The following is a 70,924-nucleotide window of genomic DNA, read 5'->3' on the forward strand; positions in this document are numbered from 1 at the left end:
CCCATAACAAGCTCTCACGGTCAACGAAGGAATAGACCTCCACCCAAGACACACCGATCAGACTCGGTATCCCGGTACAACAAGATGATTCGACAGGTCAAAACTAAACCAGCAACACCGCCCGAATGTGCCGACAAATCCCGATAGGAGCTGCACATATCTCGTTCTCAGGGCACACTCAAATGAGACATCCTACGAGTAAAACCAACCCTCAAGTTGCCCCGAGGTGGCCCCGCAGTCTACTCGGTCGGACCAACACTCAGAGGAGCACTGGCCCATGGGGGGGCTAAAAATAAAGATGACCCTCGGGCTCCGGAAACCCAAGGGAAAAAGAGGCTAGGTGGCAAATGGTAAAACCAATGTTGGGCATTGCTGGAAAAGCTTTAATCAAGGCGAACTATCAAGGGGTTCCCATTATAGCCCAACCGCGTAAGGGACGCAACAATCCGGGAACATAACACCGATATGACGGAAACTAGGGCGGCAAGAGTGGAACAAAACACTAGGTGAGAGGCCGAGCCTTCCACCCTTTACCAAGTATATAGATGCATTAAGATAACATGGCAATATAATGATATCCCCAACAAGTAAATAAATGATGTTCCAACAAGGAACGGCTCCAATCTTCACCTGCAACTAGCAACGCTATAAGAGGGGCTGAGCAAAGCGGTAACATAGCCAATCAACGGTTTGCTAGGACAAGGTGGGTTAGAGGTTTGACATGGCAATTAGGAGGCTGACAAGCAAATGGTAGGCATCTTAGCATTGGCAAAGCAAGAGCGAGCAAACTAGCATAGCAAAGATAGTAGTGATTTCGAGGGTATGATCATCTTGCCTGCACAGTTGTCAAAGTTGACTGGATCCTCACAAGCAAACTCAACGGGCTCCTCAGTAGCAAACTCGTCTCCCGGCTCTACCCAACAAGACAAACAAGCAACAAGGATACAATCAACCACGTGCAAGACCAAGCAATATGATGAAATGATGACATGCTATGCGGGATGCGATGCGGGATGCAAAATGCAAGATATGACAGGAAATGCATGAACCTGGCCTCAACTTGGAATTCCAAGGGTGCCACTGGATAGAGGGGATGAAATCGCTTGAAAACGATATAAAGATCATTGGAATCGGAGTTACGGTTTGGAAATGGCAAGCGTTTTACGAAACGAACCGATCTGCGATATACAGCAAGTAGGCTCCTAAATGCAACGAAACGAACATGCTACAGCCACCAAACATGAAAACAAAAGACATGGCAGTGATGTACACAAGATGGTTAACAAAACACTAGCACTGAGCCATAGGCAAATCATCCATTAAGGGGTTCAAACAAGCATGGCAAAAACGAATATGCAAAACAGATTCCAGACTTAGTGAAATTAACACTAGCCTGAAATTTCAGATCACGAAGCTCTCTTCGGAGCAGCAAAACAACATGATACATGATCTGAATATGACAAGTAAGAACATGGAATGGAGCTACTAAACAAGCTTAACAAAACACCCAAAGTGACCTGGGGCCAAAAGGGGTTCACAGAATACTCTACCGAGCTCACGAACATAGCTCGAACACAATCAGTTTTCAGACTTAGTGAAAACTGAGACATGCAAAAATTTAACTCACGAAGGCATGTAAACGAGCTCGATTCACTCACTACGGTGCAAGTCATGGCAAGGCAAGCATATATCCAGCAAGAAGACACAAAATGCTAGCTACACATGGCAAGAACAAAGGCATAGCATGCATGGAACACTAACGGTAGCATCGGCAAAATCGCAAACAAGTTGACGATCTGCCCAGATTAACAACGAAGCAAAAGTTGAGCTCGATTGAGTCAACCTAGAGCACTCCACATATGCAAACAAAGACATGGATGGATAGAGCATAACATAAATATCAAAACTCCCTTACTGATCATCCTCAAAAGAGACACGGATCACTAGGAAACAAGCTGGACATATGGCATCATGAACTAGAATATCCCAGACTTAGTGAAAATCACTAAGTCCCTGAAATCAGCAATCTCAGGTATCTCTCTTTGCAAGCTTGCACAAGACAACACACACATCCTAAAAATGCATGGGTGGCACCTATGGAAAGGAGACAAAATGCTTAACTATTCATCCCAAAGGGGCACAGGCATATCATGCACGGATTAAACATGGCAAAAATGACAAAAGTCTATGATGAACTAACGGATCTGCAATTTAACTCACGAAGCCTCCTTCTAACAGCATTTTGGGCATCAAGATGACCTCAAATGCAAATGATGCAATGGAATGAAATGATGTACATGTCGAGACGTAGATTTTGATATATCATACGCCCAAAACGGAGCTACGGTTGTGGAGATACAAGCAGTCAAAGTTGCATAAAATAATTAGACGGGGGAGGGGAAAGTCAACCCCTAGGGTTTCAAAATTCCAGATCTGAGATCCAGATCGAGGCACGGGAACCGAGGCGGCCGGGGTACTGTAGCTCACCGGAGTCGGAGCTCGCCGGAGACGCGGGCCGCCGGTCGGGGAGGAGGTTGCCGGGGGCGGCGCCGGCGTGGAGGCGGGCGGCGCGGCACGGCGCCGGGGACGGCGAGGCGGCGGCGGCCGGCTCGGACGGGGAGGCGTGCGCCGGCGGCGGAGTTGCGGCGCGGCGGCTGCTCCGGCCGCCGGAGCCGGAAGGGGCGGCGGCGCTGGAGGCGGGGAGGCGCGGGGCGCCTGGGCCCGGGAGGCGGCGCGCGGGGGCCGGGCGCGGGCCAGGCGGGCCGGCGGCGATGCGGTCCCGCCCTGGGGACAGGTGGCGGGCGCTGGGTGGCTGGCGGCGGCGGGCGGACGTTGTCCGGTCGGATCCGGACACGTCCGTCGGTGGGGGGGGGGGTTGATCTGGGTTTTTTTTTCGAGGAGGACGGGGAGGAATCTGAGATTAGGAATGGGGGGGTGTATATATAGGCATAAGTGGAGCTAGGAGATTCCAAATGAGGTACGGTTTTCGCCCACGCGATTGTGATCGAACACTCTAGGACATGGAGCAGAGTTTGGTGGGTTTTGGGACAAATTTGGGGGTGTTGGGCGGCAACACACACGAGGCCTTTTCGGTCCCTCGGTTAACCGTAGGAGTATCAAACGAAGTCCAAATGACCCGAAACTTGACAGGCGGTCTACCGGTAGTAAACCAAGGCCGCATGGCAAGTCTCGGTCCAATCCGGAAATGTTTAATCCCCACACACGAAAGAAAGCTAGAAATGACCACCGGAGGAGAACGAAGCGCCGGAATGCAAAACGGACAACGGGGAAAATGCTCGAATGCATGAGATGAACATGTATGCAAATGCAATGCACGAGATGACATGATATGAGATGCACGAAAAAGAAAACAACACACGGAGACAAAGACCCGAACCCGAGAAATAAATATAACTTAGCGCCGGAAACGGCAAGAGTTGGATACAATTATGGAAAGTATATGTGGGGCGTTACAACACTCCACCACTACGAAAAGATCTCGTCCCGAGATCTAGGACTGAAAGAACTCCGGGTACTCAGAACGGAGGTGATCCTCGCGTTCCCAGGTAGCTTCACGGTCGGAATGGTGTGACCACTTGACTTTGAGAAATTTAATTGACTTGTTGCGAGTTCTGCGTTCAGTCTCTTCAAGAATGGCAACTGGGTGCTCACGGTAAGAGAGATCTTCTTGGAGCTCAATGTCCTCGAAGTTGACGGTGCGTTCAGGCGTCTTGAAGCACTTTCGGAGTTGGGAGACATGGAACACATCATGAAGATTGGCAAAGTTTGAAGGAAGCTCGAGCTGATAGGCGAGGTCGCCTCTCTTGCTAGCAATCTTGAAAGGCCCGACATATCTGGGGGCAAGCTTCCCTTTAATGCCGAAGCGACGAGTACCTTTCATAGGAGAGACGCGGAGGTAAACGTGATCTCCGATCTCGAAAGCCAAATCACGGTGCTTACTATCATAGTAGCTCTTCTGGCGGGATTGGGCTGCTTTGAGGTTATCACGAATGACCTTGCACATTTCTTCTGCCTCTGTGATTAGGTCATTACCCAGCAGCTGGCGTTCACCGGTTTCAGACCAGTTGAGAGGGCTACGGCACTTCCTGCCATACAGAATTTCAAAAGGGGCCTTGCCCGAACTTGCTTGAAAGCTGTTGTTGTATGAGAATTCAGCATAAGGAAGACAGTCCTCCCACTTCATGCCGAAAGATATCACACAAGCCCTGAGCATGTCTTCGAGAATCTGGTTGACACGCTCGACTTGACCGCTTGTTTGAGGATGGAAAGCAGTGCTGAAGCGAATGTTGGTACCCATGGCCTTCTGGAAAGAATCCCAAAACTTGGAGGTAAAGATACTGCCACGGTCTGAAGATATCACTTGAGGAATACCGTGCAGAGAGACAATGTGAGAGGTATAGAGTTCCGTCAATTGAGCTGCAGTGATCGACTCTTTGATAGGCAGAAAGTGAGCCACTTTGGTGAGCTTGTCGATGACAACGAATATAGCATCATTGCCACGCTTGGACTTTGGAAACCCAGTCACGAAGTCCATTTCGATGTGGTCAAACTTCCATTCTGGAATGGCAAGAGGTTGGAGGAGACCTGCTGGCCTTTGGTGTTCTGCCTTCACTCTTCTGCAGACATCACACTCGTTCACGAATTGAGCGATCTCGCGCTTCATTCGAGTCCACCAATAAGCTTGCTTGAGATCCTGATACATCTTCGTACTACCAGGGTGGATGGAGAGGAGAGAGTTGTGAGCCTCGTTCATGATCACTTTACGAAGTTCACCTTTGGGCACGACAATTCGATCCTCGAAGAAGAGAGTGTCCTTGTCATCAAGTCGGTAGCACTTGTACTTGGACTGACTCTTTGCAATACCAATCTTCACCTTTTTCACCATAGCATCAAGAAGCTGGGCTTGGCGAATCTGGTCTTCCAAGGTAGGAGAAACTTGAAGGTTGGCGAGGAAACCTTGAGGAACAATTTGCAGATTAAGCTTGCGGAAAGCTTCACAGAGCTCGGGTTGATAAGGCTTGAGAATCAGACTGTTGCAGTAGGCCTTTCTGCTCAAAGCGTCAGCAATCACATTGGCCTTGCCTGGAGTATACTCAATACTCGGATTATACTCTTGAATCATTTCGACCCATCGAGTTTGCCTTAGGTTGAGATTAGGCTGAGTGAAGATGTACTTGAGACTCTTGTGATCAGTGAAAATGTCCACTTTTCTTCCCAATAGAAGATGTCTCCAAGTCAAAACAGCATGCACAACTGACACCAACTCGAGATCATGAGTGGGGTAGTTCTTCTCATTAGGCTTCAACTGGCGAGATGTATAAGCAACAACTTTCTTCTCTTGCATCAGTACAGCACCTAGACCTTGGAGAGATGCATCACAAAAGACCTCGTACGGCTTGGTTTCATCAGGCGGAGTCAAAACTGGAGCAGTGATCAACTTCTCTTTCAAAGTGTTGAAAGCAATATCACACTCCGGAGACCAAACATACTTGACATGCTTCTGAAGAAGATTTGAGAGAGGCTTGGCGATCTTAGAAAAGTTTTCAACGAATCTTCGGCAGTAACTTGCGAGACCGAGAAAACTGCGGAGTTGCTTCACATTCTGAGGAGGTTCCCAATTCACAATTGCGGACACCTTCTCAGGATTCACGGAAATGCCCTTGGCAGAGATGATATGACCAAGATAAAGAACCTCATCGAGCCAAAATTCACACTTGGAGAACTTGGCATAGAACTGATGTTCCCTGAGCTTGTCAAGAACCAAACGCAAGTGCTTGGCATGATCTTCCTTGTTCTTCGAGAAAACCAGAATGTCGTCGAGATAGACCAAAACGAAGTCATTGGTGTAGGGGTTGAAGATGAAGTTCATCATGCGAGAGAACATCGGAGGAGCGTTGGCGAGGCCAAAAGACATGACGGTGTATTCATATGAACCAAAGCTTGTTCTGAACGCCGTCTTGGGAATATCTTCTTCACGAATGCGAATCTGGTGATAACCCATACGGAGATCAAGCTTGGAGAATACTTGGGCACCCTTGAGTTGTTCGAACAGCTCATTGATGTTGGGAAGTGGGTATTTGTTCTTGATGGTCTTCTTGTTCACTGGACGATAATCAACACAAAGTCGACTCGATCCATCCTTCTTCTTCACAAAAAGAACACCGCAACCCCACGGAGAAGTACTAGGCCGGATGAGACCCAATCTTTCTTGCTCATCGAGCTGTTTCTTCAACTCCTTCAACTCTTCGGGGCCGAGCTTGTAGGGACGTTTGCACACAGGTTCCGTACCGGGCTCAAGTTCAATAACAAATTCAACCGGCCGGTTTGGAGGCATCCCTGGAAGTTCTTCTGGGAAGACGTCTTGATACTCACAAACAACCGGAATCTGCGAAATAGCATCCAATTCACCCTTCTCATTGAGAGAAAACAACCGGATGGTATTATCCCGAGCGGCAAAGACAATTACATCCTCAGACGAATGAGTCAATTGAATCTGCCTGGCTGCACAATCGAGGTGAGCCTTGTGTTTAGAGAGCCAGTCCATCCCAAGAATAAGATCAATGTCAGAATTACCAAGAACCACCGGAGAAGAGAGAAACTTGTAATCGCCCAATGTGATAGAAACATCGGGAGCAACCAAACTTGAAGTCAGAAGCTTGCCTGGAGATACAACTTGCATGGCTTTGGGCATAATCTCAGTATCAACATTGTGCTTCGATGCAAACGGGCATGACAAGAAAGAATGCGATGCACCAGTATCAAAAAGTACTTTTGCGGGAACATCGTTAACAGGAAGGTTACCCATGATGACATCTGAAGAATCCTCTGCCTGAGCTGCGTTCATCATATTGACCTTGGCATGCTTGGGATTGTGCTTGACCACAGCTGTACTTGCCGACCTGACAGGAGGAGGAGGAGGAAGACGCCTTTGGTTGGTACACTTGTTGGCATAGTGACCCTTCTGTTGGCACTTGTTGCACGTGACCTCTGAAAGCGGACGGTGGTACGGAGCACTCGGCCTTGGAGCTTGAGACGAAGTCTTGTTCTGAAAGCCTGGGTTGGGTGGGTGGGAAGAACCACTGCCACCTTTGCTCTTCTACTGATACGGCTGACGGAACGGAGGAGGAGGAAGCCAATACTTCTGCTGCTTGGCCACTTGAGTAGAGGAAGAAGGCGTAGTGTCTCTGACTCGCTTCCTGGAAGCATCACACCTTAACTGAGCAGCCTCTTGTTTTAGTGCCATGTTGTAGAACTCATCGTATCTCAACGGCTCAAAGAGGACAAGAGCGAGCTGAATTTCTTCACGGAGACCACCCCTGAACTGATAGATCATGCTCTTCTCATCAGGAACATCCTGCTTGGCAAAACGGGCGAGCTTCTGGAACAACTTGTTGTAGTCATAGACAGACAAAGAGTCTTGCTTCAGATTGCGGAATTCTTCACGTTTACTCTCAACCACACTTCGAGGGATGTGATGAGCGCGGAAATCACGACGGAAATCATCCCAAGTGATCAAACGTCCACCTCTGGAATCCTTGTACTGCTGGAACCACTCTGCAGCCTGATCTTTGAGCTGGAAAGAAGCGAACTTGACGAAATCTTCAGGCCTGACGTTGCTGCATTCAAAATGCTTGCCCAGATCCACTAGCCAATCGTCAGCATCGGTAGCCTCAACACAATTGCTGAACATCTTTGGACCATTTGCGAGGAACTGGTTCAGTGTAGCAAAATGGTTCTGATTGCTGACTTGATTCCCTTGACTGCCTTGATTGCGCTCTTGGAGAATTTGCATGATCAACTGTGTATTTGCATTAGTAGCGGCCATCACAGCTTGCCATGCTTCCGGAGGAGGCGGAGGTGGAGGCGGGTCAGGATTCGGAGTCGTGCGCGTTGGAGGAGCCATCCTGAACAGGTTGACCACCATTAGCACATCGATAGACAAATATTGAAGCTGAATCCAACGGGATGAAAATTGCAACATAAAGTCTTCACATCCGAACAAAATGAACGAATGCACTTCTCTTGAAGTGGTCACATATTCCTAAATTGCGAAGCCACGAAGAATCAGGTAGAAGGGGTACAACAACGAGGGATGGAATCAACATATGACGTCGAAGCAAAACGAATGCCACAACTCGAAATAAAACCAAGGGTTGGCTTGCGGAATAAGCCGGAACAAATACATGATAGAAATTTCGTCCGAAGTTTTCGTGGTGGGACCTACACAGGCTCGATCGTACAGCACCATCATGTACAAGGCAGTGCACATGACATACGAAGCGTCCCCGAGTCAGCATAGCCAAGGACTCTTTAAGACACAACGAGACCACTGTAAAATCGACCGTGAATAGGCGAACCACTGGACGTCGAACCCCAATCATATCATACATCTGTCGGAAAGATATCCTAAGGCTACTTGAATTCCCACCTATGAAATTCCCGAAATTTTCCCGGTTATGCAATCAGGTGTTGGGGATACAAGGGAGCATAATATCTCACTCAAGCTAGCAAATCCTACATCCAGCTGTATCCATCCTTCAACACATAACCAAGAAACCTTCGGAAACCATCTACCTCAACCTTCGAAAAGCATCCGTTATACAAGTTATGGCGATACTCCCGAACTCCCGCCCCAGTACTGGGTGGCGTCGAGGTTATCTCACCAACGAACTGCATAAAAGAGATTTTCGATGTCGCGCACATATCTCAAGTATACTAGAATTGCAACGATAAAATTGTGACGACAACACCTCGGAGCTCAACTCCCCGGGACACTGCCACAACCCCTAAAGACAGGAGGCACCAAGAACAATGTTCTCGTCACAAAACCATCGGAACAAAACCAAGATACTCGCGTGATCCTAAATTTTTTTTTTTGTGAAATTTGAGAAGAGAAGAGTCAAAACTCTACGTCAGGATGCCTTACCAGAGCGATGAGGAGACTGGGAAGTAAAAAGAATTCCTAAGCTCTCCGATATATAATTTCTAAGTGACTCAAAACATTTTTCTAGACACAACTCGGCTTCTAAAAACGATCAAGCAATGGGGGCTCCTAAGGTCGGGGAAGGCTCTGATTACCAACTTGTAACGCCCTCGATGCGGCTATAACTCCCACGTGTCGAGGCACGACTTAGAGACATAACCGCATTGAAAGCAATGTCGCAAGTCAGGCAATCATTACAACATCCCATGTAATACATAATAAAAGGGGGAGATATCATAGTTGGCTTACACTCGCCACGTCACATCAGAGTACATAAATAACATCCATCAAACAAACACTCATGGCCCGACTACGGCGCCGAAATGGAAAAGAACCCAACATGCGACAAGGCCCTGAATCGAACCCCAACTAGGCACCACTACTGATCATCGGGAAAGGGAACATAATAACGCTGAGAGTCCTCGTCGAACTCCCACTTGAGCTCATACTCGTCACCTGGAGCGGAATCACCTGGACTTGCATCTGGAATTATAGTATTTGTGAGCCACAAGGACTCAGCAATCTCGCACCCACGCGATCAAGACTATTTAAGCTTATAGGACAGGATAAGGCAAGTATATGTGGAGCTGCAGCAAGCGACTAGCATATATGGTGGCTAACTTATTCGCAAAGGAGAGCGAGAAGAGGAGGCAAAGCGCGAGCGAGAAACTAGAAGGAACAACCTGCGCAAGCATTACTCCAACACCGTGTCCACTTCCCGGACTCCGCCGAAAAGAGGCCATCACGGTAACACACTCAGTTGATTCATTTTAATTAATTAAGGTTTACGTTGTCTACAACCGGATATTAACAAATTCTCATCTGCCCATAACCGCGGGCACGGCTTTCGAAAGTTCAATACCTGCAGGGGAGTCCCAACTTAGCCCATAACAAGCTCTCACGGTCAACGAAGGAATAGACCTCCACCCAAGACACACCGATCAGACTCGGTATCCCGGTACAACAAGATGATTCGACAGGTCAAAACTAAACCAGCAACACCGCCCGAATGTGCCGACAAATCCCGATAGGAGCTGCACATATCTCGTTCTCAGGGCACACTCAGATGAGACATCCTACGAGTAAAACCAACCCTCAAGTTGCCCCGAGGTGGCCCCGCAGTCTACTCGGTCGGACCAACACTCAGAGGAGCACTGGCCCGTGGGGGGGCTAAAAATAAAGATGACCCTTGGGCTCCGGAAACCCAAGGGAAAAAGAGGCTAGGTGGCAAATGGTAAAACCAATGTTGGGCATTGCTGGAAAAGCTTTAATCAAGGCGAACTATCAAGGGGTTCCCATTATAGCCCAACCGCGTAAGGGACGCAACAATCCGGGAACATAACACCGATATGACGGAAACTAGGGCGGCAAGAGTGGAACAAAACACTAGGCGAGAGGCCGAGCCTTCCACCCTTTACCAAGTATATAGATGCATTAAGATAACATGGCAATATAATGATATCCCCAACAAGTAAATAAATGATGTTCCAACAAGGAACGGCTCCAATCTTCACCTGCAACTAGCAACGCTATAAGAGGGGCTGAGCAAAGCGGTAACATAGCCAATCAACGGTTTGCTAGGACAAGGTGGGTTAGAGGTTTGACATGGCAATTAGGAGGCTGACAAGCAAATGGTAGGCATCTTAGCATTGGCAAAGCAAGAGCGAGCAAACTAGCATAGCAAAGATAGTAGTGATTTCGAGGGTATGATCATCTTGCCTGCACAGTTGTCAAAGTTGACTGGATCCTCACAAGCAAACTCAACGGGCTCCTCAGTAGCAAACTCGTCTCCCGGCTCTACCCAACAAGACAAACAAGCAACAAGGATACAATCAACCACGTGCAAGACCAAGCAATATGATGAAATGATGACATGCTATGCGGGATGCGATGCGGGATGCAAAATGCAAGATATGACAGGAAATGCATGAACCTGGCCTCAACTTGGAATTCCAAGGGTGCCACTGGATAGAGGGGATGAAATCGCTTGAAAACGATATAAAGATCATTGGAATCGGAGTTACGGTTTGGAAATGGCAAGCGTTTTACGAAACGAACCGATCTGCGATATACAGCAAGTAGGCTCCTAAATGCAACGAAACGAACATGCTACAGCCACCAAACATGAAAACAAAAGACATGGCAGTGATGTACACAAGATGGTTAACAAAACACTAGCACTGAGCCATAGGCAAATCATCCATTAAGGGGTTCAAACAAGCATGGCAAAAACGAATATGCAAAACAGATTCCAGACTTAGTGAAATTAACACTAGCCTGAAATTTCAGATCACGAAGCCCTCTTCGGAGCAGCAAAACAACATGATACATGATCTGAATATGACAAGTAAGAACATGGAATGGAGCTACTCAACAAGATTAACAAAACACCCAAAGTGACCTAGGGCCAAAAGGGGTTCACAGAATACTCTACCGAGCTCACGAACATAGCTCGAACACAATCAGTTTTCAGACTTAGTGAAAACTGAGACATGCAGAAATTTAACTCACGAAGGCATGTAAACGAGCTCGATTCACTCACTACGGTGCAAGTCATGGCAAGGCAAGCATATATACAGCAAGAAGACACAAAATGCTAGCTACACATGGCAAGAACAAAGGCATAGCATGCATGGAACACTAACGGTAGCATCGGCAAAATCGCAAACAAGTTGACGATCTGCCCAGATTAACAACGAAGCAAAAGTTGAGCTCGATTGAGTCAACCTAGAGCACTCCACATATGCAAACAAAGACATGGATGGATAGAGCATAACATAAATATCAAAACTCCCTTACTGATCATCCTCAAAAGAGGCACGGATCACTAGGAAACAAGCTGGACATATGGCATCATGAACTAGAATATCCCAGACTTAGTGAAAATCACTAAGTCCCTGAAATCAGCAATCTCAGGTACCTCTCTTCGCAAGCTTGCACAAGACAACACACACATCCTAAAAATGCATGGGTTGCACCTCTGGAAAGGAAACAAAATGCTTAACAATTCATCCCAAAGGGGCACAGGCATATCATGCACGGATTAAACATGGAAAAAATGACAAAAGTCTATGATGAACTAACGGATCTGCAATTTAACTCACGAAGCCTCCTTCTAACAGCATTTTGGGCATCAATATTACCTCAAATGCAAATGATGCAATGGAATGAAATGATGTACATGTCGAGACGAAGATTTTGATATATCATACGCCCAAAACGGAGCTACGGTTGCGGAGATACAAGCAGTCAAAGTTGCATAAAATAATTAGACGGGGGAGGGGAAAGTCAACCCCTAGGGTTTCAAAATTCTAGATCTGAGATCCAAATCGAGGCACGGGAACCGAGGCGGCCGGGGTACTGTAGCTCGCCGGAGTCGGAGCTCGCCGGAGACGCGGGCCGCCAGTCGGGGAGGAGGTTGCCGGGGGCGGCGCCGACGTGGAGGCGGGCGGCGCGGCGCGGCGCCGGGGACGGCGAGGCGGCGGCGGCCGGCTCGGACGGGGAGGCGTGCGCCGGCGGCGGAGTTGCGGCGCGGCGGCGGCGGCTGCTCCGGCCGCCGGAGCCGGAAGGGGCGGCGGCGCTGGAGGTGGGGAGGCGCGGGGCGCCTGGGCCCGGGAGGCGGCGCGCGGGGGCCGGGCGCGGGCCAGGCGGGCCGGCGGCGATGCGGTCCCGCCCTGGGGATAGGTGGCGGGCGCTGGGTGGCTGGCGGCGGCAGGCGGACGTTGTCCGGTCGGATCCGGACACGTCCGTCGGTGGGGGGGAGGGGTTGATCTGTTTTTTTTCGAGGAGGACGGGGAGGAATCTGAGATTAGGAATGGGGGGGTGTATATATAGGCATAAGTGGAGCTAGGAGAGTCCAAATGAGGTGCGGTTTTCGCCCACGCGATCGTGATCGAACGCTCTAGGACATGGAGCAGAGTTTGGTGGGTTTTGGGACAAATTTGGGGGTGTTGGGCGGCAACACACACGAGGCCTTTTCGGTCCCTCGGTTAACCGTAGGAGTATCAAACGAAGTCCAAATGACCCGAAACTTGACAGGCGGTCTACCGGTAGTAAACCAAGGCCGCATGGCAAGTCTCGGTCCAATCCGTAAATGTTTAATCCCCACACATGAAAGAAAGCTAGAAATGACCACCGGAGGAGAACGAAGCGCCGGAATGCAAAACGGACAACGGGGAAAATGCTCGAATGCATGAGATGAACATGTATGCAAATGCAATGCACGAGATGACATGATATGAGATGCACGAAAAAGAAAACAACACACGGAGACAAAGACCCGAACCCGAGAAATAAATATAACTTAGCGCCGGAAACGGCAAGAGTTGGATACAATTATGGAAAGTATATGTGGGGCGTTACATAACCATAGCATGAAACATATGGATCCAAATCAGCCCCTTACGAAGCAACGCATAAACTAGGGTTTAAGCTTCTGTCACTCTAGCAACCCACTTCCCAATGCCTTTCTCTAGGCCCAAATAATGGTGAAGTGTTATGTAGTCGACGTTCACATAACACCACTAGAGGCTAGACAACATACATCTTATCAAAATATCAAACGAATACCAAATTCACATGACTACTCATAGCAAGACTTCTCCCTTGTCCTCAGGAACGAACGTAATTACTCACAAAGCATATTCATGTTCATAATCAGAGGGGTAATAATATGCATATAGAATCTGAACATATGATCTTCCACCAATTAAACCAACTAGCATCAACTACAAGGAGTAATCAACACTACTAGCAACCTACTAGCACCAATCCCGAACTTTGAGACAAGAATTGGATACAAGAGATGAACTAGGGTTTGGAGATGAGATGGTGCTGGTGAAGATGTTGATGAAGATTGCCCTCTCCCGATGAGAGGAGCATTGGTGATGATGATGGTGATGATTTCCCCCTCCCGGAGGGAAGTTTCCCCGGCAGAACAGCTCTGCCGGAGCTCTAGATTGGATCCGCCAAGATTCCGCCTCGTGGCGGCGGAGTCTCGTCCCAAAAAGTTCCTTCTTCTTTTTTTCTCATCGAAAAACCTCATATAGGAGAAGATGGGCGTCGGAGAGCCACCAGGGGGCCCACTAGGTAGGGGCGCGCCCTAGGGGGGGCCCATCCTCGTGAGCAGGGTGTGGGCCCCTGGCCTTCATCTTTGGCGTGGATTTTTCTTTATTTCTTTTAAGACGTTCTGTGGAGTTTCAGGACTTTTTGGAGTTGCGCAGAATAGATCTCTAATATTTGCTCCTTTTCCAGACCAAAATTCCAGCTGCCGGCATTCTCGATATAAAAGCCATAAGTATTGTGACATAAAGTAAAATAACAGTCCATAATGCGATAAATATCGATATAAAAGCATGATGCAAAATGGACGTATCACGCACCACCGCGCCTTGTGGCCGACCTCGCCGCACAACAAGCATCGGGCCTTGTTCCTGCAGTCTGCGATGCGGTGCCCAGGGGAGAAACACCTGAAGCAACACCCCCGAGCCTTCTTAAAGAGGAGAGCCCGGAAGCGCTCGTCACGCTCTTGAGGAGGAGGACGCGGCAGTGAGTCATGGATGGAACGTCCGCCGGGGCCAACGGCGACCCACTCCCCGCCATCAATGCCGCGGTCCTGCTCTGGCACCGTAATGATGGACTTCAGGCGGGGGATATCTCGGCAGCCTCGTTGGAGCAACGCCCACCCACCACCATCAATGTCGTGGAGGAGGACGCAGGGGACAACAGTGCCTCCCGGTAGGACGCCGGGTCCACGCGCGCAGCGGCATGGGGAGAGGCGGAGGACGGGGAGGCGGGATGGCCCATGGGGGCCATGGTTATTCTTGACGCGCCATTCTTGGGGGTGTCCAAAAGCCACAAGTTGCGGCTAGGAGCTAGGTCTCAAGAGTTCTTAGCTATGTTGTGGGCATCTACATTTGAATCTCTACTCTCAAACTTAAACATAAACTCGGTATTTGTTATAAGCATATTTCTAATCTCTGCAATGATCATTGCATTTGCTCCTTGTGTGCCTTCTACAATCCCTTTGACCACTGCGGACAAATCACACCAATGATCGTCGGTTTAAGATTCAGGTCCAGTGCCAAGCATAAAGCTTCTCCGCTCGCAATCGCCTCAACGCAAGCTAGACCAAAGACGCCTTCCATCACAAGGGCATTTTTTTCCGACAAAGGGTGTTTTTATTGACTCATAATATAGCATCAAGGGGATACAAAACATAATAAGAACACATCCGGCCTTTGCATGACTATGATGCACACAGCCAGCACTAACACACACACACAAAAATCACACTAGCAAAAGCAAAGTCATACAAGACCGAAGTTATGCATAGGTGAAGAAAAAAAAAGGACCATCAGCACCAACCATCTCTTCATAACACAAGGACTACGAGAAGGGTTCTTCAAGTGACGCCTTCAAGAAAGAAACGACGCGCAAGCATCGCCATCACAAGGGCATAACCACCCTGATGGTTGCCTTCATGGTCTTCGAAGAAATCGGAGTATCTCATGAGATAAAATCAGTGAGAATTGGCTCCCTGAACTCTCATTCCTTTTTTTTCACTTAAACTCGGCATTCCCGCTAATCAATCCAAGGACTTTAAATCTTCTCATGCATCAACTCCTATTGCCCATCTCTGATCTCGACGGAAGATGCATAACCATCGCTCGCGTTTGCGCGTTGGCCCATGGGGCTTTCGCGTTCGGACCCGTCGTCGTCTGTCCACCGACTGGCCCGCTTGCTGGTCGCGCGCGTGGCCCATCCCATTGACCCTACTCCGGTGGACCTGTGCTCCCGCTCGCTCTCCTCTCCCGCATCATCATCTGCATGGCCCGGCCATGATGAACCACACGTGCACCGATTAAAAGAGGCGAGCTCCTCTTCCTCCTCCTCTCTCGTCTTTAATTTGAACTCCGTCCGCCCCCATGATGGACGCATGAAACCCAACCGAGCACAATGATGCACGAGCGCAGGTTTCACCACCCCCGCACGCGCGCATAAACGGAGCCCGGAGCTAGGCTTGATTAGGCGCGTGCCCCCGCGGGAAGTCGGTGGGCGATAACCCGTTGGATGCATGCCTGGATGGATGGATGATGATCCATTTTATCCGTGCGGCGCCGCTTTCTTCCCGGTTCCGGAGGGCCCTCGCGTGCATGGCGTTACTGGTTGGCTGATGGCTACGTCCTACTACTACTACTGTAACGAACCACTTGCAGAATCGATCGTCCGTAACCACTGTGCGGAAACCGATGGACGGACGGACGGACGGACGGCAACGTCCATTCTATTTCCATCGGCCGTTGCCGCGGCGCTGTCTCGCTGTTTTATTTTGAGTGCAGACCCCCGTGACCCGTAAGACGACGGTCGGACAGGCTTGATTATGGCATGGTCAGCACGTATACGGGCGTTGCCGTGTACAGCAGTGCACCGTGTGGCGCTGCGCACATTACTACATTATTGATTAGATTAGATCGTTGGATGGCAGACATACTTTGTCCTTACTGTTTCCTGAACTACACAGAAGAGACCTGCATACGCGGCTGATTAACTATTTGTAGAAGGACAAGTTATGGGCCGTGCAATCTCGATATATTGATCGGTGCACCAGGCACATATATATAAGTATAAAGGTGGGCCACAACCTCAACTATACAAAGGAAACATGAGGTGGGCCATACACACAAAATTACACGTACACAATATACTGAACACCCCCCCCCCCCCCCCACGCAGTCGAAGCGGCGCCAGTGACGCAAAGACTGGAACGAAACTCCTCGAAGGTAGAAGTCGGCAGTCCCTTCGTCATCACATCGGCGAACTGTTGTGCAGTCGGCACATGGAGAACCCGAATACGTCCAAGAGCCACCTGCTCGTGCACAAAGTGAATGTCCAGCTCAATGTGTTTAGTCCGGCGATGATGAACGGGGTTGGCAGAGAGGTACACCGCAGAAACGTTGTCGCAGTAGACAACCGTAGCCTGGGAGACGTCGTGATGCAGCTCCTGAAGTAACTGTCGTAGCCAGGTGCACTCGGTAACAGTGTTGGCCACAACTTGGTACTCAGCCTCCGCGCTGGAGCGCGAAACCGTGGGTTGTCGCTTGGACGACCACGAGACGAGTGAAGGACCGAGGTAGACGCAGTAGCCAGAGGTGGACCGACGAGTATCGGGGCAGCCAGGCCAGTCTGCGGCAGAGTAGGCCACCATCTCCAGAGAAGTAGACGCCGTGAGTGTCAATCCGAGGGACATCGTGCCGTGGATGTAACGAAGGATCTGCTTCACGAGAGTCCAATGGGAGTCACGGGGGGCATGCATGTGGAGACACACCTGCTGAATAGCATACTGAAGATCCGGTCTGGTGAGAGTCAAATACTGAAGAGCGCCGACGATAGACCGGTAGAAAGGAGCATCCGACGCAGGCGAGCCCTCAAGAGCAGAGACCTTGGCCTTCGTGTCAACAGAAGTAGCAACAGGATGACAGTTGAGCATGCCAGCACGCTCAAGAAGCTCATGTGCATACTGCTGCTGATGAAGAAAGAAACCATCCGGGCGCCGAGTGACCTCAATGCCAAGGAAATAATGTAGAGCACCCAAGTCCTTAATGGCAAACTCGTCACGCAGCCGGAGAGTAATCTGCTGAAGAAGAGCTGCGGAGGAGGCCGTCAGGATGATGTTATCGACGTAAAGAAGCAAATACGCAGTCGTGTCACCGTGGTGATAGACAAATAGTGAGGCGTCCGAGCGAGTGACGCTAAAGCCCAGTGTCTGAAGAAACCCGGCGATCCGCTGGTACCAGGCGCGGGGTGCCTGCTTGAGCCCGTAAAGAGAGCGGGACAGCAGACACACATGGCCAGGAAGTGAGGCGTCGACGAAACCGATGGGTTGCTCACAATACACCTGCTCCTCAAGATGGCCGTGGAGAAAGGCGTTGGAGACATCCATCTGGTGAACGGGCCAGCCGCGGGACACGGCAAGCTGGAGGACGGTGCGGATCGTGCCCGGTTTTACAACCGGGGCAAACGTCTCAGTGAAGTCCACTCCAGCGCGCTGGCAGAAACCACGGACCACCCAGCGAGCCTTGTAGCGCTCGAGAGTACCATTCGAGCGGGTCTTATGGCGAAAGACCCACTTGCCGGTGATGACGTTGGCGCGAGGAGACCAGGGAACCAGTGTTCAGGTGCGGTTCCGTAGAAGAGCATCGAACTCTTCCTGCATCGCCGCAAGCCAGTGAGGATCACGGGGGGCGGCGCGAACGGACGCGGGAAGAGGCGACGGCTCCGCGGTGGAGGCTGTGAGGACATACTCGTCGCTCGAGTACCGGAGGCTCGGACGATGAACGCCGGTACGAGCCCGTGTAACGGGGCCAGACGGCGCCGTCGGAGCCACCGGCGAGGCAGCCGGCAAGGCGGCCGGCGAGGCGGCCGGTGTCGGGACCGGCGAGGTTGCCGGCGTCGGAGCCAGCGAGGAGGCCGGCGTCAGGGCCGGCGAGGTGGCCGACGTCGGAGCCGGCGAGGAGGTCGGCGTCAAGGCGGCTGAAGAGGCGGCCGAGCCAGCAGCGCCCGACCCCGCGGGGCCCGAGTCGGGGGCGACAGGTGAAGGGGGACGCCAGCTGTGCCGGCAGGGTCGGCCGAGGAGGCCGAGGGGGCCGGCGCCGGCGTGAGGGTGCGAGGACCGCCAAAGCCCAGAGGCGGTCCACGGGCCGAACGAGACCGTCCGCCTGACGTAGTTGTCGAAGAGCCGCCGGTGGCCGGCGGTGACGAGGCGACAGGAGGTACCTGCTGCTGAAACGAAAACACCATCTCATGAAAGTAAATGTGTCAGGAGGTGAAAACACGATGGGAGACGGGATCATAGCAGTGGTAGCCCTTAGTGTTGGGTGGGTAGCCGAGAAAGATGCAGGCGACGAAGCGGGGTGCAAGCTTATGAGGCGCAGTAGCGGCGATGCCAGGGTAGCAAAGGCAGCCGAAGATGCGAAGCCCATCATAAGAGGGGGGTGCACCGAAGAGAAGATGATGAGGTGTAAAGTTCCCGCGAGTACGACATGGGCGGATGTTGATGAGGAGAGAAGCGGTGACGAGAGCGTCAGGCCAAAAGCGCGGAGGCACATTGGCATGAAAGAGAAGAGTCCTAACGCAGTCATTGAGAGTGCGAAGGATGCGCTCAGCGCGACCGTTCTGCTGCGAGGTGTACGGGCAAGTGAGACGAAAAATCGTGCCATGTGTAGTGAGAAGATTACGAACAGCGAGGTTGTCAAACTCCTTCCCGTTGTCTGTCTGCAACGCGAGAATGGGACGACCAAACTGCGTGAGAATATAGGAGTAGAAAGCGGCGAGAGTGGATATAACATCCGACTTGCGGCGCAACGGGAAGGTCCATACATAATGCGAAAAATCATCAAGGATGACAAGATAATAAAGAAAGCCCGTATTACTCGCAACAGGAGAGGTCCAATCATCACTATGAATTAACTCAAATGGGTACGATGCAACAAAAGAAGAAGCCCTAAACGGAAGACGAGCATGTTTGCCGAGGCGACATGCATGACACGAGTGATTCGCGTTCTTATTACACGTGAAAGAAAAACTCCGAAGTATGTGGCGAAGGATGGCAGGATTAGGATGACCCAAGCGAGCATGCCAAAGATCCACTCCGGTGGCGAGAGCGACAGGGGCGGCGGAAGTGGTGGAGGTGACAGAGTGAACCGGGTAGAGCTTGTCGGGGTTGTCACATCGGTGGAGCACCATCCGCGTGTGAGCGTCCTTAACAGAAAAACCATATGCGTCAAATTCAACGGTAACCGGATTTTCACGTGTAAGAGAACGAACAGAAACACGATTTTTAATAAGTTCAGGAGAAACTAGGATGTTAGACATGGATATTGGAGTGGAGTTAGACGGAAAATATGCATGACCAATATGGGTGATAGGAAGAGAAGATCCGTCACCGACGGTGATGCGGTTAGAAGTGTGGACGGGATGGGCGGTGTGGAGGTTACCGGGGTACGCCGCCATGTGAGCGGTGGCGCCGCTGTCCATGTACCAGTCGCCGCCGCCGGTGTAGCTGGACGGTGAAGGAGTGTTGTGGAGAGCCGCCAGAAGGGCCGGGTCCCACGGTGCCGGCGGAAGAGACGGCGCGGCCGTCAGGGGCAGCGGCGGCGGCCCACCTGGCTGCGGCTGCTGGCCGTAGGGCGCCGCATAGGGCTGCGGCGCGGTGTAGAACGCCTGGTGTGACTGTGGCCGGGCGCCGAGAAGTCCCGGGGCAGGGGCCCGAGGTGCCGGCATGGAGTAGGCGTGCACAACGCCGGTCCATGGGTTCTGGCTGGCGTACCACGAGGCCGGCTGAGAAGCCTGCTGCGGTGGGTGGGGTGCTCCTCCCTAAGCGCCTGCGCCCCCTGCTTGCGGCCACCATGATGGCCGCCGCGACGACCCCTCCCCCATTGGCCGCCGGCTGGGGCGGCGGGAAGGGGGCGGCCGGGGCATGCGGGAAGCCTGGCGGGAAGGCGGGCGCCGCCGGCTGTGGCGGCGTCGGGCGCGATGATGGCGGGGCTGAACCCCCGTGGGTGCCGGTGACGAGGGCGGTGTGGGTCGCGCGAGTCCGCGTCACCCGCATCCGGCGCTCCTCCAACTTGAGGTACACGACCACCTTAGCGAAGGTAGATTCCGGGATGAGGGTGAGGTTGGAGGCGGCGTTCCCGAAATCCTCGTTGAGGCCGCCGGAGAGGGTGCTGGTGAGGAGCTCGTCGCCGATCTTTTCCCCGAGATCGCGGAGCTCATCGGCGAGCTTCTTGAGACGCATGCAAAAATCATTGATGGATGAGTCAAGTTGCTGGCACCCGTAAAACTCACCGTCGAGCAGGACCTTGCACTGCAGCCGGTTGTCGGTAAAGAGGCCGTTGAGCTTGGTCCAGACTGCATGGGCATCGTCCTCGTCGTCCACCACGGTGTGGAAGAGGTCGCTGGAGATGGTGAGGTAGAACCAGCGGATGATGGTGGCGTCGAGGATCATCCACCCCTCGTCGTTGATCATGAGCACCGAATCCACGGTGCCGTCCACGTGGCCGTGCAGGAGGTACTCACGGAACACAAGCGAAAAATACCGCTTCCAGACGGAGTAGGACACGGTGGTGTGATCAAACTTGACCGGAACACGCTCATGAATGTTGAGGTCGCGGACGAGAGTGACATCGGGACCGGCGAACGGGTTGGAGACGGTGGTCGAGGAGGAACTCATGGCGCGGGTTAGGGTTTGGGACTCAGCGCGGGCGGAGGAAGACGGGGTGCGGCGGCGCAGGAGGCAGGGTGATGCAGGTGTGGCGCGGGTGGGAGGGGAAGGTGCGGGAGAGGGAGGGCGTAGGCGGAAGCAGGAGTAAGCGGCGGCGGCGGCCTCGGGACGAGGCGGCGGCAGCGGCGGGCTAGTTGGTGGAGAAAGGCGGCGGTGACGGCGACCAGGAGGAGGAGGGCGGCGGCGGCTGGTGGCGCGTAGAGGCGCGGCGGCGGCTGGTGGCGCGTAGAGGCGCCGCGGCGGCGGCGGCTTTAGTGTTTAGGATCGTGCTGTAATAGATACCATATAAAAGAACAAGTTATGGGTTGTGCAATCTCGATATGTTGATCGGTGCATTAGACACGTATATATAAATACAGAGATGGACTACAACCTTAACTATACAAACGAAATATAATGTAAATCCTACACACAAATATACACGTACCCAATATACTCAACCCTATTCCTTCCATGTCGTTCTTGCTGTTTGCCTTCACTGATCATGCGCGGGAGAAGCTCGCCCGTCTGTGCTGTAAGCTGTAAAGTGTCGGCAGGACCAGCACCTGCCGGCAGATAGATAAACGCGCGCAGCTGGGCCAACTTCAACTTGGAGGCAGAGCAGCGGCAGAGTCGCTCGCGCGGTGTTTTTTTTTTCTCTTCTTTTTGCGAAATAACCATAACTTTTTGGATCTAGAGTTTCATATATGACCCTAACACTTGGAAAAGTTCAACAAAATCTTTTGTTCGCGCCTAATTTTTCACAGCATACTGGATCACCGGTTGGAAACATTTTGATAGCAGAACAGATGCTTGGACCTGTATACTACTCCCTTCATTCCTAAATATAAGTTTTTTTAGAGATTTGAATATGGATTACATACGGATGAATATAAACATATTTTAGAGTGTACATTCACTCGTTTCACTCCGTATGTATGTAGTAGTCTATATTAGAATATTTAGAAAGACTTATAGGGCCAGTTCTTTTGGACGATTCTTCCAGAATCGCCCCCCTCCCTAGCTTTTTTCAAAATCGCCACTTTATATATTTTTTACAATCCTATCTAGTTAAGATCTAATTATCTAGGATTGTAAAAAATATATAGAATGGTGATTCTGGAAGAAGCTGGGGAGGGGGACGATTCTGGGAGAATCGCCGAAAAGAACTGGCCCATATTTAGGAACGAAGGGAGTAGTCTGATTTTGCCACACAAGAAGTCTCCAGTCAGTGACAGTGACACCTATCAAGAACACCAGGTATGTGTTTACTAGCCCCTTCATATTTGGGTCATTTAACCATGATTTTAACTAATAAAATATAAGATACATATAATAAAAATAATACTAGCATTGAAAACTACATTTGAATCCAACAATATTTTGTTGCGGCATACATTAACAAATATGTTGTTAAACTTGGCCTAGAATACAATGAGTATTAATAAACCCTTGGCATCTGCATTATAACAAAGTTTCAAGCATATTCAACCCAGACGCAAGTAATACTAGTATCAACAAAGTTTCAAGCATATTCAAACCCTCCTCATCAACCCAGACGCAAGTAATACTAGTATCTCGCACATTCAAACAAAGTTTTTTATGTGAAAAAAAGGAAAGACCCTTGGCATCTGCATTATCGAGTGATGCACGCAACCACTTGGCATACTCGCACGAGGTAGAGATAGGTCCCGGCAGCCAGAGACTTGGGCCTAGGCTAGGCATGGAGAAGAGTTCTTCGCTAAACCTGAATGATATTAAGCTTGACCCCACATGTTTTCTCTTCTCCCTCTTGTCTACCACAGATGACAGTAGACATGTATAAATCCTATCTCCGCTACTGCACATATCTAATTTTATTTTTTTGCATGGCTGCACATATCTAAATTGACGAGGACGAATTCCTGGAGTATATGTGTGTTTTTCTTCAAGTTGTAGTACTTATATTAGATAAGTCGTTCCCCAGCAACGACTGTATCTCTCTCCCTTTCCTTTTGACGACGTCCGGGTTGATGGAGGCCCTTTCGTCTCTACTTTTTTACCTGCCGGCCGGCCGGCCGGTTGCCGCGCGCGCCTCGCCGAGAGAGAGCTTTCCTCCTCTTTCGCTCACCGTCTTTCACCGCTATGCAAGTATGCATGCGACTGCAGCCGGTCCCATTCCATCCATGGCACCCTTTGGCCAGGCCCCATCTTTGCCAGCTTCTCCTCAACTAAATTGGTGTCCACATCCCAGCTATCCAGCAGCATCTACTGTAGCCAGACACCAACGTCGTTGCAGAGTTTCTTTCCATGAGCAACCGCCGGAAAGCCAACAATCAAGAAAATCTCACCATCTCCCGTTCTACTGTGTACTAGCAGTAGCATAGTTCACCTAGGGCTACATGCATCCGAATCTCTGCGATGTTTCCAGCACTGCACTGCTAGTACTCCCTCTGTTCATTTTTATAAGGCTTTGTAGATGTTTCAGACAATGTGCAAAACAGCACAATTTCACTTGTCTGAAACGACTTATAAAAGTGAACGGAGGGAGTAGCTAATTTAACAAATCCAACTGGCTTCCGGTACACCAAACGGCTCCTGTAAGCTGCAAACGGAACGCACGCATCATGCATGACCATGCACGTAATAATGAATGGGTTAGCTGAAGCTCCGACGAGACGCCTGACGAGGGAAGGCATGCGATGCGATGCGCAGCGCAGTGGTTGCGGTGGTTGCGGGCCTATTAATTGTTTCTACTCAAAAATGGGCCAAGGGTGGCAGCAACACCCCAACCTAATCCCCAGCTGCTCGCCCTGCCCCCCGCCCACGCCCACGCCCACCTAATCATGCACACTCTTTCTCCCATACTCGATCCATTTTATTTCCCCCCTGAGATTTTTTCTGTCTGGATCATGGTTTGCTCATATTGATTTCCTTCTTGTTCCATAAACTAAGAAAGATGATGATTACAATTTTTTCCTTTTCTAAAAAATAGGTCATCATGTCACTGAATTTCGAAATATATACTACATCACACTAGTGAGATTGGGTGCCGGTCGCTGTCCATGTTGCAGCTGCTGTGCCGTCACAAAAACCTCTCCCTACAGACATCTTAATCCTATCATTGCGTCCACTTCGCCATGACATCCCACTGTGTGTAGCCGTTCGCCTTTCTCTGTTCTTTTAATGGAGGAATCGGCAGGGGGGGAGGGAGACACACTGATAGGCGCCACTGCTCCTCCATTTTCTCTTCTTTTCTTCTTCCTCCTCGCTCCCTTTTAACCTCTGCTTTTCCCTTGAGTTTTACCATCCTTTCACTGCACCGTATCTTCCTGCAGGCTGCATTTGCTTTCCCTTTGCTTCTTTGGCCTCCGTGGGTCAGCTCACCTCGCCCTTTGGCTAATCCTTAGCTGCTCCTCTCGTTGAGTCTTAAATACCATCTCCTATAACGTACATATGGCTCATGATTATCTCCCTATGCCTATATACAACTGCCGGCATTAGTGCGTCCTCTGCTCATCATTTCTGTTGAGCTGAGCTCCATTGGCTCTTGCTTGTCTCTAGTACCGTTGTCGAGCAAAACTCTGCATTTTCCTTCCAATTTTTCTTCCCTTCCCTTTGCCTTCTCTGTCTGGTGGAGCTGGGAGAGGTAGAGAAGGTTTTCTCATCACCCGGACCAGGCTGATCAATCATAGCCTCCTTAAGTTCTTCTGTTTCCATTGGCGGCTTGTAGTACACAGCAGTAACTCATGATGTACGAGCTTGGTAAGTTCATTAGCCGAGTGATTAGATGACTTTGTCCTTCTCTCCAGCTAGCTATGGAGAACTGGATACTGATTGCAGTACGTGCTTTGGCCTCGATGGTTGGCAGGTTCTTGGTGACTCAAGCACGGGCTAAGCAGAAGCAGCAACCAAGGAGAAGCAGAACTCAGCATTAGCCATGGAGACACCAAAGGTTGGCCACTCGTCTTCTCGCCTGCAACACCGCCACACCCGAAGGTTAGTATACGCAGTTCCACCAATCTTTTCAGCATGGTGATCATCAAATTTGTTCTTCTAGCAGTTCTCCAGGGTAAGCTCTTTCTTTCGGCGAGATGATAACTGGTATTCCCTCCGTAAACTGATATAAGAGCGTTTAGATTACTAATTTAGTATTCTAAACGCTCTTATATTAGTTTACGGAGGGAGTAAAAAGGTATAAAGAGCAGTTTTGACAGAGCATGCATATATGCAGGACAATTCTAGCCGTTTTGATCAATATTTACGTATATTTTTTGCCAATCTTACACGGTTGTATCAGCATCATAATATTACCGAAGCCGTGCCGTAGCAGCGCTGATGTTTTCCCCTTCTTTTCTGAATGTAAAGGGGAATACCAATGTTGACAGTTGTACTTGCACATCATTTTCCAGCACCGTGTATGTTTCCTAATGTTCTTGCAGTCTTGCTAGTCCTTTTGACCAAAAGAACATTTGATTTTTCTTTTTCTTCTTTTTCAAATGACAGAACATTATATATTTCAATACAAAAGATATCCAGTTTTTGCATTTATTTAATTCTCTCTTTTTTGGACAAACAGTTACTTTAAATGAATATGTGCCTGACTAAGCATTTTCTAACTTCATTTCTTATATTTTCAGTGTTGCAAGCACACATGGAAATCTATCGGACATAACACCGCGATTCTCGTATAACAAACCTGTGGGTAATCTAGGCTCCCCTTTTGTTTTTGCTCTTACTGATGAATTTTATATGTTGTACTATTGTACATAAAAATAGTAATGCTACTACTCTTCAGATTCTACTTTCTTACTGAGTTTCTTTCTCCTTCATGCTTTAATGATCGTGCAGACAACCAATCAGGATAATATTCCCCATAGAAGATATTCACTCAACCTAGCAGAGCAGTTTCAAGACCACCCCATGATTACTACAGCAGAACCAAATGAAAAGGCTATGTCGAAGGTTTGTTCCAGATACAAATAAACTATTTCATGATCTCAACGGCCTAATCGTTTCCAAAAGCTGAAGTAAAGCTGTTCAATGCAGGTCTTGTATCAATACTTTATAAAGCTATCATCATCTTACCTTTTCTCACTACCTTAAGTTTATCACCTTTAGCAACAAAATGATGTTTGTCATATCTAGGGAGTTGTAACCAAGGCCATGAGCCATGATTATGCTCTCTTTTCCCCCCTTTAAATTGCCTATCTTCTATACTCAGGAACAGTATGTCAGCTTTCAACTTTAAATAGTACAGAAGAAAATTAATAATAAGTTAATTATACATGCTTGCTATGCTGCCTTTTAACCAAGTTATGATTGTTCTTGTGGGGAATGCAGCCCGTTGCAGAATTGGTTTGGGAGATAGCAGCCCTTGAGGAGGAAGTCGTACGCAGGGAACTGCATTTGCTTTCGCTCTACAGGGCGACATTTGATCAATACCTGGGCATCTCCCCTCGTGTTTCTGGTCAGGTACACACTCTGCCTGCCACCTTCGAAGGATTTCAATGTTGGGACTTTATACTGCATAGAAATTCAGATAGCAGACCGTGTACTAAGGCTATAAAGTTTATGGTCAGATGGGTCAAGAAACGCACCGTCAAGGCAGCAGAAAGAAAGCCGATGAAGGTGCTCTCCGGTTGAGAGATATCAAGGAGTCAGCATCCTACAACCTGCCAACAGTTTCAGATCGTAGACATGTATGGACGGTTTTTCTTCTTCGTTCATTCATTATTTACCATCAAAGCTAGTCAGCTTAATCCCCCAAACTCATGCCAATGTTATCTAAATATTTTTCTTTCTTTCTTTGAGAATACAAGCTTTAGCTTTTTCTAATGAAACCTCCCAAAGTGAGATGATCTGATGCAGCTTTCATATCATTGAAGTATTCACAGGGACTGCCAAGATCAACTTCAGGGCATTCTAGTCTTGCAAATTTCTTGAGTGCTTCTATTGCAGAATATGTGCCCAGGATTGCATGCAAGCTTTCCGAGGACATTCTAAGATGCATTTCTGCGGTGTACTGCAAACTCGCGAGCAGCCCATCACAGGATGTTGATTCCGAGACTTTGTCAACTCCTTCCTTCTCTTCTGCATCGAGTACCTTTTCTCTAAAGCACCGTGTCGATAGTTGGAGCCCCCGACTCAGCTGCAACGTTGACGCAAGCTCTGACAAATATGGTACATTGAGTGAGAATAATGACCAGTACAGTGGGATGATAATTTTTCCAAGGATAAATATTGATGCAGACAAGTTCGACTATGCCTCTAAAATGCTTGAAACTATCAGGTAAGCAACTCTGAAAATGAATATGCAAAACAATAAACCACTCTTCCATCTCAACATCGCATTTTGTCTTGGTCTCAGAGCATTGATAAAGCGGCTTGAGAAAATCGACCCTACAAAGATGGCACATGAGGAGCAGCTCTGTTTTTGGATCAACATCCACAACGCTTTAGTGATGCATGTATGTTCAATATAGATAAAAACTCTTACTTTAAATGTGTTCATGTTAACCTCAAAATATATTCATGTCTAACCCGCAGAGGCTTCTTAAATATGACAGGCTTTTATGGCTTATGGACTTCAGGACAAACGCATGAAAAGTTCAGACATGATTCTGAAGGTACATATACAATTATCGAAATTTGAATGACTATATTGTCATCACTAGTCATATTTGAACTTAACTTTACTTGAGAAATATGTTTGTCAGGCTGCATATGACGTGGGCGGGCATTCAGTAAACTCTCAGATTATTCAGAACTCAATTCTTGGATGTCAATCCCATCGTCCTTCCCTGGTATGGCATGCACCTGCATTGCAGTTTCCATTAGCAGTACAAACACAATCAAATTTTAAAAGGAAAGGCGCTAACAAATTAATGGTCATACAGTGGGTTCGCACGCTATTTACTCCCACGAAGAAATCAGCATCAGGAAGCTCCACACATCCATATGCTCTTCATCAGCCAGAGCCGCTTGCTCACTTTAGTCTTTCAACTGGAGCATTTTCAGATCCACCTGTAAGTTTTACAGCTAATGCTGACATTTTAACTGCAAAATGACCACATTATTCTTACTGTAAGAAATCTCTGCATTTAACTGTAAAGTGATCACATTATTCTTACTGTACAAAATCTATGCAGGTAAGGTTGTACACAGCCAAGAAATTGTACCATCAACTGGATCAAGCTAAGACTGAGTTTATTAGAGCTAATGTCATGGTCAGGAAGCATATCATCTTTCTTCCCAAAATTCTCCACTACTATGCAAAGGATGCTACACTGGAGTTGCCTGATCTGATTGAGATGGTATGCAAGAGTATGCCTGAAGCACAGCAAAAAGAAATAAATAAATGTCTTAGGAGGAGGATAGATAAGTGTGTTGAATGGTTGCCCTATAAGTCTTCTTTCAGATACACTGTACACAGAAATTTGGCTGAGTAGGCACTGTATTTTGCTTTCCCAAATTGTGCTTGTAAGTAATGAACTGGAAATCATTAACTGGTGTGTGTGTGTGTGTGTGTGTGTGTGTGTGTGTGTGTGTGTGTGCGTAACTGTGTAATTAGGTGACTGTGATAGTATTTTAGGGGAGTAAAATTATGCATTTGAAATGAATAGAACATGACAGCTGGAAAATTCACACGCTTTCCTTGGAAGAAATATGAAAAATACATACTCAAGCCACTTGTTGAAAGAGGCAGTTGCACTGAACATTCGGAAAACATCTAGTTAAAGCAAAATGCTTGGATTCTCAATGCCCAAAATGTTCAAGAAACAACACGGCCAATGGTACAAAAATAAAACATTCACCTGAATATAAAACATGCTACATGGGAACTGAAGAGACAAGAAGACCAGGCCCTAAGCTACTGGGATCAAACCAAATTTCATGGCAAACTTCTTCTGATTACAGTCGAGCATCTCACTGAGACTGCACCTTGAATTCATCTGCTTGAGTATCTTGTGACGGTACTCCAGGCTCCTCTTGAGACCATGGTGAAAGAATTGGGGGTAATCTACCACCTCGCCCTTGTCCCGCCCCATTTCTTCAACCAGGAACTTCACCCTTGGCTCCAAGCAATGCTTGATACTCTTGATGAGAACAGGAGGGTATCCAGCCACCAATTTCATGATCTGATCCTTGCTGAATCCAGCGCTCTGCAGGAACACCAAATTGGGCCGCAGAGTCTTGTCGACGTCTCGTGACAGTATGCTAGGGAAATTCATGATGACCCTCTGGAGATATGACCCCTGCAACCCGACTGCGGACTTGAGGAACTCGGCAGTAGGGCGCAGCCTTTTATCGATGCTGTATCCCATGATGTATGGCTCCTTGGTCAGGATCTTGCCGATCATGACCTCCCTGTCGATGCCAAGGCCGACGAGGAAGTCGACCGTCTGGGAGAACTTGGCCTGGATGCTGTAGCTGATGAGGCGCGGGTTGACCATGAGCAGCTTGGCAAGCTGCTTCTCGGAGATGGCCAGCGTCTGGAAGAAGGCGAGGAGAGGGCAGAGCTTCTCCTCCACGCTGTGGAACAGTATCGGCGGGAACTTGACGATGGCCTGCGCGATCTCCCCGGGCTTGGCCTGCAGCGTGGTGAGGCACTGGACCGTGGGGACGAGCTTGTCATTGACGGACATGGTGAGCACCTTGGGGCACTTGGTCACCACATACCGCAGCTTCCGCTGCTCGATCTTGACGTCGTTGAGGAGGTAGTCCCAGACCCCGGAGGCCTCGCCAGCGTCGAGGTTCGGCAGGTTCCTGCACCGCTTCGACATGCGCCCGATGGCCTCCTCGTCGAACCCTTTCTCCCTGAGCCACTGCGTCAGGCTCTTCTTGGCATCGCCGCCAACGCTGGCCATTGCAGGGCTAATCTCTGCACGACAACTGAAATGCGATGAAGCATCATACATATAATGCCAGGTTATCAGTTTGGAATCCTGGTGCACTCATTCAGCTAAGAAACATGGCAGTGAAGCAATTCGTCGAACACCGACGGTGCAGGTGACTAACTAAGGACATCGAATCAAACAAGAAGGTTCAGTTGGTTCATATATATCATCATATGCACACATTGATCTGATGGTACGTACGAAAAAGGCGTAATCCGTGGCAGTGCTAAAGGGGGAGCGGTCGTAAAACCATGGACATTGCTGTTGACGGATGGTTTCTCTTTCCCCCCAAAATCTACAGCATGGTGGAAATTGGGTGCTACCATAATCGGACATAGCGGAGGGCGATAATCGATGAGAATATAACCCACCTTGTCGATCCAGATCGAGGCGGGATGTAGAAGAAGACAGAGATGTGAAGTGTGACCGCGGAAGAGGAGGATAAGAGAGGATGAGGAAGCCCTGCCTGAGCCTGGACTGGAGCGAGTGCGCTAGAAGTCTAAAAATGGCTTATCTTGCGCTTTGCATCAATCGACGGCATGTGTGATTTGGATTTAACCAGTTTGGGCCGAGGAGCTCTTCCACGTTCCCTGGGCCGGCCCAATGGCGAGATACTGTAGCTACCTGTCTACTGTAGTTGTGTCTAAAAAAACCTGTCTACTGTAGTCTATAGCGAGTGTTTTCTTTTTCCTAAAACATGGGAGGAAATATATTTTTGGAATAAAACATTTTCTTAAATTTGAGAACATTTTTAAAGTGTTTATGAATATTATTTAAACACACACTTTTAGAAAATGAATGTTTTTAAAAAGTAAAGTGCAAGAAATCATCGTCGGAGCAAAGCCCTTGTTCCAGCCGGGTTTGACTGAGAAATATCGCTGTCAGGGACAAATGTTGCGCCCGAAAAAGTTGAGGGATGAAAGCCGCACTTAACGACAAGTTTTTAGGGTTTGCTCCGACGACAATTACTCTCCACCGGTGTTTTGATGTCTTCCTCTTCAGGGCTGCAGTCGGCCTACATGAGCGAGACACCGAGATGACACCCTTTAATGGCAGCGACCACCGGTCCACCGCCACCGGCAAAACAGAGGTCGACGGTGACAAAGGTATGGTCTACGGGGTCCACAAGGCTTCCCCGAGCATGGGCATAGGCTCGGCGGCAAAAATGGTGTTGACGTTTGCTAAACATTGTCCTGGAAGCGAAGTCCCTGTTCTAGACCACTTTGACCATGAGCTAAAAGGATGAAACATGGCACGTAATGCAACATGGAGTACATTTCATTTCCTTGTCGTTCATGACTGTCTGCAGAGTGGCAAGGGAACACCCAAAGCAGAAATAAAGACAAGAAAGGGAACGCATTCTTCTCATGTGTTAGTAATAACTGAAATGCTTCTAGAGCAGGCACCACGGCCTCATATTCTTCCCTCCGGCGGATCGATCCTGTCCGCTCATCCGCATCACGCGGCGCCCTCGCGCAGATAGCCATGCGCCTTGAGCGACTCCACCGAGTCGTCGAACATCTCCTCCACGCCTCTGAACTCAAGCCCCAGCTTCCGGATCTTTGACGTGTTGTAGCCGTACGTCTGCTCCCCGTAAATGTTCGGTAAACTGCACACAAATTTTCAGAATGGTGATATATGCTAACAAACTAAGGCTGGCAGTGTTCAGATGATCAACAGCGATGATGATGTATATATGCTTCCGGCGTGGTGGCCGGTGACTGACCTCTTCGGGATGGGGAACGACGGGAACCGTTTCGCGAGCAAGGCGACCAGCTCGTTGCTATCCAGAACCGCCGAGTTGCAGATGTACCTCCCCTTGGCGTCGGCGGTTTCGTAGACCAGGATGTGGCAGCTCGCGACGTCGTCGATGTGGACGTACCCCATCCTCCCGAAGATGGTGAACTTCTCCGTCTCCCCTGCGATATGGTTCAGTTTAGGGCCTTGAGTGTGTGATGCATAGGGTAGCAGCATAACTTCAGGCTGGCACCCCCAAGACATGAACAAATCAGACCAGCAGAAATGCTAACATATACCTTTAAACAAGCCAAGGACATCTGAGGCGGTGGGGCCTAACACAGGGGAGAGGTTAGGGCCGATGACGAACGTCGGAAGAACGGCCACGAGGTCGATGTTGTTCTCCTTGGCGAACTCCCAGGCTGATTTCTCAGCGAGGATCTTCGCAACAGCGTACCATATCTGCCAAGCACGTCGAGAAGAAAACCAACCCACTCTTTCTTCAGGGAAATGTTTGGAAAGAAAGATGCATCGGCATAAAAACGAAGCATCGTATTCATTTACCTGGATGCTTTCGCAGAACTCCACGGAGCTCCATGATGTTTCATCCAGCAGCACGTTGGGAGGGAATTCAGCTTCATCTCTCAGCCTCACAGTCGACGACGAAGACGTGAGGACAACCCTTTTGAGGAATGGATTCTTCTTGCAGGATCTCAGCACGTTTAGAGTGCCGTTTATCGCCGAATCAAGCATTTCTTCCTGCGATTGAAGTGGAATCACATGTCTACCAATTAAGACCCACCACCACAGGACATCTTTACCTTCCAAAATTGGGAAAAAAAGAAGATGGGCAGTGAAGTGATCATAGTTAGTATAGCATGCCTTGGAATCAGCGTTAGTGATGATAGGCGATGCGGTGTGGAAGACGCCCTCACAGGCCATCACGGCATCGTCGAAGCTCCCTTCTTCCAAGAGGTCAGCCCTGACAAGCTCCAGCCCCTCCTTAGCACCTGCTAAGTTCCAGAGGTGTGCTACCTTCTTCTGATTGCCTATCCAATTAGGAAATAAAATATGTCCGTCACATTGCTATCACTTTCAACAATTGCGCATTATCAATAAGAAACAAGAACGGGTTCCATCATTAGCAGCAACGAGAGGAATAAGAGAGTGGATCATTAGAGTGAGAGGAGAAGGACCTGGGTCTCTGACTGTCCCTAGAACATGATAACCTGACTCGAGAAGTCGCTTGACAAGCCAAGAGGCAACAAAGCCAGAGGCTCCAGTGACACACACCTTGCCCTTGGAAGTATTCGCCATTCTCTGAAGCTGGAAGTGCTCATGAAATTTGACACATCAACTTATATATGCAACATGAAGTATCTATTGTACAAGTAGAACAAGCAGAAAGACATACTGGTATGTCACCCCCTTTTGGTGATTCTGTTCGGCAGGTAGAGAGTAGGTTAGGAGGTTCACAGCTTCCACGCTCCAGTGCTTGGTCATAGTACATTACACAAGATCGCATTTTAAAAGCCCAGGAAAACCTGCTGTCAAAAATATATTAAAAGACACACCAGAAACCAGTCTACTGAGGTACAGCTTTACCAAAAGTCTTGCCAAAAAGAATACACATCCACTGATTTATTTGTAAGTTGTAACAGTTTGCTCATCCAATTTCTGCAAGATGTGATGGCAAAGCAGAAGAAGCTTTATTCATGGATATATTATTCTGATTACATTTTGACTGATAACCCGTCGCTGTAAATTCAATCAGAAACCAGCACAACAAAAGAATTACAGTCTTAATGTACACAAAAATGAGGGAGGAAAAAAATTCCTCAGAGTTCAGAGTATGCAAAACAGGTGGTATACACTCAATTTACACTACTCCTGTTTGGAGTAGATCCCAGATGCCGATAGCTTAGAGGAACAATGAGGTAGGCATATTCGCCGGGAGGAGGGTTCTGCTACGGGGCAAAACTTTACCAAGTGTATCAAAGCACAGCCATGTCTAAAAGTCCACTATCCAATTCATGTCTCAGGGGAGAGGCCAAAAGAAGATGCCATCTCTGCCAAGTGCTGCCATGTTGAATTCGTTATGAATGCTATAGGAACTACAGGCTGAAATATATATTCGTCACTATCCGGTTGGAGGTTATACAATGTTTTGAGTTCCAGCGCTTTAGATTCCGCGGCTTCAGCTTCTTTGCGTAATATCTCCACTTCCTCACCGTCATCCGTTTCAGTTGCAGCAGTCAATTCTGCTCTAGCAGCGGAGGAGTCCAGACGGAGCCTTTTGTAACTTGCCATGGCTGACTCTTGTTCTTTGAGCACAATAAGCCCTTCGCATTCCTGTATCTTGTCAGTGGTTGCTGTGATATCCTTTTCTATAACCTCCAGATCAGTACCAGCTTTCTCCAATTTAGCACGCAGTTCTTCCTTCTCAGAATTCAGTGCTTTTGCCTCTGCGGCTATTCTCCCTGCTTCCTTAAAGTTCCTTGCAGCAGCAGCAACCTTCTTTTCAGCCTCTAGTTCAGGGCCTCTTTTGTCAATAAAGCTCAGCTTCTGCTTACATGTAGCCATCTCTTGCTGTATGCCTGCTCTCTTTGAAGATATCTCCTGCAGACCCATCAATTAAGAAATATTCAGAATGAGGATCTTATCAGCACTGAAAAATATCTCAGTATATACCCAATGTTCTTTATCAGCAAAAAGAAATCATTTAAAGAATAGATGTTGTACCTGAAGACTAGTTCTAGCATCAGTTGTTTGTTGCCTGAGCATTTGGATGTCTTGCGAAATTTCCTCCTCCATTTTTAATAACCCAATTCTATCCTGCCTTGACTTCAAGATTGATAATGCAAGCTTCCTTCTGATTTCAACTGATTGTTGGCAAGCTTTTGCTTCGGAAGAACAAGCATTGATGATTTCCCGTAAGTCTGAGTCTTTCTGCTCTGCTGAAGAGATGCAGTTGACGATTTCATTCTTTTTTAAGACAAGTGCCTCGGTATCTTGATCAATTTTAGTTTGGGATTCCTGCAAGGAATTGATCTTCATGTCAATATCTGACTGGGAGCCATGAAATCTGGAGACCACTGCACTGATCCTTTCTTGAACCTCCTGGATCTGAGCATTGTTTTCAGCTATCTCTGCTTCTTTCAATCTCACCAACTCCAGCAGCTCAGCTAATTCCACTGTGAGGGTATCTCCCTTCTTACTTAGCATGTCCTTTTCTCTCTTATCGTCTTTAATCAAATGCTCTACTGAACCTTCTAACCCTGAACGTGCTGCTAAAACCAATTCTGTTTCAACCTCCATCTCTAGCTTCTTTATTTGTAGTAACTCCATTGATGTTTGCCACCCTTCTATTTCTTTCGAGGACATTTCTTCTGCTTGTTTGCTTACGGAATCAGCATGCTCTGTGGCATCCTAAGAAAGACAGAGATTGAATGTTAATGAGCTAGAAGAACAGAAACTGAAATGTAGCGAATCCTTAAGAGGTTCATAATTAGTTGTTGCCAAAAATTCTAGCAACATAGATTACTATATCTATTTAACTGTCACTGTATTCAGGTAGATATAAGATAGTTGCCAGTAAGTTTCATAAGGGGAATACCATTCCCTGGCTCTGGTAAACATGGACACTGGTGTCCTTTCGTGATCATATAGAACTGATCAAATTGATTCGTTTGGACTAGTCCAAAACTTCAAATCATCCTTCTCTTTCACGACTATCTTGCTGTTCGAACCTTTCAGTACCTTTTAGATACTTATCATATTGGATTATTATGCCAATGGATCTTGTTGGAAGCGATGGCAGCCATCAACACAATGCAATGCATGTATTACGATATCATCAAATCAAATATTATATTGTATCCAATAAAAAAGTATAAGCATTGTCAGATAGTTAACATGAAAACATGTTTGAGTAGCTCTCTAGAAATACTAGGTTTGATGCAATGAAAGCCTATCTATTTCAAAGTTATGGTTATTTAAAAGGATGCCTGAATTCAAGGAGTACATCTTTCATCGACATTACAGTTTTATGCAAGGTGAGGAAAAGAACGCACAGCTGATTTACCTTTGCAAACTGCTCGAGAAGGGCAGCAGCTTCCTCCTCCACGGCTATGCGGGACTCAAGCACATCCTGCAACTCCAAATCCACCGAATCATAATCAAGCTCCGCATCACGCAGCGCAGTCAACAACCGATCTTTGTCCTTCTCCAGAGCGGCAAGGGATTCACTGATCCTCTCGGCCCTCTCAAAGTCCTCGGCCTCGCACGCCTCCTCCAGCTCCCTCTCCAAATCCTTGTGCTTGGATGCCGCGGAACCGACGTCCTCCGCAACCTTCCTCTGCCTACCTGCCAGCTGCCTCCTCTTGGCTGCCACGGCTGCAGCTCTCTGCTGGACTGAATCAAGCTTGCCAGATATCTGAGATCTAAGCAGAGCCAACCTCTCCTCGATCCCCACTACTGCAACTCCAGCCTCTTCAGCATCCTTGACACCATCTTCTTCTTTCGCCTCCTGTTTCGCATCCAAAGAACTGATGCTGACTGCATCCAGAGAATTGGCATCCGGATCCACCACAGCTGCATCTCTCTCATCGTCATTGCCTGGCTGGTCAAGGTACTGGACGGGGATAGGGGGAGCAGCGTCATATGTAGAAGCATCGGAGAGGCTACTACTACTACTCGTAGTACGAAGTATAGTAGCCGTAGCAGCAGCGGCGGCGGGGGCGGGGGCGGCGGCGGTGTTAGCGATTGGCACGGTAGGCGGCAGAGTGGGGGCGGTTTGAGGCGAGCGGCCGTACCCGATGCGCACGGCCCTCTTCTTCTTCCGGAGCGACGAGGAGGACGGCTGGCGCGAGAGGGCAGCGGCGGCGGGGGTAGGCGTGACCGGCGAGGGGGGGCGGTGGTTCTGATCTTGGGCTTGGGGTTGGGGGTGCTGGTCCTGGTCTAGTGGAGGCTGAGGGGCGAGCAGGGTGAGATCGGAGAAGAGGTCCTCGTCCAGAGGCTGGGAGGCGGCGCTGGACTCAGCGTCGGAGGCGGAGGCGGATGCGGCGGCGGGAGAGGGCGTGGGCGGCTTGGGGGGTTCGGGTGCCTCCTCGGCCTCGGCGGCTGCGGGGTCAGCGGGGGCGAAGAGGACCATGCCCTCGAAGAGCGAGTCGCCGCCGTCGCCCCACCCGCCGTCCTGCGACGCCATCGGCTCGGCGGCGAGCTCTCCGGGAATCTGCTGCGGCTGACGGGACGCGGGAGGGGGAGGACGCGGAGTGGACCTGTGCGTTAACGGGTGCTGCTCTAGACTCGACTCTAGCGGATCATAATACTCTGCTTTGGCTCCGATGCGGGGGAAACTCGGGTTGAACTTTTGTCGCGTGCGAGAAGATTAGACGAAGAAGCCAGCTGATTGCATGATCCTCCCCCCACACGGCAATCCATGTGCCGAGGCTCGACTCGAACCGCAAAGTGTGTCATCATCCTTATCAAGAAACCATAAACAACATCCTTCAAGAAACTAGTCATAAACAACCACATGGCACATGTGATAAGCAATTCAAACTTGATGAAAAATCAGAGACAAAAATACACGCGTTTTCAATATCTGTCCGTCCCTCGGGAGGATTGGAGCAGCGTGTGATTCATTAGAAAGAAAATATAACACTGAAGATAACACGACTTTACATCGTCAATGAAGATGTGACTCGAACAATGTAGCGATGTTTACGTCGTCGAGATGGCACGACTCACACAACACCAAAACAACTAACCATGACCCTGTGACCCAAATCCTAGTGGTCCAAAAGCAATACACGAGAGGTAAACACTTACGACATGGGGCAACGAGCTACACCGACAAATCAGACTAAACATGACCTCATTCACAGGAAAAAAGGAAAAAAGGACCAATCATGAGTAAAAAGTGTGTTTATCCTTTCTTTAGGAAGAGTGTATTTATGTTGTAGATGATATGTACAAACAAGTAGTTCGTGAGTCTTTTCCAAGACTTCACATGTAATATGTGGCATATAGTGCATAGTTATGAAATAAATTTTAGAACTCCACTGCTCCAACAGAGTGCATATGAGTTCATAGAAATATCCAGCGTGTTGCCGCGTAATTCGATAGTATTTTACGTATTGTATAGAATAATAAATTCATTCTTATGATTTAAATATATGAGAAGTTTGTGTAAAGCTAAAACACAAAAAACTTAACATAATAGTAGTTTAGATATCACAGCTGAATGCAATGGGATTTAAAATGTACTTGTAGTGTACTAATGCATAGCAAAAATAGCTTGAAAATGGGTTTGCCTATATAAGACATATGGACTCCACTATTCCAATTGTATTCTTTTGATTTTGTAACACCACTTTGAATTGCATGGATTTGAAGCGTTTTTTTTACCCTGTGACCGTAGAACAATTGTTCTACGGTATTTTCATTAAATGTAATATATACAAACTACAAACTACAAAGTACAAAAACCAACCACAAATCACCCAATGCCAGTTCTAGGTATCATAATAGAATGAATCACAGGGTCTGTTCAATCCACTGATCTATCTTTGCAGCCTTGGCTTCCTTCGTTCTGAGTTTAATGTGTTGCATGCCTTCCTGAACATAGAATTTCCAGGTGTTCAAACTAGGTGGAGTAGATCTGAATATCTTATCATTCCTGACCATCCATATTCCCCAGCGGCCCATGGTAATGATCTCCATAGCCAAATCTTGGGGAAGATGCTTAATCATCAGTCCAACCTCATCATAGGTCGAAATACCCCTCTGTCTGTTGGGAGAATACAATTCCAGCAGTTAAGTGCAAAGTGGCAGTCCCAGAACAGGTGAATTAAAGTTTATTGGGTTCTGTCCAAGCAAAGAGCGCAGTTGTAGTCAGGCAGGTGCATGTTTTTTCTGTGTAGCAGATTCCTTGTACTAACTCTGTCATAGAGTAGCATCCAAAAGAAAATCTTGTGCGTTAATTTGCAATTCGATTTCCATAACTGCCTGAAGATGAAGTGTGCTTTATTCTTGTCAATCAGATTATTGTACATCTTCATAGCTGAGAAGGTTGGTGAGGCCCAGTTATATCTCCACTTATCAGTGTCCTTAGTGAGAATCAGACCATGCAGTTGATCTTGAAAGAGGTTGAATTGGTTAAAAGCCTGTTGAGAGAGAGGTCGGTGGAAACAGGTCTCCAGTTCCTGTTGCTCTAGCATTTGGTTCATTGTGATGTCTTTGTTGATGACAAAAGAATAGAGTTCAGGCATCTTTAGATGGAGTGGTAGGTCCGACCAATTATCACGCCAAAACAGAATAGTCTCCCCCTTTCCTGGTATGCATCTAGCATGTTTCTTCTATTCAGGCAAAGTCTGCAGAATGCCTTTCCACCAGAAAGAACCCACCAATTTGTTACTCGGCAGACCATCTTGGTAATAGGTTTCCCATAAAATCTTGACCCAAGGTGTGTCATCTTTGTTGAAAAACTTATGCAAGAATTTCATAAGCAGGGCCTGATTATGCTTATAGATATCTAGGACTCCCAGGCCACCATGCGATTTGGGCTGACAAACCTTATCCCAAGAGACCAGAACCATACCTCTATCCTGAGTGCCAAATTTCCTCCAGAAACAGTTCATAAGATAAGAATTAATCTGCTTGACCACTGTTTTAGGGATCCAAAGTGTGCACATAACAAAAGTGGGCATGCTGGTGAAGACAGATTTAATGAGGGTCAATTTGTCACCAAAGGATAGCAAGGTAGAGCAACTCAATAACCTTGATTCAATCCTTTGTAATATTGGGAGAAAATCCACAATCTTGGGCTTAGTATGACACAAAGGAAGACTCGGATATTTGTGTGGCAAAGCTCCAATCTGACAGCCCAATAACTGAGAAAGAGTGTCCATCTTGTCCTAGGGGGTGTTGATTGCAATGAGAGTTGACTTTGAGCAGTTCACTTTGAGCCCAGTGTATGCAGCATAATGGAGCAGAAGGTTTTTGATGTGTTCTAGCTGCCTACTATCAGCATTGGCCACCAGAATAGTGTCATCAGCATACTGAATGATAGGGTAGTCAGGGCATGAATGATGTATCAATGGAGAATGTAGTAAATTGTTGTGCATGGCTTCATTCATCATGGTTTGAAGTAGATCAGCAGCAATCACAAAGATGAGGGGTGATAAGGGGTCACCTTGTCTAACACCCTTCTTATAGAGAAACTGTTTACCTGGAACTCCATTGAGAAGGACTGAGGAAAACCCAGACCCATAGATCATTTGTATCCAGTGAATCCACCTAGGTCCAAAACCCTTAGCTCTCGTGATCTGGATGATGGTGTCATGATTAAGCATGTCAAATGCCTTCTCAAATCAAGCTTTAATAAGACCAATTCTTTTTTGCTTTGAAAGCATTGATGGATATATTCATAAGACCATGCAAGGCAATCCTGGATGCATCTATTATTCAAGAATCCATACTGGTTGGTGTGGACCAATTTGAGGATAACTTTTTGCAGTCTATTGGCCAACAGCTTGGTTATGATCTTGAGTGTGCAGTTGAGCAAGGAGATGGGTCTAAAATCAGATGGTCCAGAAGCAGCATCTATTTTGGGGATTAGAGTGATAAAGGAATAATTCATGCTTTGAATATTTACATTGCCGTGGTAGAAATCATGAATGAGCCTGTAAAAATCAACAGCAACAATATCCCAACATGCCTTAAGGAAAGCTGCATTAAAACCATCTGGCCCAGGTGACTTGTCTAATGGCATATGGTTTACCACCTCATCAATCTCCTTGTTGGTGAATGGAATTTCTAGCTCTGATAAATCAACTGAAGCATGCAGAAGCTCATGAAGGTTGAGGGGATTCTCAGAAGGGATTTTTGTGCCCAGCATGTCTCTGAATGCTCTGAAAAGGATAGCTGCCTTAGCCTGGTGATCATGAAATTCATTATCAGTTTCATCTCTAAGCATAGCAATACAATTGTTTCTGTGTTTGATTGTGGCCTTGGCTTGAAAATATTTGGTATTGGCCTCCCCCATCTGAATTTGTCTAATGGTGGCTCTCCGTTTCCAATAAATTCTGTGATGATCAAGTAGTTGAGCAATATGCTCCTTAAGGATTCTCCTCCCATTTGATTCCTCTGTGGTAAGTGGCCTGAATTCTTCAAAATGATCATAGCAGAGGATAAGGAAATTAGTATCTGCAATAGTGCTCTTCAGGTCTGAGAGTTGTCTGGCCCAAATCTTCAGCCCTTTTCTTAATCTTTTGAATTTGGCTGCAATAGTTTTGGCACTATCCACTTCATTCACATCTTGTGACCAGATAGATTTGTGTTGGGGAACGTAGTAATTTCAAAAAAAAATCCTACGCACACGCAAGATCATGGTGATGCATAGCAACGAGAGGGGAGAGTGTTGTCCACGTACCCTCGTAGACCGAAAGCAGAAGCGTTAGCACAACGCGGTTGATGTAGTCGTACGTCTTCACGGCCCGACCGATCAAGCACCGAAACTACGACACCTCCGAGTTCTAGCACACGTTCAGCTCGATGACGATCCCCGGACTCCGATCCAACAGAATGTCGGGGAAGAGTTCCGTCAGCACGACGGCGTGGTGACGATCTTGATGTTCTACCGTCGCAGGGCTTCGCCTAAGCACCGCTACAATATTATCGAGGATTGTGGTGGAGGAGGGCACCGCACACGACTAATAGATCTCAAGGATCAATTGTTGTGTATATGGGGTGCCCCTGGCCACGTACATAAAGGAGTGGAGGAGGGGGGAGAGGGCCGGCCCCTATGGCGCACCCTGGAGGAGTCCTACTCCCACCGGGAGTAGGATTCCCCCCTTCCAAGTAGTAGGAGTAGGAGTCAAGGCAAGGGAAGGGAGAAGAGAAGGAAGGAGGGGGCGCAGCCCCTTCCACTAGTCCAATTCGGACTAGGCCTTGGGGGGGCGCCCAACCTCTCTTCTCTCTTTCCCCTAAAGCCCAATAAGGCCCATATACTCCCCGGCGAATTTCCGTAACTCTCCGGTACTCCGAAAAATACCCGAATCACTCGGAACCTTTCCGATGTCCGAATATAGTCGTCCAATATATCGATCTTTAGGTCTCGACCATTTCGAGACTCCTCGTCATGTCCCCGATCTCATCCGGGACTCCGAACTCCTTCGGTACATCAAAACTCATAAACTCATAATATAACTGTCATCGAAACCTTAAGCGTGCGGACCCTACAGGTTCGAGAACAATGTAGACATGACCGAGACACGTCTCCGGTCAATAACCAATAGCGGAACCTGGATGCTCATATTGGCTCCCACATATTCTACGAAGATCTTTATCGGTCAGACCGCATAACAACATACGTTGTTCCCTTTGTCATCCATATGTTACTTGCCCGAGATTCGATCGTCGGTATCTCAATACCTAGTTCAATCTCGTTATCGGCAGGTCTCTTTACTCGTTCCGTAATACATCATCCTGCAACTAACTCATTAGTTGCAATGCTTGCAAGGCTTAAGTGATGTGCATTACCGAGAGGGCCCAGAGATACCTCTCCGACAATCGGAGTGACAAATCCTAATCTCGAAATACGCCAACCCAACAAGTACCTTCGGAGACACCTGTAGAGCACCTTTATAATCACTCAGTTACGTTGTGACGTTTGGTGGCACACAAAGTGTTCCTCTGGTAAACGGTAGTTGCATAATCTCATAGTCATAGGAACATGTATAAGTCATGAAGAAAGCAATAGCAACATACTAAACGATCAAGTGCTATGCTAACGGAATGGGTCAAGTCAATCACATCATTCTCCTAATGATGTGATCCCATTAATCAAATGACAACTCATGTCTATGGTTTAGGAAACATAACCATTTTTGATCAACGAGCTAGTCAAGTAGAAGCATACTAGTGACACTCTGTTTGTCTATGTATTCACACATGTATTATGTTTCCGGTTAATACAATTCTAGCATGAATAATGAACATTTATCATGATATAAAGAAATAAATAATAACTTTATTATTGCCTCTAGGGCATATTTCCTTCAGTCTCCCACTTGCACTAGAGTCAATAATCTAGTTCACATCGCCATATGATTTAACATCAATAGTTCACATCACCATGTGATTAACACCCATAGTTCACATCGACATGTGACCAACACCCAAAGGGTTTACTAGAGTCAATAATCTAGTTCACATCGCTATGTGATTAACACCCAAAGAGTACTGAGGTGTGATCATGTTTTGCTTGTGAGAGAAGTTTAGTCAACGGGTCTGCCACATTCAGATCTGTAAGTATTTTGCAAATTTCTATGTCAACAATGCTCTGCACGGAGCTACTCTAGCTAATTGCTCCCACTTTAAATATGTATCCAGATTGAGATTTTGAGTCATCTGGATCAGTGTCAAAACTTGTATCGACGTAACCCTTTACGACGAACCTTTTGTCACCTCCATAATCGAGAAACATATCCTTATTCCACTAAGGATAATTTTGACCAATGTCCAGTGATCTACTCCTAGATCACTATTGTACTCCCTTGCCAAACTCAGGGCAGGGTATACAATAGGTTTGGTACACAGCATGGCATACTTTATAGAACCTATGGCTGAGGCATAGGGAATGACTTTCATTCTCTCTCTATCTTCTGTCGTGGTCGGGCTTTGAGTCTTACTCAATTTCACACCCTGTAACACAGGCAAGAACTCTTTCTTTGACTGTTCCATTTTGAACTACTTCAAAAACTTGTTAAGGTATGTACTCATTGAAAACTTATCAAGCGTCTTGATCTATCTCTATAGATCTTGATGCTCAATATGTAAGCAGCTTCATCGAGGTCTTTCTTTGAAAAACTTCTTTCAAACACTCCTTTATGCTTTGCAGAATAATTCTACATTATTTTTGATCAACAATATGTCATACACATATACTTATCAGAAATGATGTAGTGCTCCCACTCACTTTCTTGTAAATACAGGCTTCACCGCAAGTCTGTATAAAACTATATGCTTTGATCAACTTATCAAAGCGTATATTCCAACTCCGAGATGCTTGCACCAGTCCATAGATGGATTGCTAGAGCTTGCATATTTTATTAGTATCTTTAGGATTGACAAAACCTTCTAGTTGCATCATATACAACTCTTCTTTAATAAATACATTAAAGAATGCAGTTTTTGTTTATCCATTTGCCAGATTTCATAAAATGCGGCAATTTCTAACATGATTCGGACAGACTTAAGCATAGATACGAGTGAGAAACTCTCATCGTAGTCAACACCTTGAACTTGTCGAAAACCTTTTTGCGACAATTCTAGCTTTGTAGATAGTAACACTACTATCAGCGTCCGTCTTCCTCTTGAAGATCCATTTAATCTCAATGGCTCGCCGATTATTGGGCAAGTCAATCAAAGTTCATACTTTGTTCTCATACATGGATCTCATCTCAGATTTCATGGCCTCAAGCCATTTCGCAGAATCTGGGCTCATCATCGCTTCCTCATAGTTCGTAGGCTCATCATGGTCAAGTAACATGACCTCCAGAACAGGATTACCGTACCACTCTGGTGCGGATCTCACTCTGGTTTACCTACGAGGTTCGGTAGTAACTTGATCTGAAGTTACATGATCATCATCATTAGCTTCCTCACTAATTGGTGTAGTAGTCACAGGATCAGAATTCTGTGATGAACTACTTTCCAATAAGGGAGCAGGTACAGTTACCTCATCAAGTTCTACTTTCCTTCCACTCACTTCTTTCGAGAAAAACTCCTTTTCTAGAAAGGATCCATTCAAAGCAACGAATATATTGCCTTCGGATCTGTGATAGAAGGTGTACCCAACATTTTCTTTTGGGTATCATATGAAGACGCACTTCTCCGATTTGGGTTAGAGCTTATCAGGTTGAAACTTTTTCACATAAGCATTGCAACCTCAAACTTTAAGAAACGACAACTTAGGTTTCTTGCCAAACCGTAGTTCATACGGTGTCGTCTCAACGGATTTAGATGGTGCCCTATTTAACGTGAATGCAGCTGTCTCTAATGTATAACCCCAAAACGATAGTGGTAGATCGGTAAGAGACATCATAGATTGCACCATATCTAATAAAGTACGGTTATGACGTTCGGACACACCATTACACTGTGGTGTTCTAGGTGGCGTGAGTAGTGAAACTATTTCACATTGTTTTAACTGAAGGCCAAACTCATAACTCAAATATTTTACTTCTGCGATCATATCGTAGAAACTTTTATTTTTGTTACGATGATTCTCCACTTCACTCTGAAATACTTTGAACTTTTCAAATATTTCAGACTTGTGTTTCATCAAGTAGATATACTCATATCTGCTCAAATCATCTGTGAATAACAGAAAATAATGATACCTGCCACGGGCCTCAATATTCATCGGACCACATACATCAGTATGTATGATTTCCAACAAATCTGTGGCTCGCTCCATTGTTCCGGAGAACGGAGTCTTAGTCATCTTGCCCATGAGGCATGGTTCGTAAGCATCAACTGATTCATAATCAAGTTATTCCAAAAGTCCATCAGCATGGAGTTTCTTCATGCGCTTTACATCAATATGACCTAAACGTCAGTGCCATAAATAAGTTGCACTATCATTATTAACTTTGCATCTTTTGGTTTCAATATTATGAATATGTGTATCACTACGATCGAGATCCAATGAACCATTTTCATTGGGTGTATAACCATAGAAGGTTTTATTCATGTAAACAGAACAACAATTTATTCTCTTACTTAAATGAATAACCGTATTGTAATAAACATGATCAAATCATATTCATGCTCAATGCAAACACCAAATAACACTTATTTAGGTTCAACACTAATCCCGAAAATATAGGGAGTGTGCGATGATGATCATATCAATCTTGGAACCACTTCCAACACACATCGTCACTTCACCCTTAACTAGTCTCTGTTCATTTTGCAACTCCCGTTTAGAGTTACTACTCTTAGCAACTGAACCAGTATCAAATACCGAGGGGTTGCTACGAACACTAGTAAAGTACACATCAATAACATGTATATCAAATATACCTATGTTCACTTTGCCATCCTTCTTATCCGCCAATTACTTGGGGTAGTTCCGCTTCTAGTGACCAGTCCCTTTGCAGTGGAAGCACTTAGTCTCAGGCTTAGGTCCAGACTTGGGCTTCTTCACTTGAGCAGCAACTTGCTTGCCGTTCGTCTTGAAGTTCCCTTTCTTTCCCTTTGCCCTTTTCTTGAAACTAGTGGTCTTGTTAACCATCAACACTTGATGCTTTTCTTGATTTCTACCTTCGTCGATTTCAGCATCACGAAGAGCTTGGTAATTACTTTCGTCATCCCTTGCATATTATAGTTCATCACGAAGTTCTACTAAGTTGGTGATGGTGACTAGAGAATTCTGTCAATCACTATTTTATCTGGAAGATTAACTCCCACTTGATTCAAGCGATTGTAGTACCAAGACAATCTGAGCACATGCTCACTGCTTGAGCCATTCTCCTCCATCTTTTAGCTATAGAACTTGCTGGAGACTTCATATCTCTCAACTTGGGTATTTTACTTGAAATATTAACTTCAACTCCTGGAACATCTCATATGGTCCATGACGTTCAAAACGTCTTTGAAGTCCCGATTCTAAGCTGTTAAGCATGCTGCACTAAACTATCAAGTAGTCATCATATGGAGCTAGCCAAACGTTCATAACATATGTATCTGCTCCTGCAATAGGTCTGTCACCTAGCGGTGCATCAAGGACATAATTCTTCTATGCAGCAATGAGGATAATCCTCAGATCACGGATCCAATCCACATCATTGCTACTAACATTTTTCAACTTAGTTTTCTCTAGGAACATATAAAAATTAAACGGGGAGCAACATCACGAGCTATTGATCTACAACATAGATCTGCTAATACTACTAGGACTAAGTTCATGATAAATTTAAGTTCAATTAATCATATTACTTAAGAACTCTCACTTAGAAAGATATCCCTCTAATCCTCTAAGTGATCACGTGATCCAAATCAACTAAACCATGTCCAATCATCACGTGAGATGGAGTAGTATCAATGGTGAACGTCAATTGTTGATCATATCTACTATATGATTCACGCTCGACCTTTCGGTCTCCGTGTTCCAAGGCCATATCTGTTATATGATAGGCTCGTCAAGTTAAACCTGAGTATTCCGCGTGTGCAACTGTTTTGCACCCATTGTATTTGAACGTAGAGCCTATCACACCCGATCATCACGTGGTGTCTCAGCACGAAGAACTTTCGCAACGGTGCATACTCAGGGAGAACACTTATACTTTGATAATTTAGTGAGGGATCATCTTATAATGCTACCGTCAATCAAAGCAAGATAAGATGCATAAAAGATAAACATCACATGCAATCAATATAAGTGATATGATATGGCCATCATCATCTTGTGCTTGTGATCTCCATCTTCGAAACACCATCATGATCACCATCGTCACCGGCGCGACACCTTGATCACCATCGTAGCATCGTTGTCGTCTCGCTAATCTTATGCTTCCACGACTATCGCTACCGCTTAGTGATAAAGTAAAGCATTACAACGCAATTGCATTGCATACAATAAAGCGACAACCATATAGCTCCTTCCAGTTGCCGATAACTCGGTTACAAAACATGATCATCTCATACAATAAAATTTAGCATCATGTCTTGACCATATCACATCACAACATGCCCTGCAAAAACAAGTTAGACGTCCTCTACTTTGTTGTTGCAAGTTTTACGTGGTTGCTACGGGCTTAGCAAGAACTGTTCTTACCTACGCATCAAAACCACAACGATAGTTTGTCAAGTTGGTGTTGTTTTAACCTTCGCAAGGACCGGGTGTAGCCACACTTGGTTCAACTAAAGTTGGAGAAACTGACACCCGCCAGCCACCTGTGTGCAAAGCACGTCGGTAGAACCAGTCTCGCGTAAGCGTACGCGTAATGTCGGTCCGGGCCGCTTCATCCAACAATACCGCCGAACCAAAGTATGACATGCTGGTAAGCAGTATGACTTATATCGCCCACAACTCACTTGTGTTCTACTCGTGCACAACATCAATGCATAAAACCTAGGCTCGGATGCCACTGTTGGGGAACGTAGTAATTTCAAAAAAATTCATACGCACATGCAAGATCATGGTGATGCATAGCAACGAGAGGGGAGAGTGTTGTCCACGTACCCTCGTAGACCGAAAGCGGAAGCGTTAGCACAACGCGGTTCATGTAGTCGTACGTCTTCACGGCCCGACCGATCAAGCACCGAAACTACGGCACCTCCGAGTTCTAGCACACGTTCAGCTCGATGACGATCTCCGGACTCCGATCCAGCAGAACGTCAGGGAAGAGTTACGTCAGCACGACGGCGTGGTGACGATCTTGATGTTCTACCATCGCAGGGCTTCGCCTAAGCACCACTACAATATTATCGAGGATTATGGTGGAGGAGGGCACCACATACGGCTAATAGATCTCAAGGATCAATTGTTGTGTCTATGGGGTGCCCCCTGGCCACGTATATAAAGGAGTGGAGGAGGGGGGAGAGGGCCGGCCCCTATGGCGCGCCCTGGAGGAGTCCTGCTCCCACCGGGAGTAGGATTCCCCCCCCCTTCCAAGTAGTAGGAGTAGGAGTCAAGGCAAGGGAAGGGAGAAGAGAAGGAAGGCGGGGGCGCAGCCCCTCCCCCTAGTCCAATTCGGACTAGGCCTTGGGGGGGCGCCCAACCTCTCTTCTCTCTTTCCCCTAAAGCCCAATAAGGCCCATATACTCCCCGGCGAATTTCCGTAACTCTCCGGTACTCCCAAAAATACCCGAATCACTCGGAACCTTTCCGATGTCCGAATATAGTCATCCAATATATCGATCTTTACGTCTCGACCATTTCGAGACTCCTCGTCATATCCCTGATCTCATCCGGGACTCCGAACTCCTTCGGTACATCAAAACTCATAAACTCATAATATAACTGTCATCGAAACCTTAAGCGTGCGGACCCTACGGGTTCGAGAACAATGTAGACATGACCGAGACACGTCTCCGGTCAATAACCAATAGCGGAACCTGGATGCTCATATTGGCTCCCACATATTCTACGAAGATCTTTATCGGTCAGACCGCATAACAACATACGTTGTTCCCTTTGTCATCGGTATGTTACTTGCCCGAGATTCGATCGTCGGTATCTCAATACCTAGTTCAATCTTGTTACCGGCAAGTCTCTTTACTCGTTCAGTAATACATCATCCTGCAACTAACTCATTAGTTGCAATGCTTGCAAGGCTTAAGTGATGTGCATTACCGAGAGGGCCCAGAGATACCTCTCCGACAATCGGAGTGACAAATCCTAATCTCGAAATACGCCAACCCAACAAGTACCTTCAGAGACACCTGTAGAGCACATTTATAATCACCCAGTTACGTTGTGACGTTTGGTGGCACACAAGGTGTTCCTCTGGTAAACGGGAGTTGCATAATCTCATAGTCATAGGAACATATATAAGTCATGAAGAAAGCAATAGCAACATACTAAACGATCAAGTGCTATGCTAACGGAATGGGTCAAGTCAATCACATCATTCTCTTAATGATGTGATCCCGTAATCAAATGACAACTCATGTCTATGTTTTAGGAAACATAACCATCTTTGATCAACGAGCTAGTCAAGTAGAGGCATACTAGTGACACTATGTTTGTCTATGTATTCACACATGTATTATGTTTCCGGTTAATACAATTCTAGCATGAATAACAAACATTTATCATGATATAAGGAAATAAATAATAACTTTATTATTGCCTCTAGGGCATATTTCCTTCAATTTGACCACCTCTTTAAACTGTGGATGTTTGATTCACAAATTTTCAAATCTGAAGATGTTAGATCTAGGGACAGAAGAGCCAATTTTTATATTGATGGGCACATGATCAGAGGTAGCCTTGGCCAAAGGATAAGCAAGTGTATTAGGGTATTGTAATGTCCATGATTCTGAGGTAAAGCACCAATCCAACTTTTCCAGCAGAGGAGCATCTTGCATGTTGCTCCAAGTATAGTTCATGCCTTTTAGGGGAATTTCAATCAAAGCTTGGTGGTTAATGGCCTCATTAAAACTGAGCATGTCCTCAATGCAACCTTCCCCTCTATTCATGTTATGAGGGTACCTGATATAGTTAAAGTCTCCCAAAACAATCCAACTAATATCATTTGCAATGTGGAAATTTTTAAACCAGTCAATGAATAATTGTTTCTCTTGAGTTTCACGGGGACCATAAACATTGGTAAGAATCCATTGTTCCCCATTATGTTTAGAGGTGAATTGGATAGAGAGAGCATAATTGTTACTGTGAATAACCTGACCCCCAAAAATATGTTCATTCCATGCAACTAGTACTCCACCTGCTGCTCCTACTGAGGGAAGATATTCAAAATTTCCAATTCTCCTGGGACAGAAACTTTTGAGATATGAACTGTCAAAAGTCTCTCTTTTAGTTTCTTGAAGACATACAATAGCACATTGTGACTCCTCAATCTTGTTATTAATAGCAGTCCATTTTCTTGGGGTCATTAATGCCTCTGATATTCCAATTTAGAATATTCCATTCTCTGTTCATGATGGATGGTAATGCAGAACTTTCACAGAAAATTGAGGGGAGCAGATCAAACAGTCACACATAGCAGGTGTTTGCAATTAGTACAGATAAAAGTGAGTCCCCTTTTCAACAGGCCCCCAAAAGAACAAAATTGTTCCAAAGTTCATACAGACACACATGGCAGAAGTAGATATGAGAAGTCTTTTACAAGATATAAATCACTTAACACAACCCACTGGATACCATCTCTAACAGCCAACTCAGCACCCAAAAGACTACTACTGATAATATGAAGGAATGGACTAAATCCATTTCTTTCAAGGCTCCTTGGAGTTCTTGAAGGAAATATGCCCTAGAGGCAATAATAAAGTTATTATTTATTTCCTTATAATCATGATAAATGTTTATTATTCATGCTAGAATTGTATTAACCGGAAACATAATACATGTGTGAATACATAGACAAACAGAGTGTCACTAGTATGCTTCTACTTGACTAGCTCGTTGATCAAAAATGGTTATGTTTCCTAAACCATAGACATGAGTTGTCATTTGATTAATGGGATCACATCATTAGGAGAATGATGTGATTGACTTGACCCATTCCGTTAGCATAGCACTTGATCGTTTAGTATGTTGCTATTGCTTTCTTCATGACTTATACATGTTCCTATGACTATGAGATTATGCAACTACCGTTTACCAGAGGAACACTTTGTGTGCCACCAAACGTCACAACGTAACTGGGTGATTATAAAGGTGCTCTACAGGTGTCTCCGAAGGTACTTGTTGGGTTGGCGTATTTCGAGATTAGGATTTGTCACTCCGATTGTCGGAGAGGTATCTCTGGGCCCTCTCGGTAATGCACATCACTTAAGCCTTGCAAGCATTGCAACTAATGAGTTAGTTGCAGGATGATGTATTACGGAACGAGTAAAGAGACCTGCCGATAACGAGATTGAACTAGGTATTGAGATACCGACGATCGAATCTCGGGCAAGTAACATATGGATGACAAAGGGAACAACGTATGTTGTTATGCGGTCTGACCGATAAAGATCTTCGTAGAATATGTGGGAGCCAATATGAGCATCCAGGCTCCGCTATTGGTTATTGACCGGAGACGTGTCTCGGTCATGTCTACATTGTTCTCGAACCCGTAGGGTCCGCACGCTCAAGATCGTCACCACGCCGTCGTGCTGACGGAACTCTTCCCCGACACTTTGCTGGATCGGAGTCCGGGGATCGTCATCGAGCTGAACGTGTGCTCGAACTCGGAGGTGCCATAGTTTCGGTGCTTGATCGGTTGGATCGTGAAGACGTACGACTACTTCCTCTACGTCGTGTCATCGCTTCCGCAGTCGGTCTGTGTTGGGTACGTAGACAACACTCTCCCCCTCGTTGCTATGCATCACATGATCTTGCGTGTGCGTAGGAAAATTTTTGAAATTACTACGAAACCCAACAGTGGCATCCGAGCCTAGGTTATTTATGTTGATGTTATATGCACGAGTAGAACACAAGTGAGTTGTGGACGATACAAGTCATACTGCCTACCAGCATGTCATACTTTGGTTCGGCGGTATTGTTGGACGAGACGACCCGGACCAACCTTACGCGTACGCTTACGCGAGACCGGTTCCCTTGACGTGCTTTGCACAGAGATGGCTTGCGGGCGACTGTCTCTCCAACTTTAGTTGAACCAAGTATGGCTACGCCCGGTCCTTGCGAAGGTTAAAACGGAGTCTATTTGACAAACTATCGTTGTGGTTTTGATGCGTAGGTGAGATTGGTTCTTACTTAAGCTCGTAGCAGCCACGTAAAACATGCAACAACAAAGTAGAGGACGTCTAACTTGTTTTTGCAGGGCATGTTGTGATGTGATATGGTCAAGGCATGATGCTGAATTTTATTGTATGAGATGATCATGTTTTGTAACCGAGTTATCGGCAACTGGCAGGAGCCATATGGTTGTCGCTTTATTGTATGCAATGCAATCGCGATGTAATGCTTTACTTTATTACTAAACGGTAGTGATAGTCGTGGAAGCATAAGATTGGCGAGACGACAACGATGCTACGATGGAGATCAAGGTGTCGCGCCGGTGACGATGGTGATCATGACGGTGCTTCGGAGATGGAGATCACAGGCACAAGATGATGATGGCCATATCATATCACTTATATTGATTGCATGTGATGTTTATCTTTTTATGCATCTTATCTTGCTTTGATTGACGGTAGCATTATAAGATGATCTCTCACTAAATTATCAATAAGTGTTCTCCCTGAGTATGCACCGTTGCGAAAGTTCTTCGTGCCGAGACACCACGTGATCGGGTGTGATAGGCTCTACGTTCAAATACAACGGGTGCAAAACAGTTGCGCACGCAGAATACTCAGGTTATACTTGACGAGCCAAGCATATACAGATATGGCCTCGGAACACGGAGACCGAAAGGTCGAGCGTGAATCATATAGTAGATATGATCAACATAGTGATGTTCACCAATGAAACTGCTCCATCTCACGTGATGATCGGACATGGTTTAGTTGATTTGGATCACGTGATCACTTAGAGGATTAGAGGGATGTCTATCTAAGTGGGAGTTCTTAAGTAATATGATTAATTGAACTTTAATTTATCATGAACTTAGTCCTGGTAGTATTAGCATATCTATGTTGTAGATCAATAGCTCGCGTTGTTGCTTTCATATGCTTATTTTGATATATTCCTAGAGAAAATTGTGTTGAAAGATGTTAGTAGCAATGATGCGGATTGGATCCGTGATCTGAGGTTTATCCTCATTGCTGCACAGAAGAATTATGTCCTTGATGCACCGCTAGGTGACAGACCTATTGCAGGAGCAGATGCAAAAGTTATGAACGTTTGGCTAGCTCAATATGATGACTACTTGATAGTTTAAGTGCACCATGCTTAACGGCTTAGAATCGGGACTTCAAAGACGTTTTGAACGTCATGGACCATATGAGATGTTCCAGGAGTTGAAGTTAATATTTCAAGCAAATACCCGAGTTGAGAGATATGAAATCTCCAACAAGTTCTATAGCTAAAAGATGGAGGAGAATCGCTCAACTAGTGAGCATGTGCTCAGATTGTCTGGGTACTACAATCGCTTGAATCAAATGGGAGTTAATCTTCCAGATAAGATAGTGATTGACAGAATTCTCTAGTCACCATCACTAAGTTAGTAGAACTTCTTGATGAACTATAATATGTAAGGGATAACGGAAACAACTCCCAAGCTCTTCGTGATGCTGAAATCAACGAAGGTAGAAATCAAGAAAAACATCAAGTGTTGATGGTTGACAAGATCACTAGTTTCAAGAAAAGGGCAGAGGGAAGAAGGGGAACTTCAAGAAGAACAGCAAGCAAGTTGCTGCTCAAGTGAATAAGCCCAAGTCTGGTCCTAAGCCTGAGACTAAGTGCTTCTACTGCAAAGGGACTGGTCACTGGAAGCGGATCTACCCCAAGTGATTGGCGGATAAGAAGGATGGCAAAGTGAACATAAGTATATTTGATATACATGTTATTGATGTGTACTTTACTAGTGTTTATAGCAAACCCTCAGTATTTGATACTAGTTCAGTTGCTAAGATTAGTAACTCGAAACGGGAGTTGCAAAATAAACAGAGACTAGTTAAGGGTGAAGTGACGATGTGTGTTGGAAGTGGTTCCAAGATTGATATGATCATCATCGCACACTCCCTATAATTTCGGGATTAGTGTTGAACCTAAATAAGTGTTATTTGGTGTTTGCATTGAGCATGAATATGATTTGATCATGTTCATTGTAATACGGTTATTCATTTAAGTAAGAGAATAAATTATTGTTCTGTTTACATGAATAAAACCTTATATGGTTACACACCCAATGAAAATAGTTCGTTGGATCTCGATCGTAGTGATACACATAATCATAATATTGAAACCAAAAGATGCAAAGTTAATAATGATAGTGCAACTTATTTGTAGCATTGCCTTTTAGGTCATATTGGTGTAAAGCGCATGAAGAAACTCCATGCTGATGGGCTTTTGGAATCACTTGATTATGAATCAGTTGATGCTTGCGAACCATGCCTCATGGGCAAGATGACTAAGATTCTGTTCTTCGGAACAATGGAGCGAGCAACAGATTTGTTGGAAATCATACATACTGATGTATGTGGTCCGATGAATATTGAGGCTCGCGACAGGTATCATTATTTTCTGATCTTCATAGATGATTTGAGCAGATATGAGTATATCTACTTGTAGATACATAAGTCTGAAACATTTGAAATATTCAAAGAATTTCAGAGTGAAGTGAAAAATCATCGTAACAAGAAAATAAAGTTTCTACGATCTGATCGTAGAGAAGAGTATTTGAGTTACGAGTTTGGCCTTCAGTTAAAAACAATGTGAAATAGTTTCACTACTCATGCCACCTGGAACACCATAATGTAATGGTGTGTCCGAACGTCATAACCGTAATTTATTAGATATGGTGCGATCTATGATGTCTCTTACTGATCTACGACTATCGTTTTGGGGTTATGCATTAAAGACAGCTGCATTCACATTAAAAGGGCACCATCAAAATCCGTTGAGACGACACCGTATGAACTATGGTTTGGCAAGAAACCTAAGCTGTCGTTTCTTAAAGTTTGGGGTTGCGATGCTTATATGAAAAAGTTTCATCCTGATAAGCTCAAACTCAAATCGGAGAAGTGCGTCTTCATAGGATATCCAAAGGAAACTATTGGATGCACCTTCTATCACAGATCCGAAGGCAAGACTTTTGTTGCTAAATTCGGAAACTTTCTTGAGAAGGAGTTTCTCTCGAAAGAAGTGAGTGGGAGGAAAGTAGAACTTGACGAGGTAACTGTACCTACTCCCTTGTTGGAAAGTAGTACATCACAGAAAATTGTTTCTGCGACACCTACACCAATAAGTGAGGAAGTTAATGATAATGATCATGAAACTTCAGAACAAGATACTACTGAACCTCGTAGATCAACCAGAGTAAGATCCGCACCAGAGTGGTACGGTAATCCAGTTCTGGAAGTCATGCTACTAGATCATGATGAACCTACGAACTATGAAGAAGCGATGGTGAGCCCAGATTCCGCAAAGTGGCTTGAAGCCATGAAATCTGAGATGGGATCCATGTATGAGAACAAAGTATGGACTTTGGTTGACTTGCCCGATGATCGGCAAGCAATTGAGAATAAATGGATCTTCAAGAAGAAGACTGACGCTGATGGTAATGTTACTGTCTACAAAGCTCGACTTGTCGCGAAAGGTTTTTCGACAAGTTCAAGGGATTGACTACGATGAGACCTTCTCACCCGTAGCGATGCTTAAGTCCGTCCGAATCATGTTAGCGATTGCCGCATTTTATGATTATGAAATTTGGCAGATGGATGTCAAAAATGCATTCCTGAATGGATTTCTGGAAGAAGAGTTGTATATGATGCAACCGGAAGGTTTTGTCGATCCAAAGGGAGCTAACAAAGTGTGCAAGCTCCAGCGATCCATTTATGGACTGGTGCAAGCCTCTCGGAGTTGGAATAAACATTTTGATAGTGTGATCAAAGCATTTGGTTTTATACAGACTTTCGGAGAAGCCTGTATTTACAAGAAAGTGAGTGGGAGCTCTGTAGCATTTCTGATATTATATGTGGATGACATATTGCTAATTGGAAATGATATAGAATTTCTGGATAGCATAAAGGGATACTTGAATAAAAGTTTTTCAATGAAAGACCTCGGTGAAGCTGCTTACATATTAGGCATTAAGATCTATAGAGATAGATCAAGACGCTTAATTGGACTTTCACAAAGCACATACCTTGACAAAATTTTGAAGAAGTTCAAAATGGATCAAGCAAAGAAAGGGTTCTTGCCTGTGTTATAAGGTGTGAAATTGAGTAAGACTCAAAGCCCGACCACGGCAGAAGATAGAAAGAGAATGAAAGTCATTCCCTATGCCTCAGTCATAGGTTCTATAAAGTATGCCATGCTGTGTACCAGATCTATTGTATACCCTACACTAATTGGCATGGGAGTACAATAGTGATCTAGGAGTAGATCACTGGACAGCGGTCAAAATTATCCTTAGTGGAATAAGGATATATTTCTCGATTATGGAGGTGACAAAAAAGTTCGCCGTAAAGGGTTACGTCGATGCAAGTTTTGACACTGATCTGGATGACTCTAAGTCTCGATCTAGATACATATTGAAAGTGGGAGAAATTAGCTAGAGTAGCTCCATGCAGAGCACTGTTGACATAGAAATTTGCAAAATACATGCGGATCTGAATGTGGCAGACCCGTTGACTAAGATTCTCTCACAAGCAAAACATGATAATACCTTAGTACTCCTTGGGTGTTAATCACATAGCGATGTGAACTAGATTACTGAATCTAGTAAACCCTTTGGGTGTTGGTCACATAGCGATGTGAACTATGGGTGTTAATCACATGATGATGTGAACTATCAATGTTAATCACATGGTGATGTGATCTAGATTATTGACTCTAGTGCAAGTGGGAGACTGAAGGAAATATGCCCTAGAGGCAATAATAAAGTTATTATTTATTTCCTTATAATCATGATAAATGTTTATTATTCATGCTAGAATTGTATTAACCGGAAACATAATACATGTGTGAATACATAGACAAACAAAGTGTCACTAGTATGCCTCTACTTGACTAGCTCGTTAATCAAAGATGGTTATGTTTCCTAACCATGAACAATGAGTTGTTATTTGATTAACGAGGTCACATCATTAGTTGAATGATCTGATTGACATGACCCATTCCATTAGCTTAGCACACGATCGTTTAGTATGTTGCTATTGCTTTCTTCATGACTTATACATGTTCCTATGACTATGAGATTATGCAACTCCCGTTTGCCGGAGGAACACTTTGGGTGCTACCAAACGTCACAACGTTACTGGGTGATTATAAAGGAGCATTACAGGTGTCTCCGAAGGTAGATGTTGGGTTGGCGTATATCGAGATTAGGATTTGTCACTCCGATTGTCGGAGAGGTATCTCTGGGCCCTCTCGGTAATACACATCACATAAGCCTTGCAAGCATTACAACTAATATGTTAGTTGTGAGATGATGTATTACGGAACGAGTAAAGAGACCTGCCGGTAACGAGATTGAACTAGGTATTGAGATACCGACGATCGAATCTCGGGCAAGTAACATATCGATGACAAAGGGAACAACGTATGTTGTTATGCGGTCTGACCGATAAAGATCTTCGTAGAATATGTGGGAGCCAATATGAGCATCCAGGTCCCGCTATTGGTTATTGACCGGAGACGTGTCTCGGTCATGTCTACATTGTTCTCGAACCCGTAGGGTCCGCACGCTTAAGGTTTCGATGACAGTTATATTATGAGTTTATGAGTTTTGATGTACCGAAGGAGTTCGGAGTCCCGGATGAGATCGGGGACATGACGAGGAGTCTCGAAATGGTCGAGACGTAAAGATTGATATATTGGAAGCCTATATTTGGATACCGGAAGTGTTCTGGGTGAAATCGGGATTTTACCGGAGTACCGGGAGGGTTACCGGAACCCCCCGGGAGCTATATGGGCCATAGTGGGCCTTAGTGGAAAAGAGAAGGGGCTGCCCTAGATGGGCTGCGCGCCTCCCCCCTTCCCCTAGTCCTATTAGGACTAGGAGAGGTGGCCGGCCCCCTCCTCCTCTTTTCCCCCTCCGCGAATCCTATTCCAACTAGGATTGGGGGGGGGGGAATCCTACTCCCAGAGGGAGTAGGACTCTCCTGGCGCACCAAGCTTGGCCGGCCAGCCTCCCCCCTCTACTCCTTTATATACGGAGGCAAGGGGCACCTCTAGACACACAAGTTGATCCACGTGATCTATTCCTTAGCCGTGTGCGGTGCCCCCTGCCACCATATACCTCGATAATACTGTAGCGGAGTTTAGGCGAAGCCCTGCTGCTGTAGTACATCAAGATCGTCACCATGCCGTCGTGCTGACGGAACTCTTCCCCGACACTTTGCTGGATCGGAGTCCGGGGATCGTCATCGAGCTGAACGTGTGCTCGAACTCGGAGGTGCCGTAGTTTCGGTGCTTGATCGGTTGGATCGTGAAGACGTACGACTACTTCCTCTACGTCGTGTCATCGCTTCCGCGGTCGGTCTGCGTTGGGTACGTAGACAACACTCTCCCCCTCGTTGCTATGCATCACATGATCTTGCGTGTGCGTAGGAAAATTTTTGAAATTACTACGAAACCCAACAGTTCTTGCTGCCATCCTGCAGAGAGCATACACCTTTGGACTTCTTGGGCCTCTTGGATAGGATTTCTTCAGTGGTGTCTTTGTTAGTAACCTTGCAGAAAGAGATATTCAGACTTTTAACCACTTTAGCAGAGATAGGGGTGGCCTAGTAGAACAAGCAAAACAATCTTTGTCCAAACATACTGATTGTTTATAACCCTTAGATAGCTTTATGAGTCTACAACTTCTCCTTACCTCAGTCTCAACCAGTGGGATTTTGTCCTTCCTCTTTTTCTTGTTCTGCAGCCCTGAAGTGGAGGAAGCAGAAGTCACTTCGGGTGGGTCAGCTTCTGTAGAGGTGGCCTGTTCAGAAAGTGAAGTAGAGTTAGTGAGATTGGTAGGCTCAGGGCACTTTTCAGGGATAACAAAAGGCAGAGAGGTAGGACAAGTAGATCCTTACACAATGATAGTCCATACATTGGAGTTAACAAAACTCTTGGCCCAATCAAACTTTTCTGGTGATAAGAAATTAACTGCCAAACAATTAACCCAATCAGATGGAACCTGAATAATATCCTTGCTGTGATGAGATCGAGCAAAATGGGTTTTCCAGATCTTAGCACCTGCTGTTCCAAGAAGATCCACCTCTGTCTGAAGTGCAGGGGCAGTGACCTGTGGTGCATCCTCAACAGCCTTGTCAGTCATAAGGACTGACCCTATGCAGATAGTGTGAGCCTGATTGATATACTCAGGTATAGGGATTTGAAGCGTAGGTAGGAAAAAACGCAGGATTTAGATGTCGTGTAGCATGGAATCCTAAATGATTTTGAAACACATGAATTCTGCAATATATGCCTTTGGATGGTGCACAGGAAAAAGAAACATGTGGACTTTAGAGGATTGAGGAGAGAGGGTGGAGGGAGATAGAGTGAAAGTGCATTGGACTTCTAAAAGGAAAAAAGAAAATGAGGTTGGAGCTCGTATTCATATTTCCATGGAATGTGTATATAGGAATGGATTCCATAGGAATTTTAAAACCCCGATCATGTCAAAGGGCTTCCTTACGGAAAAAAATTCTTAGGATTTGAATCTCCTAAAATCATATGATCCAAAGAGGCCCTTAGAAACATTGAGGGCCTCTTTGATTCCAGAATTTCAAAACATGGGAATTAGGTAGGATTGCATGTCCAAAGTAGAGGATTGTGAAAACACATAAATTTGCGGAAGTGTGTATTGATTCTACGGAACTGGATGTTTGGCTCGCATAAATAGGAAAAACACAAGAATCCTAAAAATCATGGTTAAATTAAGGTAAAAAACATATGTAAAGGTAAGATGAAGTTAATATTATGCTACTTATGACATTTGTCTTGTTCTTTGTGCATAGCAATGTAAAATTGAGGTTGAGTGGATTGTCAACCTTTTTTTTCCTATGAAACTTTGATCCAAAGAAAAATTACTCCATTCATATAGTCCATTCCTTTGAATTACATGCATGAATAGTGTCACCATAGAAAATTTTCTCATTCTATGATTTTCGTCAACTTTTCCTAAGAATCAAGGTGTTTGGTTGTATTGTGGATTCTGATAAAGCTATTGTAAGCTGTGAACTATGGCATGTTTCCAAAAAGACAACTGTTGTGAGTTGTGCCCACACACAAACACCGCGAAACAAGTTCTAATACAATAATTGAGTCGACACGATGTATATTTAACTTATCATACAAATTTAAAAAAACTCCAACATAGAAGTATTAATGGACGAATTTATTTGTCCATCGAATTGGAAATTTGTACTCCCTTCAATCCATATTACTTGTTGTTGGTTTAGTACAAAGTTATATTTTGGCGTCAAAAGGTGTTGCATCTATCCTCTTTGTGTGAGGTTGAAGCCACTAACCTCTCTACATTTCAAAAATAGAAAAACCTAATTGCTTCTCAAAATGTTGTTGTAATTTTTTTGAGCTTGAAACTCTTCACCATGTTGTTGCATATGTTCGGCTAGATCTGCTTGGATCTTATCCATGAATTCTTAATAGCTCTAACTTTCTCCTCAAGTTGTCTAGATCGGGTCCGAGTTCCTTCATTTTATCATGATCAAGCTCTGATAGTCTAGTTGAGAAAAGGCTCATGTCAATGCCATAGTTGTACTAACTTTGTACTAAATCAACAAGTAATATGGGTCAGATGGAGTAACATGGTATATATGTATTGCATCAGTTCACTGAAAACATTTAAAGTTCTTGAAAACCCCTTAGTTGCCATTGCTTTTTTTTGCGGTTGCTTGGGGGAATGGTAGCATCAATCATGAAAACACCACATATTCCCCATGGCTTGCGGTGCCAAAAATTTCATATGCCACTTTGCACTTAACTATGGAAAAGCAATATTTGAGTCTTATCTATTGATGAGAGCACATATATCATGCCAATATTCATCCATATCCATATTCATGAGTCGTTCTCCATATGGTGTGATCAACACAATGTCACTTTTTTCTCCTTCCTTCTTTTTCTATGGTTTCTAATTTTTGGACCCCGATAAGTACCACACGTGTGGCACAAAGCAACTTGAACCAAACACCCCCATCACCACATATCGCGCCACGTCACCGCACGCATGCAAAAATTACGAAACTGATGATGCCAGCGGGAATCTTTTGGATTTTCAGTTTTTAAAGTGTTTTATCTCTTAAATTAAAAATCTGATTAAAAACCGTTTTCACCATTAAATTCGCCGCGATGAGATCTAAGAAACTAGATCCCATATTGATATGGTTTGACGACTTATTTTGTTGGGTTAAAAGTTGCCATGTCTATTGTATCGAAGTTGCCATGATATGTTTCAACTACTTTTCTCTTCTATGTTTAAAATAAATTTTGACATGTTATAAAAAAGGATTAAGAAACTAAACTTATCATGGTGAATTACTAAAATTTGTCATGATCTATGAAATACTTTTGACATGGTTCGTAATTAAAAAGAAATCCGTCGCCAATTACTTAAAAATACATGGTCAATGACTCAAATTTGGCATGAACCATAAACTAAAATTGCCATGGTGAATTATTTAAATTTGTCACGATACATGCACTAAACTTGCCATGGTTCATACAAAAAATAATAATTACCATGGTGAAAATACAAAAATTGCCATGACCTGTAAACTAAAATTGCCATGATCTATAAACTAAATTTGCCATGATGAATTACTAAAAATTGCCATGATCCATGAAGTAAATTTGTTGTGGTAATTACCATAAATTGCCATGGTCAATTAGAAAAGTAATTGAAATGCAATGGTTGCTTTAACTAGAAAAAAGATAGTACATATCATGGCAACTTTTGGCCCTCAGAATAAGTCGTTGAAACATAATAACATGTGATCTAGTTTTGAAGATCTCGCCGATATGGATTTAATGATGAAAACGGATTTTTAATCAGATTTTTTATTTAGGTGATAAAACATTTTTAAGTTTAAAAAAATCAAAAAGATTTCATTGATGTCATCTGTTTGACGTGGCAAAATGGATAAGAATGGAGGCGTTTGAGCCATGTTGCTTTGTGCCACACATGGGGCACTTATCATTTCAGAATTTTTAATCTTTTTCCCATTGCACATTGCATGCCCATGCAATCCTGTAAAATTTTCTAGCTCCTTCTGGTATTCATCAAATCAAACAGGGACCCTAAAAATGTACAGTTTTTGCATTCTAAGCAGGACATCAACTCCAACGCGCTTCATCAGCAAAAAAGAGCAGTCACAACAGAAAGCAGAGACATGTAAACCTCAATGTCAGCAAGAGACCTCAGCTCAGGAATAACAACACCAAATCATGTACAACAATTGTGACCTGCTGCTGCTTCTGTAACAGCAGCCTTAACACAACTGTACACAATAGACAGACAATGCACGGCTGCTACACAACCGGAGAAATAGTGAGGTTATATCTGACTGATTCGGACTCATCCGTCTCCTCTACTACCACAGGTACAAATGATGCACCATGCACAAGCGACATTACATGAAATAATTAATGGTACACGAAATCTGGTGTCAGCCATCAAGGCACCGGATCCCTCTGCGCACCTGGTGGAGCCGTCGGCATTGGGAAGTTGAACGAACAATAGGTTCCGCCAAACTGGGGAGCCTCCACATATGGACTCTAGCACAACAGAAGAAAATGAATTCTCAGTGTCTTGTGTGGAAGGAAGGAAAAAGAGGTCAGGTAAGAGTTTGAACTGTCGCCCAGGTTAGTTTGAAAAGTCAAAACAAGAAACAACTCTGGCCCAAGTCTAACACAACTCCACTGAGTCAAAATGATAATGTATTTACAATGGGAGAAAGGAACAGCTGTTTTCAGGAATTTCACAGGAGATGAAAATTTAGGGGCAACTACCTGGGTAAGAGGAGGGTTAGGAATGGGATTGAATGATGGCTCCCGTTTTGGTGACGAATCAGGGGAGCTACCGGTATTGTCATCCATGTTATCTATATTCTTCATGTGCGACCCTTCCCCCTCACCACTGTTGAGCTTAACACCCTATTATGGAGAAGAAATAAAGCTCATTAACTGAAATGTTACGACATTACCAACACGTGAATTAAACAAATGAACGAGCAATACCTGGAAAATTTTCCCTAAAGTTTTCAGTCCTTTGGCACGAAGACGCAGGTCATCCTTCCTGGCCAAGGGGTCCTGAAGCACCTGGTATCGACACAATGTTACAAATCACTGCTAATCAGCTTTTAAGTGCTGAAGAATACAAGGCACATAACATGCATGAAAAGGTTGCAGGTAAGCTGGGACAGACCATCTGGCAGACATGTGATATGGTGGCTTCTATGTCAGCAACATTAAGCTTCCACAAGGAATCAACCATAACTTTTTTGTGGTTCTGCATGTACACTTCAAGTTCTTCCTCTGTGGTCTGGCCCTCAGCACCCATCTGCTTCTTCAAGTCTTCTTGCAGCTGCATAAGAGCTATTGCACCTGCAATACCGCAAGATAACCGAGTTTTATCACCAACATGATACAAGCATGAACACTCACAGCCCAAAGAAGCACTGTATCACATATGCAATCGAGGTAAACCATATCAAAACAAGCTCACAAAATATTGATGAGACACTTTTACCTGCTGCAGCTGTTACTTGGGATTTGATAAAATGGCCTTTGTCTCTGAACCATTCTGCTACAAACGGAACCCCCAAATATATTGCCTTCTTTCCAAGTTCTTTTGCAGCTTGTCTTGAATATACATAGCCAATAGTGTTCAGCATAACAAGTCCATATGCTGCAGGACAACGGCAACAGGACAAAAAGAGGGAGGAACTTCAGATTACAGATATCAAGGGGCCATCCAACAGAGCATACAGGAGAATACAAACAGAAAAATGTATTAAAGCAAAAGCATTAGACAGTTAAGAAAAGGTTCGGTAAACACATTCTAGTCTACCTATAGCATTGTCATGTACTTCAGGAAGAGAAGAGCAAATTAGGACTATGGAGTACTCCTACAGACCAGGTTAGATCTTCCGTGCATCCTTTGCTTCAGACAAGACGTCAACAACGATGTAATTCATTAAATATTATTTTTAGTTAGCAGATAAGAGGGACTATAAAATTGATTGTCTTTAGTTAAGCCAAATGCGAAGCAGCTGTTACCCCTGCCAACTTACCCCGTCGAAAAAACAGTAACTGCTTTTTCCAGACAATTCTAAGAATGTCATCACCTATACTATGCTCATGAACACATCAAATAAGATAATCACACACTGAACCATCGAAATTGCAGCTCCTTCAAACGCATCAACTGTCGGCTAAATTCTTACAGCAATAGGCAGGACAACCAAGGGAAAAGGATCCAGAGTTCAAGGAGGAAGGGTGCAAACCTGCATCACTAAGTCTGGACACCTCGGCCTCAGCAAGCCGAACGAATTCCTCTTTATTTCCTTGAACATAAAGGTGCAGACGGTTTTTAAGTATCTCTGCAAGTTTCTCCTCTCTTTCTTTTTGAACAGCCTGCAGTTGTAGTTTACCATTCAGCAGATTAGTGGTCGAAAGAGTATAAAATGCAATGAAAATGGATGGAAATCTGATCAACAACCAAACTAATGGTCATGGAGTCGTTGCATATTAGTAAATGATCATAGAATTTATCTATACTAAACCTGCATTTTGTCTTGCAACTTTTTTGTGTCGATCTGTTCATCTTCGTCAAAATTATCAAGTGAAGCCATTGACGCCATTGCCAATTGACCAATATAATCCTCAAAAAGCTCACTACCGAATAGCATCGCGAAAATTGCTGCTGGATCAATTATTCCATCCCTGTAGAATGTTGACAAGCAAGTTAATTAGAATATGATTATCATAAGATTATTTACAATATGATGTGAAACTTTTTTTTTTCCAAAAATTGCATCTTTTGGATTGAAGAAAACTAGTTGCCTCTTAGTCCTTTACAAAAGCCCCGACTAACAGTACTCATGCTGCTTTGCCATAAGTGTCAAGTCCACAGCCCTAAAGTTTCGAGTAGGTTTCAAAACCTCTAGATAATTTGTCAATGGAAATCAAACATACGTTGAGATGCCAGATTTCCCATGTGCATCATAAGCTTGGCGCTGAGCGGGGTCACTAAGCACTTGGTATGCCTCCCCTAGTTCCTGCAATCATAATTTCTCTGTGTAAACAGCAGTCTTATACTAAAGAAAAATTAGGCACACATCATAAAATTCTTTCTCATGAAGTCAATAGAATCAATTCTCATTTTAAAATCACCATGAGAAATACATAATACGAACTACAGCAGCTATGGAGTAACAATGTTCAACAGATTAATTAATTAAATAACAAGTTTTTCTATAACAATGTACTTACAGCTAAGTAGTACGTACTGAGAACAGTTCTTTAAAATACATCAAAAAAATCATGTGGCATCTGATTAGCATAACATCAGTCTCACAGTTATTTATGAACATAAGGTTACATTTTTTTTCCTGCTTGCAGGCTCAGACCAGTTTGCTTCTTGAAATGGTTAATCTGCCTATTTAGGTTCAAACGCCCTAGCTAGATTTTCCTGAAGAATATAGCAATACTAGTAAAAGCATCAAACCTCCATGACTGCATCAGAATCTGAACTAGAATAAATATATGGGTAGGTGCAAAGTTCGTATTGATGAGTGCAGCTTCAGTTGCTCACAGTGTATGATTTCCTTAAAAGTGAGGAACCTACTCCAGCAGCCGCCCAAGGAGACGAGCCGCACGTACAATAACTAGCACCCAACTCTTTCATGCATGTTTCTAACCAAAAAAACTCTTTCATGCATGAGAACATATAACTAACTGATGAAAGCCATAAAGGTTCATTACTGAAGAGTGTGAGCAATATCCTGAGCTACATTACCATGTTTTGTTGTTAAGCAGTTCACAATTTCACATGGTTGGGCCAGTTGAAGCTTGGCAGAAGCTTCTTTCGCATCGACCCAAGACAATATGCAGGGTTGAAGGTGCGAAAGCATTTTTCGGTGAGCTGGCGCGGCTTCTGATTTCTCAAATTGCATAATGTGAAATCACACGTATATTTGTGAAATCTGCTACTTTTAGAGTAGCAACAAACAAATATAGTTTGACGGATGGCAATTCACACTCGACTGGCCAGTGGTCGGCAATGTTCTTTTAAAAAGAAGAAAAAACAGGTCTCAACTCTCAAAGCAACATGTTACAAGATGGTACATAAGGTTCACTATTTGCTCATAGGGTAGTATAGAGCAGCTATGACACAAAAATTACTGATTCGTTAAATATTTATGCCAAGAAGTAAATCAGAAGTGCTATTTAACATTGTTTGTTGCAATTGTTTATTTTAATTGTCTCCTTAACTCGATGAATGTGTCCTCGAGACAAGCACTTAAAAGAGTCGTTGATCAGCAAAGAAGGCAAAACACCATTGGCACCAACAGAATAGTCAAACAAGGACATCCTCCTTCAAGACTCGTCTGGAGGCTGTTGGCATTATCCAAAGTTTTTTGCGTTTTGGCACCAACATGTAAGCCTATAATCGGGTTGAATCGAGGATTCTACGCTATCGGATGAGTGTCCTGGTTGCTTGGCACAGCAGCTCAGATGTGAGCTGAGCGAAAGGTGGGCAGATTGTGGTAAAGGAGCAAAGGCAAAACACCTTACCTGGAACTTCCCTGCGGCCTGGGGGTCATTAGGGTTCTTGTCTGGGTGGACCTGCCTCGCCTGCAACACCACCACCAGCAGCAGCAGAAGGAATCAGATACTAGAAAAAAAAAACGCAGCAAAGCAAGAAGGAGCGAGGAGGAGCGGGAGAGCTACCTTGATGTAATACGCCTTCTTGATCTCCGACTCGCTGGCTGTGGGGATCACGCCGAGCACGTCGTAGTAGCCCGTCTCCTTCACCATGGCCGGCGACTCTCCCCGAGCTTCGATCTGCCCCCCTCCTCCTCTTCCCGATTCGGTTGCCGGCGGTGGACGGATCCACCAACTGGCCGACTGCTCGCTCGAGGGGGGGACGGGGTGCCTCGGACGGCGACGGCGACGGCGGGGGCGCGGGCGGCGGCGGTGGGACGCCGGGCGTGGGGGGAGAGGACGGAGGAGCTGGCTGGTGGTCGACTGGTCGGGCTTTAGGATTTCGGCCACCTGCAAAGCGCGTGGTGTCGGACAGAACTTGTTACTTTGCTGGGAATCTACCGCGATTCCACGTCCAGCAGCCAAGATGGATTTGGGTCTGGTCAGGTCAGTGGGTTGCTGCAGTCTGACTCGGAGTCGTCGACCGTATCAACAACAACCTCGGCCTAAATCACCCCGGAAAAGTCTGCCACATGATGTCAAACAAACTGTACACCTTATTGTCTATTGTGAGGATCGTTGATTTTCCCCCCTTGATCTTCCAATCAGTTTTTTTTTTCTGGAGACTTTGCCTTGTATTTTTTTTAGTATCAGTACAGACACAAACGCTCATATACACGCGCATACACTCACCCCTATGAACGCACACACGCACACCCTACCCCTATGAGCACCTCCGAAAGACTAAGCCGGCACATCATCTTGAGATTTACAAAGTCACCGTAGGCACCTCGTCGTCGACGGAAACGTCTCCTCCCACTGAAAGCGCATCGCCGGAAATCCTGAAATAATGCGAGCACCAGGATTTGAACCCTAGTGGGTTGGGGATACCACTGTCCACCTAACCATCTCAACCACAGGTTGATTCGCAGGCTTTGCCTCATATTGATATTCAGTAATGTCAAACAAAGTGACTTGATCTTACTTTGGAGGTCCGCAAAGCTGCATATCAGCGACGGAGCCGCGTCAAGCTTGGGTGAGAAGGTGATTCGTCATTCTTTTCTGTTGGGGAACGTAGTAATTTTAAAAAAATTCCTACGCACACGCAAGATCATGGTGATGCATAGCAACGAGAGGGGAGAGTGTGATCTACGTACCCTTGTAGACCGACAGCGGAAGCGTTAGCACAACGCGGTTGATGTAGTCGTACGTCTTCACGGCCCGACCGATCAAGCACCGAAATTACGGCACCTCCGAGTTTTAGCACACGTTCAGCTCGATGACGATCCCCGGACTCCGATCCAGCAAAGTGTCGGGGAAGAGTTCCGTCAGTACGACGGCGTGGTGACGATCTTGATGTTCTACCGTCGCAGGGCTTCGCCTAAGCACCGCTACAATATTATCGAGGATTATGGTGGAAGGGGGCACCGCACACGGCTAAGAATATGATCACGTGGATCAACTTGTGTCTAGAGGTGCCCCCTTACCCCCGTATATAAAGGAGCAAGGGAGGAGGAGGCTGGCCCTAGGAGGGGGCGCGCCAAGTGTGGAGTCCTACTAGGACTCCCTAGTCCTAGTAGGATTCCACCTCCCATATGGAATAGGAAAAGAGGAAGGGAAAAGGAGAAGGAAGGAAGGGGGCGCCCCCCTTCCCTAGTCCAATTCGGACCATACCAAGGGGAGGGGTGCGGCCACCCTTGAGGCCCTTTTTCTTCTTTCCCGTATGGCCCAATAAGGCCCAATACGTATTCCCGTAACTCTCCGGTACTCCAAAAAATACCCGAATCACTCGGAACCTTTTCGATGTCCGAATATAGTCGTCCAATATATCGATCTTTACGTCTCGACCATTTCGAGACTCCTCGTCATGCCCCCGATCTCATCCGGGACTCCGAACTCCTTCGGTACATCAAAACTCATAAACTCATAATGTAACTGTCATTGAAACCTTAAGCGTGCGGACCCTACGGGTTCGAGAACAATGTAGACATGACCGAGACACGTCTCCAGTCAATAACCAATAGCGGAACTTGGATGCTCATATTGGCTCCCACATATTCTACGAAGATCTTTATCGGTCAGACCGCATAACAACATACGTTGTTCCCTTTGTCATCGGTATGTTACTTGCCCGAGATTCGATCGTCGGTATCTTAATACCTAGTTCAATCTCGTTACCGGCAAATCTCTTTACTCGTTCCGTAATACATCATCTCACAACTAACTCATTAGTTGCAATGCTTGCAAGGCTTATGTGATGTGCATTACCGAGAGGGCCCAGAGATACCTCTCCGACAATCGGAGTGACAAATCCTAATCTCGAAATACGCCAACCCAACATGTATCTTTAGAGACACCTGTAGAGCTCCTTTATAGTCACCCAGTTACGTTGTGACGTTTGGTAGCACACAAAGTGTTCCTCCGGCAAACGGGAGTTGCATAATCTCATAGTCATAGGAACATGTACAAGTCATGAAGAAAGCAATAGCAACATACTAAACGATCGGGTGCTAAGCTAATGGAATGGGTCATGTCAATCACATCATTCTCCTAATGATGTGATCCCGTTAATCAAATAACAACTCGTCTGTTTATGGTTAGGAAACATAACCATCTTCGATTAACGAGCTAGTCAAGTAGAGGCATACTAGTGACACTTTGTTTGTCTATGTATTCACACAAGTATTATATTTCCGGTTAATACAATTCTAGCATGAATAATAAACATTTATCATGATATAAGGAAATAAATAATAACTTTATTATTGCCTCTAGGGCATATTTCCTTCAGTCTCCCACTTTTACTAGAGTCAATAATCTAGTTCACATCGCCATGTGATTTAACAGCAATAGTTCACATCACCATGTGATTAACACCCATAGTTCACATCGATATGTGATCAACACCCAAAGGGTTTACTAGAGTCAGTAATCTAGTTCACATCGCTATGTTATTAACACCCAAAGAGTACTAAGGTGTGATCATGTTTTGCTTGTGAGATAATTTTAGTCAACAGGTCTGTCACATTCAGATCCGTAAGTATTTTGCGAATTTCTATGTCAACAATGCTCTGCATGGAGCTACTCTAGCTTATTGCTCTCACTTTCAATATGTATCTAGATCGAGACTTAGAGTCATCCAGATCTGTGTCAAAACTTGCATCGACGTAACTTTTTACGACGAACCTTTTTGTCACCTCCATAATTGAGAAATATTTCCTTATTCTACTAAGGATAATTTTGACCGCTGTCCAGTGATCTACTCTTAGATCACTATTGTACTCCCTTGCTTAACACAGTGTAGGGTATACAATAGATCTGGTACACAGCATGGCATACTTTATAGAACCTATGGCTGAGGCATGGGGAATGACTTTCATTCTATTTCTATCTCCTGCCGTGGTCGGGCTTTGAGTCTTACTCAATTTCACACCTTGCAACACAGGCAAGAACTCTTTCTTTGACTGTTCCATTTCAAACACTCCTTTATGCTTTGCAGAATAATTCTACATTATTTCCGATCAACAATATGTCATACACATATACTTATCAGAAATGATGTAGTGCTCCCACTCACTTTCTTGTAAATACAGGCTTCACCGCAAGTCTGTATAAAACTATATGCTTTGATCAACTTATCAAAGCGTATATTCCAACTCCGAGATGCTTGCACCAGTCCATAGATGGATCGTTGGAGCTTGCATATTTTGTTAACACCTTTAGGATTGACAAAACCTTCTGGTTACATCATATACAACTCTTTTTTAAGAAATACATTAAGGAATGCAGTTTTGTTT

At 45.6% G+C, this 70,924-nt stretch overlaps 5 protein-coding genes across 9 annotated transcripts; 1 reads left to right on the forward strand and 4 right to left on the reverse strand.

Moving 5' to 3' along the window:
• The first annotated feature begins 24,247 nt into the window (after positions 1-24,247).
• Positions 24,248-28,889, forward strand: LOC125519188 (uncharacterized). Of its 3 annotated transcripts, none has more exons than XM_048684062.2 (12): positions 24,248-25,007; positions 25,114-25,241; positions 25,883-25,943; positions 26,094-26,207; positions 26,586-26,717; positions 26,825-26,944; positions 27,140-27,534; positions 27,613-27,712; positions 27,812-27,871; positions 27,962-28,048; positions 28,142-28,270; positions 28,394-28,889. In XM_048684062.2, exons 2-12 carry the CDS (start codon positions 25,183-25,185, stop codon positions 28,691-28,693), a joined length of 1,557 nt encoding a protein of 518 aa, XP_048540019.1. In that variant the 5' UTR covers positions 24,248-25,007; positions 25,114-25,182; the 3' UTR covers positions 28,694-28,889. The 3 variants fall into 3 exon arrangements, with proteins under 3 accessions (XP_048540019.1, XP_048540018.1, XP_048540021.1); XM_048684061.2 differs by having other exon boundaries at positions 24,256-25,007; positions 27,131-27,534; XM_048684064.2 differs by lacking the exon at positions 24,248-25,007 and having other exon boundaries at positions 25,117-25,241; positions 25,883-25,947; positions 27,131-27,534.
• Positions 28,890-28,962: 73 nt separating this feature from the next.
• Positions 28,963-30,677, reverse strand: PDE191 (Mitochondrial transcription termination factor family protein). Of its 2 annotated transcripts, none has more exons than XM_048684065.2 (2): positions 30,514-30,677; positions 28,963-30,126 (listed from the first exon to the last, which is right to left on the reverse strand). In XM_048684065.2, the coding sequence occupies exon 2, from the start codon at positions 30,110-30,112 to the stop codon at positions 29,111-29,113; it is 1,002 nt and encodes a 333-aa protein (XP_048540022.1). In that variant the 5' UTR covers positions 30,113-30,126; positions 30,514-30,677; the 3' UTR covers positions 28,963-29,110. The 2 variants fall into 2 exon arrangements, with proteins under 2 accessions (XP_048540022.1, XP_048540023.1); XM_048684066.2 differs by having other exon boundaries at positions 28,963-30,137; positions 30,514-30,669.
• A 722-nt stretch (positions 30,678-31,399) lies between these two features.
• LOC125526061 (tetraketide alpha-pyrone reductase 1) lies at positions 31,400-33,431 on the reverse strand. Of its 2 annotated transcripts, XM_048691089.2 has the most exons (7): positions 33,294-33,431; positions 33,076-33,205; positions 32,762-32,928; positions 32,444-32,638; positions 32,179-32,341; positions 31,869-32,061; positions 31,400-31,751 (listed from the first exon to the last, which is right to left on the reverse strand). In XM_048691089.2, exons 1-7 carry the CDS (start codon positions 33,402-33,404, stop codon positions 31,601-31,603), a joined length of 1,110 nt encoding a protein of 369 aa, XP_048547046.1. In that variant the 5' UTR covers positions 33,405-33,431; the 3' UTR covers positions 31,400-31,600. The 2 variants fall into 2 exon arrangements, with proteins under 2 accessions (XP_048547046.1, XP_087391868.1); XM_087535742.1 differs by having other exon boundaries at positions 32,444-32,928.
• Positions 33,432-33,566: 135 nt separating this feature from the next.
• Positions 33,567-37,317, reverse strand: LOC125526060 (neurofilament light protein). The gene is made up of 3 exons (XM_048691087.2): positions 35,964-37,317; positions 34,622-35,308; positions 33,567-34,498 (listed from the first exon to the last, which is right to left on the reverse strand). The coding sequence occupies exons 1-3, from the start codon at positions 37,083-37,085 to the stop codon at positions 33,911-33,913; spliced, it is 2,397 nt and encodes a 798-aa protein (XP_048547044.1). The 5' UTR covers positions 37,086-37,317; the 3' UTR covers positions 33,567-33,910.
• Positions 37,318-62,593: 25,276 nt separating this feature from the next.
• Positions 62,594-67,537, reverse strand: LOC125520588 (chaperone protein dnaJ 10). The gene is made up of 10 exons (XM_048685542.2): positions 67,155-67,537; positions 66,999-67,058; positions 65,397-65,479; positions 64,985-65,144; positions 64,706-64,835; positions 63,949-64,107; positions 63,625-63,803; positions 63,438-63,518; positions 63,210-63,353; positions 62,594-62,975 (listed from the first exon to the last, which is right to left on the reverse strand). The coding sequence occupies exons 1-10, from the start codon at positions 67,239-67,241 to the stop codon at positions 62,874-62,876; spliced, it is 1,185 nt and encodes a 394-aa protein (XP_048541499.1). The 5' UTR covers positions 67,242-67,537; the 3' UTR covers positions 62,594-62,873.
• Between the last annotated feature and the right edge of the window lie 3,387 nt (positions 67,538-70,924).

Source organism: Triticum urartu, chromosome 7A, assembly GCF_056163025.1.
Source record: "Triticum urartu cultivar PI428250 chromosome 7A, HENAU_Tu73, whole genome shotgun sequence".
NCBI lineage: Eukaryota > Viridiplantae > Streptophyta > Magnoliopsida > Poales > Poaceae > Triticum > Triticum urartu.

Coding starts and splice junctions, on each gene's coding strand:
- LOC125519188 (XM_048684061.2), top strand. CDS start 25,183: ATGGAGACACCAAAGGTTGGCCACTCGTCTTCTCGCCTGCAACACCGC. Junction 26,945..27,130: donor CAGTTTCAGATCGTAGACAT/GTATGGACGGTT, acceptor ATATCATTGAAG/TATTCACAGGGACTGCCAAG. Junction 28,271..28,393: donor GAGCATTTTCAGATCCACCT/GTAAGTTTTACA, acceptor AAATCTATGCAG/GTAAGGTTGTACACAGCCAA.
- PDE191 (XM_048684065.2), bottom strand. CDS start 30,112: ATGGCCAGCGTTGGCGGCGATGCCAAGAAGAGCCTGACGCAGTGGCTC.
- LOC125526061 (XM_087535742.1), bottom strand. CDS start 33,404: ATGCGATCTTGTGTAATGTACTATGACCAAGCACTGGAGCGTGGAAGC. Junction 33,206..33,293: donor CAAAAGGGGGTGACATACCA/GTATGTCTTTCT, acceptor GAGCACTTCCAG/CTTCAGAGAATGGCGAATAC. Junction 32,062..32,178: donor TGTCCTTGGCTTGTTTAAAG/GTATATGTTAGC, acceptor ACCATATCGCAG/GGGAGACGGAGAAGTTCACC.
- LOC125526060 (XM_048691087.2), bottom strand. CDS start 37,085: ATGGCGTCGCAGGACGGCGGGTGGGGCGACGGCGGCGACTCGCTCTTC. Junction 35,309..35,963: donor TTCTCGAGCAGTTTGCAAAG/GTAAATCAGCTG, acceptor TGTCTTTCTTAG/GATGCCACAGAGCATGCTGA. Junction 34,499..34,621: donor ATGCTAGAACTAGTCTTCAG/GTACAACATCTA, acceptor ATGGGTCTGCAG/GAGATATCTTCAAAGAGAGC.
- LOC125520588 (XM_048685542.2), bottom strand. CDS start 67,241: ATGGTGAAGGAGACGGGCTACTACGACGTGCTCGGCGTGATCCCCACA. Junction 63,804..63,948: donor CCAAGTAACAGCTGCAGCAG/GTAAAAGTGTCT, acceptor GCGGTATTGCAG/GTGCAATAGCTCTTATGCAG. Junction 62,976..63,209: donor CTAACCCTCCTCTTACCCAG/GTAGTTGCCCCT, acceptor CTGTTGTGCTAG/AGTCCATATGTGGAGGCTCC.